Source organism: Zalophus californianus, chromosome 4 (genome assembly GCF_009762305.2).
Source record: "Zalophus californianus isolate mZalCal1 chromosome 4, mZalCal1.pri.v2, whole genome shotgun sequence".
In the NCBI taxonomy this organism is placed as follows: domain Eukaryota; kingdom Metazoa; phylum Chordata; class Mammalia; order Carnivora; family Otariidae; genus Zalophus; species Zalophus californianus.
This window is the reverse complement of record NC_045598.1, coordinates 72,399,706-72,471,794: the sequence shown is the minus strand read 5'-3', so window position 1 is coordinate 72,471,794 and position 72,089 is coordinate 72,399,706. Positions and strand designations below refer to the sequence as shown.

General features: G+C 35.9%; 1 protein-coding gene across 1 annotated transcript; it reads right to left on the bottom strand.

The window, feature by feature from the left end:
* Positions 1-17,321: 17,321 nt before the first annotated feature.
* Positions 17,322-71,483, bottom strand: LOC113926592 (calcium-activated chloride channel regulator 1-like). Its single transcript, XM_035727051.1, is given in 36 exon segments — positions 17,322-17,632; positions 17,635-17,658; positions 20,409-20,663; positions 21,625-21,719; positions 22,066-22,069; positions 22,680-22,751; positions 23,308-23,347; positions 23,349-23,506; positions 23,509-23,566; positions 24,640-24,871; positions 25,453-25,555; positions 26,616-26,793; positions 28,967-29,158; positions 30,060-30,302; positions 34,723-34,903; positions 37,312-37,420; positions 37,796-37,873; positions 37,876-37,942; positions 38,130-38,211; positions 38,426-38,484; positions 39,621-39,730; positions 39,733-39,780; positions 40,783-40,862; positions 51,266-51,362; positions 53,211-53,291; positions 53,294-53,477; positions 54,075-54,290; positions 56,812-56,918; positions 58,208-58,385; positions 58,744-58,971; positions 61,226-61,444; positions 61,789-61,966; positions 63,794-63,902; positions 66,491-66,638; positions 66,727-66,867; positions 71,328-71,483. Coding segments are annotated over 36 exon segments (4,821 nt in total).
* Between the last annotated feature and the right edge of the window lie 606 nt (positions 71,484-72,089).

The window sequence follows — 72,089 nt, the reverse complement described above, 5'->3', positions numbered from 1 at the left end:
TATTAGATTAGAAACAGAGCAGCAACACATTTCCCAAGGACAATAGTGGAAGCCAGAATTTAATTAAACAGTATCTTCATTTTTTTGTTTTTTTTTTTTATTTTTTTTATATTTTATTAAACAGTATCTTCAAAAAGCTGAGGAAAAACCAATACACTTAGAATTTGATATGCAACTATACCATCACCTAAGAGTGCCAAATAATGACACTTCTCAGACAAAGGCTAAGAAAATTTACCTCTCCCAGACTGTCACTGAAAGACTAAAATAGTCATGTCAATGCTATACACTGTTTAAAGATGTGTTCATATGTATTGTGTACATATGATACATGTGCAGTACAATAAGTGGTGAAAGCATAAAAACAAGCACAGGAATGAGAAACATCTAGATCAAAATAGTGATTGTTGGGGTGCCTGGGTGGATCAGCATCTGCCTTTGGCTCAGGTCATAATCCCGGGGTCCTGGGATCCAGCCTTGAATCGGGCTCTCTGCTCAGCAGGGAGCCTGCTTCTCCCACTTCCTCCCCACCACGCCTTGTGCCCTCTCCAGCACACTCTCACTATCTCAAATAAATAAATAAAATCTTTGAAAAAAAATAGTAATTATCTTTTGGAGAAGGGAAAAGAATTGGAGTTTCACTTGTATTTCTTAAGCTAGTATATATGTGGGCATTCATTATATTCTTATTTTTTGTGGTTTTTAAGAGAGAGAGAAAGCTAGAGAGCTTGAGTGGGGGGAGGGGCAGAGGGAGAGGAAGACAGAGAATCTTGTGCTCAGCAGTGTGGAGCCCAACGTGGGGCTCAGTCTCTCGATACTGAGATCATGACCTGAGCTGAAATCAAGAGTTGGACGCTTAACTGACTGAGCCACCCGGGCACCCCTCATTTTATTACTTTTAAGAGTTTTTTTTTTTTTCTATTTGAAATATATTTAAAAAGCAGGAGAGAGTTTTAGGAAAGAGAATGATCTATAATATCAAATATTGCACCAGAAAATGAGACCAGGAAATTCCACAGTTTTGTATTCTAAAAGGCCACTGAATATGTTCCAAAGAATTGTTTTCCCAGAGAAGGGAGAATGGAGACATCCCTTCCAGCCTGCCTACATCAGCTCCTACATTTTTCACCTTCTCTCCTGTTGCAATAGAAGAGATGTCCTTCTGCCCACTGAAGATCAGTCCTTTCTCTGTGCGTTCTGGCCCCACCTCTCCCACCTTTTTAAGACTCATATGTTTATCCCTTGTCTTTCCTATTATTTTTGTTCTCTCTCTTTCTACAGGTTCCCTACCAGCATTTAAACATTTTTAAGTCTCTCCTATTTTTAAACTCCTCTCAAATTGCCGCAAAACCGAATACTGCCTCTGTTCACTCTCACAGCATTATTCCAAACACTGGCCCTTATTTAATCACCTTCCCATGTCGGCCAAACCTCTTTAAAAGAATTACAGCTAGTGTCTCAATGTCTGTACCTCCCATTTACCTCTGAACCTCTCTAAATGTAGCTCCTCCCCACTTGCCCAACAAAATTTACCTTCCTAAAGGTCATCAGTGATTTCTCTGTCTTGTTCTTTTACCATTACTTGGTATTCTGCACCACTCCCTTCTCATTCACCATCGTAATAAATTCAGTATTTAGTGAGTATTTACCATATTCCAGGCACTGTGTTAAGTACTCTGTGTGCATTATTTGCCTCTTCAAACCTCTCTTCCTTTGGCTTTCATGACATAATACTCCTCTGATTTTCCTTCTGCTTCTCAAGTAGGTACTCTTCAGTTTCTTTGCTCATCTTCATCTCTCTGGCCTTTAATAAATGAAGTTCCTTGAAGGTATCATCCTTATTCCTTTACTCTTCTCACTTTATACCACAGATAATTGCCTCCATTCATACACATCAATCTATACAGAGATGACTCCCAATTTTATTTTCACTTCATCCATTAATATTTTAACATGTAAATCTTTAAAAGATAATCACTCTTTTTTTTTTTGGTAAAACATAACCATAAAACCATTATTGTACCTAAAGTACCTAAAAACTAACGGTAATTCCTTAATATTAGCAAATACCCAGGGGAGGGGGGTGGGGGATGGGCTAGCCTGGTGGCGGGTATTAAAGAGGGCACGTATTGAATGGAGCACTGAGTGTTATACGCAAACAATGAATCATGGAACACTACATCAAAACTAATGATGTATGGTGATTAACATAACATAATAAGATAAAATTAAAAAAAAGAATGTGTAGGTAGAAGTTTGTTTAAAAAATATTAAGTAGCCCTTCTTAGCCATTCACATTTTAACACTTTCTAGTCTAAGTTCCCTCTATGTTTCAGAATAGGGCCTGGCTGAGCATAGAGTAAGTGCTCAGTAAATGTCAGGTAAATAAATTGTTGCGAGTGATTAAAAAAAAATTAGCAAATACCCAGTGAGCAACTTTCCAAGTTTCTTAGAAATATCATAAAATTTTCTATTTTTTAAAAATTCAGGTTCTAATCGAGCTTTTCTCTTGATTGCAAATCTTTAGTGGCTTCTTAATATTCTCAGAATAAAGAAGAACATCTGTAACCTGTCCTACAGATTCTACATGATTTTTTTTTTCCTGGCTTATCTAGTCAGCCAGATCAATAATATCAAATCTGGAAATATAAAATGTTGTTTCACATCCAGTATCTTGAGTTGACATACAGCTGATAATATTAAGTCAAAAGGAACTGAACCCTCTTGGTGAAATGTGCATCTTTTGGAGTTTGTTTTGACCAAAAGGAGGGAGTTGAGAATACTGATGGGGAAGTGATGCAGGCCTAGCTCATCTAAGGCAAACGCAAGGGCCTTAGTAGACATTATCCTCGGACAGCCTGCTACGTGTGCTCCACAGCAAACTCCAGGGTTTGGGGGAAATTGAACACAACTGAAACTCTTTTCTGTGTTACCCTTGGATAGTCTTCACAAGCACAGACTGCCTAGACTGACCTCTTGCTGCTAGCTAATTAGTTTACCTCTAAAGATGTGCAAACAAGACTTGGTCTTCCTAAACTGAGTTTTGTTTTGTTTTGTTTTTTTCCTCATAAATACAGTTCTTTGTTTTTCCTTGACTACAATCAAATGACTGTCTCCCTCTATGTGAAAGATTTTGTTTGCAGACAAATAAATGTCTCTGAGTTATTCTTTGGTAATAAAGGCTTGGTCTTATTCTCAAATCTGTTCTTTCTTCACTCTTTCTCACCTCAGTTGTTGCAGATGAAAATATGGAGTATTTTAAGTGATTTCTTGACCCTCAACCCTAGCTCCTTTCCAGTTTCCAATTTATCACCCAGATCTGAATCTACTTTCAAAATACATCTTGATAGCAACCACTGTAGACTGAGCCCAAATCATCTATCGTTTGGACTATTGAAATTCTCTCCCAATTGGTTCTAACTGTTCTTCCTACATTCACATTCATCTCCTTCCATTTCATTTTCCCACTGGAGCCAGAGTATTTTGTGGTTTTTTTTTTTTTTTAAGATTTTATTTATTTATTTATTTATTTATTTATTTATTTTTGAGAGCGAGCAAGAGAGAGCACAAGTTGGGGGCGGTGAGGAAGAGGGAGAGGGAGAAGCAGAGTCCCTGCTGAGCATGGAGCTTGATGCAGGGCTCGATGCAGGGCTCGATGCAGGGCTCGATCCCAGGTTCCTGAGATCATGACCTGAGCTGAAGGCAGACACTTAACTGGCTGAGCACCCAGGCATTCTGCCAGCATGTTTTTTTTAAAACCTTATTACTTATCACATATTTCTCCCTGCTTAAATACTTCAGATGGCTTCCATTATATATGATAAAATGATAAATCATGAATCCTTAACCAGGCCTACTCTTTCACAAGGCCTGCTTGATTTGGCCTCCATAGACCTTTCTAAGTTGATCTGGTACTGTGTGTTTCCCTTGTAACTATAGTCACATTGCCCTTCTTTCAATTCTTTTGGCAGCAAATATTTTCCACCTCAAGACCTTGACACATGCTATTCTTTCTGTGTTAAATCCCCATTGCTACTTTAGAAGTTGGCTTACATATCACTTCCTCAAAGGAGGCCTTTCCTAAACTTCCTTCTAAGTTAAGGATTCTCTTCTAAAGTCCTTCATTGCTCTAAACACAATTTATGATTTTAATAATTTATATAATGATTTAATAGCTTATTCCTTACTAGTCTATGGACTCCAAAAGGACAAGAATCATTTCAATTTTTAAAAAATTCTGTATAAGTGCTTAGCATGTAGCAGGCACTACTTATTTTGAACAAATGAATGAGATAAGATATCAGACAGCATTTAGTACAGCGCCTGACAATAAGGCAATGCTCAAGTTGATTTTCCTTTTTTTTTTTAAAAGATTTTATTTATTTATTTGACATAGAGAGACACAGAGAGAGAGGGAACACAAGCAGGCGGAGTGGGAGAGGGGGAAGCAGGCTTCCTGCGGAGCAGGGAGCCCGATGCAGGGTTCCATCCCAGGACCCTGGGATCATGACCTGAGCCGAAGGCAGCTGCTTAACGACTGAGCCACCCAGGCGCCCCTTCCTTTTTTATTTAAAATATTTACATCACATATTGGTCTTTAATGGAATATTATTAGTTTTTTTTCAAGTTATATATTTTAAATCTTTTGGATGGCTACAATCATTCCACTAGATGTCAGACTAGCCTAAAAAATTAATTGCTATAAAATTAAAGTACTATGTATGATTCCAATGTTCAGTTGAGCTGTTAGATGATTCCCATATTTTTAATTTAATGAAGAGAGAGAATGTTTTTGTGGATACCTTTGAAATTGAGATTGTTAATGCTCCGTGATTGTATATTGAGTACCAAGAATGTAATTCTCCTACGTTGTAGAAGGTTATAGAGATTTTGGGTTCTTTATCAAAGGATTGAACTCTATCAGTAATAAAACATTTATAAAATATAATAATAAGATAAGTTATTTTTTATAATATTTATTTAGCACTAACTACATGCCAGACGGTTTGATAAATGCTTATATGTTTTATCTCATTTAATCTCAATTAACAAATTAGGTCAGTAACTAAAAGTATCTCAGTTAATAAAACCAATCCTGTGATATAAAAAGTATTACTAATGCCATTTCAAGAACTTGAGTTTGAAGAGGTTAAGTAGCTATTCTTAAAAACTCTAAGAGATGTCATAATATATCATCATTACTTGTTTATAAAAATAAGTGTTTATAGAAATAAAGATATTTTAACAATAGGTACTTGCCAACATTCATTGCCACTTAGAACTCAAGATTTAGTTTATGTGACAGATAAAGAAATGATGTTGTTTAGTGGAAGAGATTAGGATTAGGAAGAGATTACAGAGTGGAAAGAGCATAGATTTGGAAGTAGACAGACCTTGGTTTGCATCTCAGTATCAACATTTAGTTTTAGTCTGGTCTTAGGCAGATTATTTCATATCTTTGAACCTTAGTTCCCCTATCAGTTAAGTGGGGATATAATATAATGCCTGCCTTACAGTGCTAAAGTAAAGTTTAAATAGGAAAATATATGAAAGCTCCTACTATTTGCCATGTAATAAGTTATAGTTAAATAAATTATAATTTTTATTACTTTTGGTATAAATGTCTCAATCTGAGAATAATAGATATTAATTTTGTGGATACTATGAGTAAAAAGAATCCTTCATATTTTGGTCAAGGTAGATGAATGTAGCAATGTCTAGTAAAAAAGCAATATCAAAGTAATACCCAAATGACTTAAAATTTATTAATTTACATACAAAGATTAATTATTTAACTTTCAAAATTATTGAGAATAATTTCCATTGAGGAGTAAGAATTAAGATTGTATATTTTGTAGGGGTGCTGGGTGGCTCAGTTAACCAGCTGATTCTTGGTTTCAGTTCACGTCATGAGCTCAGGGTTGTGGGATTGAGCCCTGCATTGGGCTCCATGCTTAATGGGGAGTCTCTCTCTGTTCCTACACCCCTCATGTTTGTGCTCTCTTTCTCAAATATATGATGAAATCTTTTTTAAAAAAGATGTATATCTTGTAGTTAGTCAACATTTTTCAAGTACATTTAGTGGTTGAGTATGATAATAAAAGAGGTAGAGAGAGAAATGAGATTCACTATTTTTTATCCATGTTTATTACTACTTACCTTTATTAATACTAATTTATTACTCCTTAGATTTCTCATTAATAGCCTACCAAATCATCTTTCCATTTCAGTCTCCTTTACACAAGTTTGAAAGATGAATACTCCTAAAAGTAGAGCTCAAACCATATCATAACTTGCTCAAGCATCTGCAGTTTCTATTGCCTACTGAAGAAAGTATACACTAATCTTTGTTAGAGTCATGTTGTAGACTGTTTCCCTCATTTTTACTGTATGGTATGTCCTCGTATCCAGAGCTGGATCAAGGTATGTGGGCACACAAACTACTGTCCTTAATTCAACTTTATATTTTAAAAGTATTCATAAATTTATTTCATGGGGCTGGAGTAAAATAGATTTTTCTTTTACACTTTAAGAAAAATTTAAAATTCAGGAAAATACAAAGAACAGTATAACAATACTTTTATTCCTCCGATATAGAATTAAACTTTGTAATTTTTTTTATCATATCTTAGATTTTTCTTAAAAGGGTTTCTAAAGTGTTACTGTTTAAGCTTAAGCCTTAGGGAACTAAACCAACACCCCCAGTTCAGTCCACCTTTCTAATTCTGCTGAAGTTTCCTCTATGAAGAGTTCAATGTATCTTCTGCCTAAACAATTTTAAAAATACTTTTACTTATCTATGCTTACCAACAAATATAGTATATGTTGTGTGGTTTTAATTTATGTACATGATACCATATTTTTACCTATCATTTGTAACTTTCCTTATTATATATTTGAAATCTCTTCAATATAGATTGGAAATAGATATTTTTTTTTTGCTGTTATATAGGCCCATCTCATGAATACATCACATTTTAATTGTCTAGTCTCCACTGCTGGACACTTAGATTGTTTCCTGTTTTCACTGTTAAAAACCATGCTGTAGTGAATGTCTTCATGTATCCTGGAACACAAATATAAGAGTTTCTTTAGGGTATCTCCTGTAAGTGTGTACATAATTTTTTTACTTTACCAAATACAGCCAGATTGCTGTCAGCAGAAAGTCTTTATTTCCTCCCATTTTCATCAAAAAATATTATTGGGTTGAAATAGTATTGTTGTTTTTTTTTAAAATCTGTACTTCTCTGATTACCTTCCGGATTCACACTCTTTTCTTAAGGTGGTTGGCCTTTTAATTTGCCTTCTCTATGAACTGACTGTTCATATCCTTTGCCCATACTTTGTTGATGTTGAATTGTTGATATTTTCCCTGACCCCCTTTTTTGAGCCTGAAAATATCTGCTTCCTAATATCATAAACTTTGGTGTCTTTAAGTTGTTTTTTTCATTAAGCTATCTTAAATTTATATGTAATCAAAATTCAAAGAACTAAACCTTTTTTTTTTAAATTTTATTTATTTATTTGTCAGAGAGAGAGAGAGAGAGCACAAGCAGGGGGAGTGGCAGGCAGAAGGAGAGGGAGAAGCAGGCTCCCCGCTGAGCAGGGAGCCCGATGCAGGACTTGATCCCAGGATCCTGGGATCATGACCTGAGCCAAAGGCAGATGCTCAACCGACTTGAGCCACACAGGCGCCCAGAACTAAACTCTTAATATTGAATATTTTCATACATGGATGTGATGTGTTTCTTCATTTATTCAGATCTTTAAAAATTTTCTTCAGTAAAGTTTTATAGTTTTCTACGAAACAGTCTTCTGCATTTTTGGTTAGATTTTTTTCCTTAGGTATTTTATAGTTTTGTTCATATTGTGAATGAGAATTTAAAAACTACTATTTCTAATTTATTTGCTTAAAATAGGAACATTATTGAATTTCATATATTGAGTTCTCATATTCATATAGTTTTGGTTGCATCTCTCAGGATTTTCTATGAAGAGGATTATGGTTTTCCAATAATGACAATTTTGTTGCTTATGGTACTCATAGTAATCATTATATTGTCTTTTTACATTGGTTAGTGTCTCTAGCATAATATTGACCAGGAACAATGCTAGCAGGTGTCTTGGTACATTCCTGATGTTAATGGGAATGCTTCTCATGTTTCCTAAAAATCATGATGCTTGGTATAGAATTGTCTAGATACTTGTTGAAGTTCCTTTCAGAAACCAGTTCTTTGTTCTTCAAGTTTTTTTTGTTATTATGTTATGTTAATCACCATACAGTACATCATTAGTTTTTGATGTAGTGTTCCATGATTCATTATTTGCATATAACACCTAGTGCTCATTACAACACATGCCCTCTTTAATATTTATCAGCAGGCTACCCCCTCTCCCTATCCCTCTCCTCTCTGAAACCCTCAGATTGTTTCCTGGAGTCCATAGTCTGTCATGGTTCATCTCCCCCTCTGATTCCCCCCCCCTTCAGTTTTCCCTTCCTTCCCCTAATGTTCTCCATGATATTCCTTATGTACCACATATGAGTGAAACCATATGATAATTGTCTTTCTCTGCTTGACTTATTTCACTTAGCATAATCCCCTCCAGTTCCATCCATGTTGATGCAAATGGTGGATATCCATCTTTCCTGATGGTTGAGTAATATTCCATTGTATATATGAACCACATCTTCTTTATCCATTCATCTGTTGAAGGGCGTCTCAGTTCCTTCCACAGTTTGGCTATTGTGGACATTTCTGCTATGAACATTGGGGTGCACGTGACCCTTCTTTTCACTACATTTGTATCTTTGGGGTAGATACCCAGTAGAGCAATTGCTGGGTCATAGGGTAGCTCTATTTTTAACTTTTTGACGAACCTCCATGCTGTTTTCCAAAGTGGCTGTACCACCTTCCATTCCCACCAACAGTGTAAGAGGGATCACCTTTCTCCACATCCTCACCAACATTTGTTTCCTGCCTTGTTAATTTTTGCCATTCTAACTGGTGTAACGTGGTATCTCAGTGTGGTTTGATTTGAATTTCCCTGATGTCTAATGATATTGAACATTTTTTCATGTGTCTATTAGCCATTTATATATCTTCTTTGGAGAAGTGTCTGTTCATGTCTTCTGCCCATTTTTTGACTTGATTATTTGTTTTTTGGGTGTTGAGTTTGAGAAGTTCTTTATAGATCTTGGATCACAGCCCTTTATCTGTAATGTCATTTGCAAATATCTTCTCCCATTCTGTGGGTTGCCTCTTAGTTTTGTTGACTGTTTCCTTTGCTATGCAGAAGCTTTTTATCTTGATGAAGTCCCACAAGTTCATTTTTGCTTTTGTTTCCCTTGCCTTTGGAGATGTGTAATGAAAGAATTTGTTGTGGCCGATGTCAAAGAGGTTACTGCCTATGTTCTCCTCTAGGATTTTGATGGATTCGTGTCTCACATTGATGTCTTTCATCCATTTTGAGTTTATCTTTGTGTATGGTATAAGAGAATGGTCCAGTTTCATTCTTCTGTATATAGCTGTCCAATTTTCCCAGCACCATTTATTGAAGAGACTGTTTTTTTTCCATTGGATGTCTTTTCCTGATTTGTCGAAGATTAGTTGACCATAGAGTTGAGGGTCCATTTCTGGTGACTATATTCTTTTTTTTTTAAATTTTTTATTGTTATGTTAATCACCATACATCTTTAGTTTTTGATGTAGTGTTCCATGATTCATTGTTTGTGCATAACACCCAGTGCTCCATGTAGAACGTGCCCTTTTTAATACCCATCACCAGGCTAACCCATCCCCCCAACCCCCTCCCCTCTAGAAACCTCAGTTTGTTTTTCAGAGTCCATCGTCTCTCATGGTTCGTCTGGTGACTATATTCTGTTCCACTGATCTATGTGTCTGTTTTTGTGCCAAAACCATGCTGTCTTGGTGATCACAGCTTTGTAATATAGCATGAAATCAGGCAACATGATGCCCCCAGCTTTATTTTTCTTTTTCAACATTTCCTTGGCAGTTCGGGGTCTTTTCTGGTTTCATACAAATTTTAGGATTGTTTATTCCAGCTCTTTGAAAAATGCCAATGGTATTTTAGTAGGGATGGCATTGAAAGTGTAGATTGCTCTGGGCAGCATAGACATTTTAACAATGTTTATTCTTCTAATCCATGAACATGGAATGTTTTTCCATCTTTTTGTGTCTTCCTCAATTTCTTTCATAAGTGTTCTGTAGTTTCTAGAGTATAGATCCTTTACCTCTTTGGTTAGCCCTTATGGTTTTTGGTAAAAATGGAATTTGTAAATGGAATCGATTCCCTAATTTCTCTTACTACAGTTACATTGTTAGTGTATAGAAAAGTAACTGATTTCTGTGCATTGATTTTATATCCTGCCACATTACTGAATTGCTGTATGAGTTCTAGTAATTTGGGGGTGGAGTCTTGGGTTTTCCACATAGTCATCTGTGAAGAGAGAGAGTTTGACTTCTTTTTTGCCAATTTGAATACCTTTTATTTCTTTTTGTTGTCTGATTGCTGATTCTAGGACTTCTAGTACTATGTTGAACAACAGTGACGAGAGTGGGCATCCTTGTCGTGTTCCTGGGAAAAGCCCTCAGCTTTTCCCCATTGAGAATGATATTCTCTGTGAGCTTTTTATAGATTTTTTTTTATGAAATTGAGGAATGTTCTCTCTATCCCTAAACTCTGAAGAGTTTTAATCAGGAAAGGATGCTGTATTTTGTCAAATGCTTTTTCAGCATCAATTAAGAGGATCGTATGGTTCTTGTCTTTTCTTTTATTAATGTAGTGTATGACATTGATTGATTTGTGAATGTTCAACCACTCTTGCATCCTAGGAATAAATCCCACCTGGTCATGATGGATAATCCTTTTAATGTACTCTTGGATCCTAGTCCCTAGGATCTTGTTGTGTATTTTGGCATCCATATTCATCAGGGATATTGGTCTGTAATTCTCCTTTTTGATGGGGTCTTTGCCTGGTTTTGGGATCAAGGTAATGCTGGCCTCATAGAACGAGTTTAGAAAATTTCCTTCTGTTTCTATTTTTTGAAATAGCTTCAGAAGAATAGGTATTATATCTTCTTTAAATGTTTGGTAGAATTCCCCTGGGAATCCATCTAGCCCTGGGCTTGTTTTTTGGGAGGTTTTTGATTACTGCTTCAATTTCGTTACTGGTTATTGGTCTATTCAGATTGTGAATTTCTTCCTGTTTCAGTTGTGGTAGTTTATAAGCATCTAGGACGGCATCTGTTTCTTCCAGGTTGCTTAATTTATTGGCATATAGTTGCTGATAATAATTTCTAATAATTGTTTCTATTTCCTTGGTGTTAGTCGTGATCTCTTCCCTTTCATTCAAAATTTTATTAATTTGGGTCCTTTCTCTTTTCTTTTGGATAAGTCTGTCCAGAGCTTTATCAATCTTATTAATTCTTTCAAAGAACCAGATTTTAGTTTTGTTGATCTGCTCTAATGTTTTTCTGATTTTTATTTCATTGATCTCTGCTCTAATCTTTATTATTTCTCTTCTCCTGCTTGGTTTAGGTTTTATTTGCTGTTCTTTCTCCAGTTCCTTTAAGTGTAAGTTTAGCTTGTCCATTCGGGATTTTTCTATTTTTTTGAGAGAGGTTTGGATGACTATGTATTTCCCCCTTAGGACCACCTTTGCAGTATCCCATAGGTTTTGGACCGAGGTGTTTTCATTCTCATTGGTTTCCATGAATTGTGTAAGTTCTTTAATTTCCTGGTTGACCCAAACATTCTTTAGCAGGATGGTTTTTAACTTCCAAGTGTTTGAATTCCTTCCAAATTTTTTCTTGTGATTGAGTTCCAGTTTCAAAGCATTGTGGTCTGAAAATATTCAGGGAATAATCTCAGTCTTTTGGTATCAGTTGAGACCTGATTTGTGACCCAGTATGTGGTCTATTCTGGACCAAGTTCCATGTGCGTTCTAGAAGAATGACTATTCTGTTGAATAGGGTGGAATGTTCTGTATATATCTATGAAGTCCATCTGGTTCAGTGGGTCATTCAAAGCTCTTGTTTCTTTGTTGATCTTCTGCTTAGATGATCTGTCTATTGCTGAGAGTGGGGTGTTGAGGTCTCCTCAACATATTATTATCAATATGATTCTTTTTCTTTTGGTTAACAGTTGGCTTATGCAGTTGGCTGCTCCCAGGTTGGGGGCATAGATATTTACAATTGTTAGATCTTCTTGTTGGATAGACCCTTTAAGTATGATATAGTGTCCCTCTGCATCTCTTACTACAGTCTTTAGCTTAAAATCTAATTGGTCTGAGATGAGAGTTTCTACCCCAGCTTTCTTTTGAGGTCTGTTGGCATGAAAAATGGTTCTCCCTCACCTCACTTTCAGTCTGGATGTATCTTTAGGTTCAAAATGAGTCTCTTTTGGGCAGCATATGGATGGGTCATGTCTTTTTATCCAGTCTGCAATCCTGTGCTGTTTCATGGGAGTGTTTAGCTGTTCACGTTGAGAGTGACTGATTTTAGTGCCATCATGTTGCCTGTGAAGTCCCTGTTTCTATAAAATGTCTCTGTAAATTTCTGGTCTATATTACTGTTGGGGTCTTTCTTCTTTTATAGAATCCTCCTTAATATTTCTTGCAGGACCAGCTTGGTGGTCACATATTCTTTCAGTTTCTGCCGGTCCTGGAAGCCCCTCGTCTCTCCATCCATTCTTTATGATAGCCTTGTGGGTAAAGTATCCTTGGCTGCATGTTCTTCTCATTTAGTACCCTGAATATGTCTTGCCAGCCCTTTCTGGCTTGCCAGGTCTCTGTGGACAGGTCTGACATTATTCTGATGTTCCTCCCTCTGTGTGTAAGAAATCTCTTCCCCCTAGCTGCTTTCAGGATTGCTTCCTTGGTTCTAAGATTTGCAAGTTTTACTGTTATATGTCGGGACATTGGTCTGTTCTCATGGATCTTGGGAGGGGTCCTCTCTGCCTCTTGGACACGAATGCTTGTTTCCTTTCTCAGATTAGGGAACCTCTCAGCTACAGTTTGCTCAAATGTATCTTCTAGTCCTCTCTCTCCACCCACTCAGGGATCCCAATAATTCTGACGTTGAAACGTTTCATGGCATCATTAATCTCTCTCAGTCTGATCTCTTGGGCTTTTAGCTGTTTATCCCAAGCCTCCTCAGCTTCCTTCTTTTCTATCATCTTATCTTCTAGCCCACTAATTCATTCTTCTGCCTCATTTACCCTGGCTGTCAGGGTATCCAGTTTAAACTTTATCTCATTCATAGCATTTTTAAGTTTGGCTTGATTAGATCTCATTTTTGCCCTTAGAGATTTTATATTATCCCTAATATTTTTCTGAAGCCGAGATATCAACTTCATGATTGCTACTCTGAAGTTTATCTCTGACATCTTGCTTATATCCATATCCATTAGGTCTGTGGCAGAGGTCATAGTCTCTGATTCTTTTCTTTGTTGGGGGTTCCTCTTAGTCGTTCTGTTGAGGGGTGGTTGAGGGAATGTACAGAGTCAAAGTATTAACCACGACCCAAGCAAGATGCACCTGTCTTTATAGGGACCCTAGAGTTGTCGCCCTCTTGTTCTTCCAGACTGTCTTCTGGGGGAGGGGCCTGCCGTGCTGTTACTCATGCAACCCTGCTTGGGCAGAGTTGCCCTGCCCCCTGTTGGGGGGCCGGGTGGGCTCAGTGGAAACCAGCTTTTTGAGCTTTTGTTCTGCGTCTCTTCCGTCTCTTCTAAGAATCAGAACAGAAATGACTGCACCCAAACCTCTGACCCAGAGCAGAAAAATCTTAGTCTGCTCTTCACTGAGCTCTCCAGGACACACAGTCTCTGTTTCTGTCTGTGCTGCTAAAAACCGTAGCCTCCCATGGTAATGCGGGCCCACAGCAATTCTCCTAGAGGTCGATCCCAGGGCTGGAGCATGTCTCTGCCCTTTGTGCTTCTAAAACCACCAGCCGCCCCAGTTCCCCTCGTGCACCCGCAGCTCCTGGATTCTGTCTGGGGGCTGCACTAAAGTCCTTTCCCCACCGCTACCAGTCTGCGAGTCTCCAAGTTTTTCTTTTTTAAAAATCATGAAGAGGTGGTGGAATATATCAAATGCCTTTTCTGCATCTATGGAGATATTCAAATTTTTCTTCCTTTAATCCATTAATATGGTGAGTTGCTTTGATAGGGTTTCTTTTTTGTTATTATGAGCTTTACTTTTTTATTATTATTAGTTTCTTCATTTCATTTGGAACTCAAGCATAGAATTCAATTAATAATTCTCCTTAATTGAGGATACCCTATCATCATTGGTGGATGGCTCCTCCATTGTATCATTTTACTTATTTTTATTTCACTATCCACAACCCTATTCCCTTTCTCTTACCCTGAAAGCCTTTTGCTTTAAGGTGTTTATAATATATCCTGATAAAATAAAATGTTATTTTTTGTGTACATCTTTGTGTTAATTTATAAAAATGGTATTGTCTTATAGATCGTACTTTGTTTTGACTCTTTTCACTCAACACTATATGTTTAAGATCTATTTTCTTGCTGTGTATGCATCTACTGTATTATTTCTAAGTGTAGTATAGTATTTCAGGTTCTGTATCCATTGCATGTATTTATCTATTTTTCTAGGGATGGACACCTAAAGTAACTTTCAACTTTCTGTAACCACAAAATAATACTGTGGTAAATATCCTCATGTAAGTTGCCTTTTGATTTGTGTGCTACTTTTTTTGATGTTTATACCCAGGTGTGTGATTGTTGGAACATGGGATAATGTGTATATGGAATTCATTAAGTACCATCAGATTATTTTCCATAATACTGCTTCAGTTACACTCCTTCGTAGAGGGTGAGAAATCTTATTTCCTTACTTTCTTACCTACAACTGGTGTTATCTGATTTTTAATATTTATTAATCTGATGGATGTTAAGGTGTCTCTCAATATTGTTACAGTTGGTATATCTCTGATTCTACTGCATTTCTCTGATTGCTACACTTACTTGTCATTGAACTTTCTTTAAATGATTTGCCTACTTATGTCCTCTGCCTATTTTTCTATTTAGGTTTCCTGTCTTTTTGTCATTCATTTGCAGCTGTTCCTATACATGCCATGTATTGAGCTAGTTTTCCTAACACTATCTGGAAAGTAGTTGTGGTGTGACCTTACTTTTCTGATGGCTCTAAAAAAAATTGTTGATTTTCAGTTATTTAGCTTTTTTCTTGTTGTGAGGATGGGATGATAACCCCTAAGCTCTTTACATGTGAGACCAGATGTGAGACCAGTGCTGTTGATTTTTATAAATTGACCTTATGTCTGGTAACTTTGCAGAACTTTCCTACTAGTTTTAATTATTTGTTAATCCTATTAGATTTTCTATGTCACCTACAAATAATTACAGTTTTATATATGTTTCTTTCCAATTATTGTATTTTCTTTCTTTCTGCATAGGAATCTTTCCTAAGTGACTACTAAAGTTCTATGAATCTTTCTTAGTATAGTGGCCGTATAGATAAGAACAAGTTATCTTCTGACCCTTTGAGACTTTCATAGTTAACAATAAATTTTAATGATTTATGGACTCTTAAGTGATTTATTTTCTTAGGAATTTGGAATTTTCCCTCTCTGGTGTCTAATTTCATATCTATACTTGAAGATGTAATGCCTCTTTTTATATTTAAATGATCAGGATTTAGACATTAAGGTTCACAGTATCAGGTTAGTAAAGTTTCAAAGGTTTCATTTTTAATGAAGAATGGTTGAATTATAATATACTTTTATGCATGTATCAAGATGATAATTTTTCTTTTTAATATATTAATGTGATGAATTGTGTTAATTTTCTAATATTAAACCACCTTTGGATTCTTGGTATAAATTCAACTTGGTTATAACATTATTTTTTAAAAAAAATTTAAATTCATTTTATTTATTTTTATTATATATTATTATTTTTTATATATTCTTCTGGATTTGGTTTGCTAATGTTTTGTGTTTTTTTTCCCCTGACTTTTCCAGATATATCAAAATGCTTCCTCCTTTCAGACAGAAAGAGTTTTAAAAATCTTTCTGCCTATAAACAAAGGATTTTCTTCTAACATAACAATCACTCTTTGTCTTTCTTAGAAAAAAAATCACACTATTGCTATATTAATAGCTGAATTTACATTTTATTAGAGAGTTACAAATTTGATTGACATAATACAGTTAAGTTTCTGAAAGACTATGTGTTGATTCAGATCACTATTATTAAGTGGTTAGTTTTCATTATATCAAGTCCTCACAATACCATGTGCACATCATACTTTGTGGATATTCTTGATGTCACAGGCCCAGTTTGGATTTCTTTAAAGGTATGAAAATATTTATTGATTTTTTTCTTTTTTTCCCTCTATACTGTGCTTTTTATTCCTGTGACTTTACTCCATACCTGGAAGCCTATACCTCCCACTCCCCTCTACCCATTTTGCCCATCCCTCCCACTCCCCTACATTCATTAATTTGTTTAATAAATATCTATTGGATATCCACTGTGTGTCAAGTACTATTCTAGAAGCTGAGGATACAGCAATGGAAAAAAAACCCCTGCCTTGATGGGGCATCATGGTGATGATACTCTTAGGACCTTATAATGTCTCAGAATATAAATAGGACTTTATTGTGATGTTTTGCAATACATACAAAAAAACATTCTTGATATCTAATAGTCATTTCATACCTAGGGTCATTGGTATACCACTGTTAATCAATAATAAAAAACAAATTTGACATCCTTACTGTTTTAGACCTTTCTCATTGAAAAATTATCTTTATTGTCCATTTTGATTATAGTTTATATAAACATGAAGTATTCATTCATAAGCAAGAATGAAATCTAAATAATTCTACCATAAAATTATGTTTGTTGTGGATATATAAATATTTTTCAAATGGCTTGGCTGAATTCTGACTTTGTTAATATGCCAAATGAATTTGTAGCACACTCTGAAAATGTTTCTTGAAATACCTTCAAGTACAAATACGCATTTTCTTTTTTCATTGAGTTAATAAATGGATTTTTCAAAGATAGGAAATAGTATATGCATTTTGATTTACATTTTAGCAACTAATTTAGCAACTAATTAGTTTATTAATTAGTATTAACGCAACTAATTAGTTTATTAATTAGTATTAATGAACTCTAGTTAGGAAATTTACAACTTTGTACATTTACAAAGAATTTTGTTATAGACAAGTATAGCAAGTTAAATTTTAAATAAATGTTAATTAAGTATGTATATATTGAATATTATTTCTAATACACTTCCTAGTTTAAAATATAGATAAAATCACAGCTAATCCCAAAATTGCCAAACTGGTTGTAAAAATGTTGGTACCCAGAGCAGAGACACTGGATTCCTGCGGAGGAATAAACTTGGTTGCTTGTGCAATGTTAGAAACCTCTGAGGTGAAATTAGCTTCATGGATGGCTTGAATTGCAATATAGAATTTGGTGCCATTTTCTGTTTTAAAAGGTTCTGGTTTAAATTCAAAATTTTCTATTGAGCCAGCCTCCTTAGGTATCAGACTAGTAGTGTTCACTAAAGCAGCATTGTCAAAATCTTCTCGGAGATCCAGGAAACACTTATTCTTATAATGTAGCTGTTGGCTGAAAAACAATAGATACTTCATGTATATTAAAGTCACTAGGATGCCTTATTACCACCATATTTTCTTACACTTAGGGGCCCATCAGAAATGTACACTAGGATTTGGACATGGAAATCATAGATGTACGTTTTATATGGTTATTCCATCTTCATTCTTTTAGGAGCAAATATGTGAGCGGTTTTTAATCTAGTTATCTAACCAAAAAATTAATTCAAAATCTTATAGTACTAAAGAATGAAATCTAGATATTTTTAAAAAGATTTTATTTATTTGAGAGAGCGAGAATGAGAGACAGAGAGAGAGCACATGAGGTGGGGGAGGGTCAGAGGGAGAAGCAGACTCCCCGCCGAGCAGGGAGCCCGATGTGGGACTCGATCCCGGGACACCAGGATCATGACCTGAGCTGAAGGCAGTCGCCCTGAAATCTAGATTTTTTTTTAAAGAAATAGAAATCTAAAGATCTGAATCTACTTTTAGAACAAGGAACACAATAACATTCAAGTATAGGAAAGACATTCAGTACCCCACCACTGTATTATTTCTCATTAAGCTGAGAGGGAGTAATAGGAGAGAGGGGTGGGAGATCAGTAGAGTGGGAGACAGGGTTGAGGCTAAAGGGAAAAGGAAGCAGAGAGCCTAGGATGTGTACTGATTAAAATGTGCTGAGGAGCTTAGGCAGACTTTGATTAGGACCTTAATTCTACACTTTCTAGCTGTGTAACAAAGAAAAATATATTTCACCTTTTTTACCTTCAGTTTTCTTATCTATAAAATGGAGATTCAGTCATTCAATTCATTCAACAAATATTTATGGAATGCCTACTGACATAATTTTTTTATTCCAAAATTCTTTTAGAGATCTACCAGAGCTATCAATATAAAAATATATTCTTACATTCTGAAATGCCATGAATAAAACATCAAATGTCTTTTTTTGAAGTGAAGACTATTTTTTCATGAAATGTTGAAAGTGTTTTAAGTGTGGTGAATAACTTCGATTTAAAATTCTGACCCTCTGCCTTAACATTCTAGTTTCTTAATAATAGGCCTTATCAATCCGTTTTACTACTCTTCACACACACCCTGCGTTCCATTTAGGTGGTTCTGTCTATCTATCTATCTATCTATCTATCTATCTATCTATCTATCTATCTATCATCTAGCTTTTATTTTAATTTACATATTTTATTGTGAAATTTTGGTTTTTTGACCTTGATCATATTATTTGGTTCCTTCTCTCCCTGTCTGACTCCCTGTATGTGCCTCCCTCTCCCTATTTATGCAAATTGTACTTATTCTTCAAGGCCCAACAGGAAGTCCCACATCTTCATGAAGACTTGTTTACATATTTTATCCACCCTGATGTCTCTCTGCCACGAACTCCTATTGCATGGAATGGAGTTTTCTAGATTATTTTATGGAGGTTCAATTTATCTTTCCAATTAGATCATATTCTTTGTCTTAGGATGAATGGTATGTCTTATATTCCTTTTGTATCAACTAGAGTATCTGGCACTGTGTTGGGTTTGTATTTGACCTCTTTACTTATTGACCAGCAATATAGGTATTAAGTTGATGCCCCAACTGATAGAATTATAGAATTATAAAATATTAGAATATAGAATTATATATATTTGTTTAATACTTTAATACTAGGTCACCTAGTAATTCTTATATTTAACAGGTATGGAAATTGGGTCCCTGAGAATTTAAGAACTTCATTGGATATTATATAGATATTTATTTATTCTTTGAGATACTGCTACTACCGTCTTTTGCAATGCTTGATGGTAACATTTGATAGCAACTACAACCTCTTCTTACTTGACACAAGGAAAGAGAGATTAAATTCCACCTAATTTTAGGCATTTATGGTTAAACATAGTAAAGTTCTTCTCTCCCAGGGTCCAGATATAATGCAATCTTTCTTCTTCTTTTGGTTCCTACAATCAGCATGAGGGCATTTATTATAAACCCAATCTTGAACTAAAGGTACCATCTTGACTGAATTGAATTCAGAATTAAACATTTGGTCAGGTAATTTTATCTGTGGCTTTTTCAGTGGAGGTTTTTTTTTTTTTTCTGCTATATCTTTATGGATCATAGCATGAAAAAATAATGTATTTCAAAAGTTGTCATGATAAGAGTTTTCAACATTGACGTGCAAAAGAGCTCTTTGTGGGTATTCTGTTTTCTTTGGTTTTAGAATGATTTTTTCCTTATATAATATGATAAAAAGAAATACAGCTTTGAAAAATGCTATATAGGAAATGAAAGATTAAAAAGCATCTTTTCTTTTGAGAGTATAAAGTGAGAGGTTTTTTGTAACCCAGGAGAAAGAATACTGAACATGGGGCTTTTCAGCTCTGACAACCCCTGAGAAATATTATATATAGATACTGTATATTGCTTTCATTTTCCCACCTTTAAGGGAAAATAGCAAGATTGGCTTTATCGCAAAAGAATCTACTAGTCTAGTACAATATTGGAATATGATAGGCATTCAATAAATACTGGTTAAATTCAGTTTAAAGTATAGATAAAAGTGACTCAACTTTCTAGAATGAGGACAATTTATTATAAGGAACTTCAAACGAATGAGATATTTCAGCCTTGAACTTTATTCAGACTCCATGGCCAAATTATTTATAAGTAGTGTTATTTATAAGTAGGACATTAGACAATTCCTAGCAAATGAAAGCCAAAGGGATTTCTTTTATATATTTTAAAACATAATATGAAACTTACCTTTTCCTTTATCAAGGACATTGCCAGGGGCAGTCCATGAAAGTTGAATGTGATCTTCTTTAACCTTAACCTCAAGGTCTGTGATTTAGCCAGGTGGGAACACATGAGTATGACTACCAGCAGGAGGAGCTCCTGATACAGTAAATGACCTTCCAGAGGTTAGCTGGCTGAAGTCTTCTGACATGTGTATCTTTAGCTTCTGACATGTTGTGTATCTTTGACTTCAGGCCCTGGGTAGGTTCAGTATAATTTTACCTACAAAGAAAGTAATTTTGTGGAACTTTTCATAATGCTATGTCTATTCTTTATCTTGTAATTTCATTTTGCAGCTATTGAAGGGTTAATATTGATTGTAGACATTGAAAAAGTAACAGCTTTTAGTGAAAAAAAGCTTGTTTTATTGGTGTCATTTTAAAATTGATGAGACATTATGCAATGTTAGAACTATCTCTTAACATACCTGTCTTTATTACTTAACTGTAAATTCTTTGAGGACAAGGATGGTATCTTATTTTATCTTTTTAGCTACAGCATCTAGCACAATGCCTGCCACATAGGAAGGTGCTCAGTAATTTTTTTTTAAGATTTTATTTATTCATTTGACAGAGAGAGAGAGCACACAAGCAGGGGGAGTGGCAGTCAGAGGGAGAGGGAGAAGTAGGCTCCCCGCGGAGCAGGGAGCCGGATGTGGGGCTTGATCCCAGGACCCATGACCTGAGCTGAAGGCAGAGGCTTAATCGACTGAACCACCCAGGCATCCCCAGTAATTTTTTTAAATGTAAATGAAATGAACTGAGGGGAGATGTAAACAAAACATGTTGGAAGCATAGTCCTGTATTGGGTCTTTTAATATAAATATGACTTTGAAATACAGAGATAATTATGTAACTGTATACTTATGTTTTCTATAGTACATAATATTTTCAGTGCTTAACCACTTGTAACTTATCTAAACAGATGACACATTTCTTTTTTTTTTAAAGATTTATTTATTTATTTATTTATTTATTTATTTATTTATTTATTTGTCAGAGAGAGAGCACAAGCAGGAGAGCAGCAGGCAGAGGGAGAAGCAGGCTCCCTGCAGAGCAGGGAGCCCGATGCGGGACTCGATCCCGAGACTCCAGGATCATGACCTGAGCCGAAGGCAGCCGCTTAACCGACTGAGCCACCCAGGCATCCCCAGATGACACATTTCTATCTTAATGTCACTTACCATTTTCAGCATAGCCTGGTATGTACAGAGCTTTGTTCTGTTTTTGTCTTAAACTTAGTCTAGCCATGTTGTTTCTCGCCTGGGCATATACTTTTCTTAAAAATTTTTTATTGTTATGTTAATCACCATACATTACATCATTAATTCTCGATGTAGTGTTCCATGATTCATTGTTTGTGCATAACACCCAGTGCTCCACGCAGAACGTGCCCTCCTTAATACCCATCACCAAGCTAACCCATCCCCCCACCCCCCTCCCCTCTAGAACCCTCAGTTTGTTTTTCAGAGTCCATCATCTCTCATGGTTCCTCTCCCCCTCCGACTTACTCCCCTTCATTCTTCCCCTCCTGCTATCTTCTTCTTTTCCTTTTTTCTTAACATATCTTGCATTATTTGTTTCAGAAGTACAGATCTGTGATTCAACAGTCTTGCACAATTCACAGTGCTCACCATAGCACATACCCTACCCAATGTCTATCACCCGGCCACCCTATCCCTCCCACCGCCCACCACTCAGCAACACTCAGTTTGTTTCCTGAGATTAAGAATTCCTCATATCAGTGAGGTCATATGATACATGTCTTTCTCTGATTGACTTATTTCACTCAGCATAACACCCTCCAGTTCCATCCACGTCGTTGCAAATGGCAAGATCTCATTCCTTTTGATGGCTGCATAATATTCCATTGTGTATATATACCACATCTTCTTTATCCATTCATCTGTTGATGGACATCTTGGCTCTTTCCACAGTTTGGCTATTGTGGACATTGCTACTATAAACATTGGGGTGCACGTACCCCTTCGGATCCCTACATTTGTATTGGGCATATACTTTTAAACTGTATCTACCATTTCCATGGTATTCTTTTTTTTTTTTTTAAAGATTTTATTTATTTATTAGAGACAGAGATAGCGAGAGAGAGCATGAGCAGGGGGAGAGGCAGAGGGAGAAGCAGGCCTCCTGCCGAGCAGGGAGCCTGATGTGGGGCTCGATCCCAGGACCCCAGGATCATGACCTGAGCTGAAGGCAGACGCTTAACCGACTGAGTCACTCAGGCGCCCCTTTCCATGGTATTCTGTAAAATATCTTGAGTAGACACCATCATTCTTCACAGTATCAGCACCTGCATATTATAATATAATAATTAGTCATTCAAGAGTAACAATGACAGTCCTAAGCACTGTTCATGAGCACTAGTGTTGGCAATCATTTTGGGAGTGAGTATAGCACAGTGGTTTAAGTACATGAACCCCGGAATCAGACTGCTTGGGTTCAGAGCCTGGCCTGGCTACTTGCTAACCTTTGACCTTGGAAAAGTAATTCATGGTAAATATTCAAATAATATTAGCTATTATTATTTCATATAGGAATCCTAACAAAATAAAGAAAATATAATTAAATTGGCAGAAACATATACAAAACACTGACACTAATGAAAATAGAGAAAATTATACTCAATTTCCATGAAGAAATTAAAATTGTTCATAAAATTTAAAGGTAAATGTGCTCATATCTATGTGTAGTCAAGATAGAAGAGTAAAAAATATTAAAACCATAAAAATCAAATTTGATTTACTTAAAAGTTGATTCATTCACATATGTAGGAAATATTGATTTCTAAGTTATGTGACTGTAGTAGGATTTTAGGTTCAGTGGAAGTTGATGCAGATTCTTATTACCTGCACCATTGTCCCAGATCTCCATTATTATTTGATGTCCATTCTTCGGTTTCTATAGTGGCTGTTATGTTGATTCCCAGAACAGGCAAAAACCCTTGACTGACTTGTGTGTAAACAATCATTGGGCTAGGGTAATGTGTTGTACTTTGGCTAATGTGAGCAGTTGCAATTACTGGGAGTGTGGTAGGACTTTTGCTCAAGTAGTCATTGTCACCGTTAGCATCTGAGAATTGGCATGTTTATTTAGAAGGCAAAGTGTCTGTCTGAAAATCCGACATATCTATTTGAGAGTTTTTGTAATACTTTCCTATTCTTGTTTGGAATACAAAATTATTTAGAAATTTAAGCAGAGTAACAGTAATGATTTTTAATATTCAATTTTACAAGCTAGTAAACAATATGGATACAAATCTCTATTCTACTTGGCTTTTTAAAAAAATTTATTTATTTTGAGAGAGAATGAGAGTGGGAGAGTGGGTGGGGTCGGGTGGTGGTGCGGGGAGGGGCAGAGGGAAGGGCAGAGGGAGAGAGAGTCTTTTTTTTTTATTATTCACACAAATTTATCCCCCAACTTATTGTTTTTAATTCTGTTGTAGTCAATTCCATCAAGACTCAAGGAGGGTTTTGTGTTTTTTTTCCCCCAATTCTTCCAAATTTTCTAAAAGCACGTAGTGAGTCAGTGACATGGAATCCTGCGGACTAAGCCAGGTTTTGCGAGCACACTATAAAGGCCCGTACACGAGTTGTGTCTTTCCACAAGTTGTGTCTAAACATGGTTGTGTTTATTCAATCATAAAGCAAAGTTAACATGATTGTAAAGCAGGTTCAGGATTCCAAACTCAATGACATTCCACTATGCGTTTAACAGGGCTTCATACACGTCACACAAGACGTGATATAATACAAAGTCTCACAACAAACAAGATACCATAAAGGTAAGTTAACGAACCATAAGCGAAGTCAGTCCCTGGGCACCACTGAGAGGACTCGGTCTGGTCTGGGTCAGCCCTCCATGCTCACTGCTTATTATGTTCAGGCCGTGGAGGAACTCTGTTCTGTTCAGAGAGCAAGCAGGCAGAGCCCTCACGGGCAGCTGCTGGGTCGTAAACAGACTTGACGCTGAGCACAGAGCCTGACACAGGGCTCAATCTCAGGATCCCGAAATCAAGACCTGAGCTGAAACCAAGACACCACTCAGGCACCCCTTGCCTTCTTTTTTGTGACAGAGGATCTGTTGCTGCTTTAATATTGACAGTGTAGTAGATGTTATCTTCATTTTTTTCCCTTGAAGTTGATTGACAAATCATGGAGAAAACAAAAGAATATTCTTACCTCTGCAATACCTGGTATTCGAAGACAGGCAGACCGAATATTTAGTTTATCTATTTTGAAATCTGAGGGTTCATATTTTGTTCCTTTTGGATCTTGGAGAAGAATTTCTGGCTTTTGTATTGTCCATGTGACAAAAAAGAAAGTGTCATTTCCAATTGTACTATCCACAGGTACTGTACCATTTATCCCATTTATCCATTCTCTTCCTGTAATACTCAAGGCTTTACTTTCTGTTACATAAATAAAACAAAGAACAGAGAGAACCAGTTTGTAATTATAATTAATAAAATTTCAAAGCTTTGTCAGTTCAGAGTAATTCTAAATTTATGCCTAAGATTTCAGTGAAATAAGATTTTGAAGAATTTAGCAAATAAAAACATTTATTTATTTATTTATTTTTTATTTTTATTTTTTTAAGATTTTATTTATTTATTTGAGAGACAGTGAGAGAGAGAGAGAGAGAGAGAGCACATGAGGGGGGGAGGGTCAGAGGGAGAAGCAGACTCCCTGCTGAGCAGGGAGCCCGATGCGGGACTCGGTCCTGGGACTCCAGGATCATGACCTGAGCTGAAGGCAGTCGCTTAACCAACTGAGCCACCCAGGCGCCCCAAATAAAAACATTTATAATTATAAATAATAAACAAATCAGAAGGAAAGATGGCTACAAGTGTCACAGAAAAGCAAATTCAGGAAGAATGTTTTTCAGTGAGAAATATTTTCAGACAAAAGAGTTATTTATTAGAGAAAGAAATGACTAGGTTAATGGAAATTTATTACAAATGTGAAAAGGCAAACAATTTTTCTGAGATTCCAACCTGAATACCCTGCTGAGTGTTGCTGCCACTTCTAGATGAAATTCTACTGAAAGCATCAATAAGACCATTTATGTCTTTATTGGCATAAAAACGATGTCCTCCTAAAATAGAATTGTATTTATAATACTAATTTTAATTGGGAAAATCTACTTGTTCTTGTGCTCTTAACAATATAAATTTGAAGAAAACTTAAAGAACTGGACAAATATTGTTTTTATATCAATCATTACATGTAAGGGCCTGCCATATTAGTAAAGTTGATCTAATCACTAAATACTGTTATAAGAATGAAATTTAAGACAATTTTTTGAACCAGCTGCTTATTTTTAGTTGTGTCTAAGGTATATCAAAACAATTTAGAGAATACCAGTTTAGAATTAAGTAAAAATTAAGTGAGAAAATAAATAGTATAGGAGTTAACAAAGAAATTATACAGGAATAGGGAATGGAAAAGGATGGGTACACCTGGGTGGCTCAGTCAGTTAGGCGTCTGACTCTTGATTTTGGCTCAGGTCATGATCTCAGTGTCGTGAGATCCAGCTGCTCCATGGGCTCTGCGCTGGGCATGGAGCCTGCTTACGATTCTCTCTCTCCCTTTCTCTCTACCCCCACTGCCTTGTACTCACATGCACACACGTGCTCTCTTTCTCTTTCTCAAAAAAAAAAAAAAAAAAAAGCAATGGAAAAGGATGGATTGCTGGGGGCCAGAACTGGTAATCAGGACTTTAACTACAGCCTTGGGCAAATCATTTGTACTCTGTAGGTTTCCATTTCTTCTTCTATGAATTAGGGCTATCTGAATCTTGACTGTAGGATTGAACAGGATAAATATGAAAAACAATTCTGAAATTACAATTGAGGAAGTCATTAGTAGCCATGGAGAAAGAAATTTCAATTGGTGGTATTGGTAGAAAGTGGTGAGAAATGAATGAAGACAGAATATTGACTAATATTAGAAGAAGCTGGTATAGGTAGAAATGCAAAGAGGTGGGGTCGGGGAAGAGGGAAGATTAATTTGAAGGACAAGGACAAGGAAGGGACAAAGATTAAATTTTAGGATAGGAACTTTATGAGCAGTGTTGTAGTTTAAGGGGAAAGAGCCCTGGGAATGGGAGAGACTGAAAATATATTTTCTATTCAAACTATAGTCCAAAGGTTTGCCTGTCATATTTGACAGGGTCTCCAGTTTTTTGGAAGCAAAACGTCCCAGAGCAATGATGTGGATGATTGCAGCACTTTGCTTTACCTCCTCAAAGCATGAACTTATGTGATCATCTTCCCCATCTGTTAGTAATATGATTTCAGAACCAGAAGTACTCTGGTTACTGTGGATAATTGCCTGGTAGTGAAAAATCAGAATATCATATCTCAATAAATTTAAAATAAGAATAAACCTACTCTTTAGTCTTGGAGAAGTCTTTAGGCCTAGGCATGAGAGCAAGCAAAAGGAATCTTTGCATTGTCATTCCAGGCTGAGTTGGCATAGAAATGAGTGTAATGTACAATGGTCTTGTGGGTTTTCAAAGACAGAGTGTGAGCAGTGCTTCTAATCTTTTCAGATATATTCAAGCTACCCAAGAGAGGAGAATAAAACACTTAGAACAGTGCCTAGCAAATAGTAAGTACTAAGTGAATGTTAGTTGTTATTATTCCAGGAGATGCTTGAGGTAGAGGCAAATGACCCAGGCAGTTTTGGCAGCATACTAGACAACATTTACAAAGTCATGACTAAAGGCAGCTATGCAAAGTTAAATTATGTGCCTTTTTATGTATTTTAGTTGATCATTGAAGAATCTGAGGATTTCCTGGAAAAAACATTGAAGTAAGAAATAGGATGTTCATAAATTTATTAAGTATTATAATTTTTTTGGTCTTTTCCTGACTTCTATCAAGAGTACTGGCTAAAAATCTTTAGTCAGACAAATTGAGAGTAAATTCTACCTCTGCTATTTGCTAAATAGAATATCTAGCGTTTAGTTCCTCACCGCCACCATATATAAGTTCTGTAAATAGAGCAGTGTAGTGATTAGCTTTTTAGATTTTGGAATAAGAAAGACCAGGTTTTGAATCCTACCTATATTTGCTAGTTACTAACTATATGATCTTAAGAATGATATTTAATTACTCTGAACCTTAGTTTCCTTATGTGCAAAATGGGCGTAATAATACCTTACTAAAAAAGTGTTGGTAAGGATAAATAAGATCAAACATATATTTAACACAAGCAATAATGTAGTATATGCTCAATAAATTTTAGCTGTTATGATGATTATGTAAGTAAAATACTATATATTGCTATGGTTTCATTTTAAAAGTAATTAAGAGGTATTTATAACTTTGAATGTGACTTAACATAATCTGTTCAGCAATAAACTCTGTGGTCAAAATACCCATAGATTTATATCAAAATATATTAAGAAAAACATACAAACCAATATGTTCAAACATCAAGACACATTCCCAAGATATAATACTATCATATTTTAGAAGTGAATAGACATATATAAGAATTATGTTTATTATAATAATAGCAGTCCTTTCTTGAGCACTTATCTTACATAATTCTCATAATTAAATGCGATAGGTACTGTTGTTTTCCACATTCCCTTAGTTGAGTAAACTGAGACTTTCTGAGTTAACTTACCCAAGGTCATTTAGCTAATAAATAATAGAGCCAGATCCCAGGTTTGCCTGAGATCCCAGGTTTGGCTGCCACATACATCCTCCAGGCCTGTGTGCCTCCTTGAACCAATATACTTTGTAAAAAATAGACTCCACAAGAAAGCTGAGATAGCATTAATTAGTGGCCTGGAAAAGTGTAATAATCTCTCCTTTTTGTAGCTGAAGCAATGGGAGGGTCAGTGAATGAAAGCAGTTTTCTGTTTTTGTGACTTAAAAAATGACAATAAATAGGCTTAAAAAGAGTCTATCTTAGGTTGGAAGAAATTCAAATGCATACCGTAAGGCAGGTTAATATAGTGCTGAAAAGTTACTCTCAATATTTTATTTCACAATTTTTATTTCATTAAACTTCCACCTGTGTGTCTTGGGTTTGGTACTATCCTGCTTGAGGAACTATCCTTGTGATTTTTAACTGTCAATTTAATTGATGAACTCAGGTTTTCTTTATAGCCTGGCAACAGTGATAGTTTCCCTCTTCCACAGCCCCCTCAACAGCATTATTGTTTACTGATAGTCATTCAGACGGTGGGAGTGATAAAGAAATGGTGAGCTCCTCAAGAAAATTGCAGTGATGATGTGCACGCTGGATTTTTCTTCCCTTGCTTAACCATTCACCAATGCAACTCAGTACCTCAAGAATACATTGGTGGAATAACCACACTCAGAGAGGCTACCCAGCTGTAAGCAACAGACAGTAGGGGAATCTTTTAAAAAATATACCATTTAGATAAGGCACCTATGAACTCATGACCCTTGTTCAAAGATAGTGGGGTAAAAATAAAAGCAATGGTAAATGGCAAATGATATTTAGAAAAGTATTTTTATTTTACCTGGAATCCTGCTCTGAGACCACTGCAAATTGAGGTTCCACCACCAGCTTCTTGAGGCAGGTTTGCAGTGATCTTTTCATAAGCATTATTACCAGTTATTTCTGTTAGGTAGTTTTGGGTTGTAGCAAAATGTTCAAATGTGACCATTGCAACCAAAGATCCCTTTTCAATAATTAGAAGCTAGTTCTGCTGCTTGATTCATTCAAAAGAGATAAGATAAAGATATCGGAACAATTCCTGAGTCTCCTCAAATTTGACAGATTGGTGAAAGACAAAGTTGTTCATGGGCCAGAGATCTTGATAGTATTGGTTACTGTATTTTAGAGTTTGACCCCTTTATTTTATTAAAAGAAATAATATTAAAGAAAAAATGGAAAAATCAGTCATGTTATACTTAGTAAAGCCTTAAAAGTCTATGCCTTTTTTTTTTTTTAAATTTTTTTATTGTTATGTTAATCACCATATATTACATCATTAGTAAAAGTCTATGCCTTTTTATTTAACAGTTTTATATTCAGGAATTTCTGCTAAGAAAATAATTTAAAAATGCATACAAAAATGTTCATTGCAGCATAATTTTTATAACAAGTTGAAAACTCTAAAATGTCCAATGATAGGAGGCTGACTAAATTATGGTATGTGCATATGATATAATCATTAAAAATTATATCATGAAATCATTTTTTTCCATAGGGAGTGTTTAAGGTATGGTAAGTAAAAAAGTCATATTATAAAATATTATACAAAATATAATCACATTTTTGAGGAGGAAAAACAAATACACAAACAGAAAAAAGACTGGAATGACATATGCTCAATGGTGGAATTATGGATAAATTTTTTTTTGCTCAGTTATAGTATTTTCAATTTGTTAGAACTAAAGTTAAAGAATAAACATAATCTATCATCCAATCATCTTAATATAACAATTATTTTTATTTTAGTGTATTATCTCTTAGTACTTGTCCATATAGAATCATTGTACTAAAAGTTATTAGAGTAATAAATATATATTTTAGGTAGCTTAATAGAATTAAACCTAAGATTAAATTATATTTCTAGTAGCTTAACTACTTAATTTAAGAGAGCTAACAAATAAATGTCTTACCGAACTCATGCTTCCGGATTTATCAAGTACCAAACAGACTACTTGCTCTTTGGACTTCAGCAATGAAAATGTAGGATGAGGTGGTGGATCTGTTCCTTTCATGGGAGATGCATTCTGAAAATCATCAGAGTCCATAACTATATCCCATGTGCTTCTGCTACTATGCATTTTGTTTTATAGGTTTGGAGTTTCTGTATTATGAGTTTTTGCTGTACAAAATTCAGTTACCTGGAAAAAAAAATCAGTCAGAAGACACTATTACAATAATTGGTAAGTGTTACATTCCTTTCCAAATATGCAGCTGGCTGCCACATCCTCCAGAGATTTTATCTCCTGACAATTAAAAATTATTTCATAATCTAACAATCTCACATCCATTTTGCATACCTCAGTAGAGAGGAAGCAAGGTGAAACCATCACTGGAAAGTTTTTTTGATGATTCTTTTAGGTATAGGGAGATCGTGGCAGTTGGGGGAAGCGTATGGCTGGTACAACTACTTAATTTAACTTCTTAATTTCCCTTCTGGATTCTTGGGCGACTCAAGTTTGAATTAAGTTTAGTAGAAAAGGGATGGGATTTGCAATAATTTCTAGCTGTCCTTTAAAAGTGGGATAAAGAAAATGACCTTCTTTAATTGCCGAAGTGTTTTCTGTATCTTTATAGTTGACCAAAAAAACTTGAGAACAGATATTTTATTTATTTATTTATAAGATTTTATTTATTTGAGAGAGAGAGAGCACAAGTGGGGTGGAGGGGCAGAGGGAGAAGGAGAAGCAGACTTTCCGCTGAGCAGGGAGCAGAGGGCTCAATCCCACAGCAGGCTCGATCATGACCTGAGCCAAAGGCAGACGCTTAACCTACTGAGCCATCCAGGTGCCCGGAGAACAGACATTTTAACAAGCTGGATTATTTTTGGCTCTAGTGAACTCTGACATAAAATAATACTACTGAGAAAGTAATGAAAACGTAGGGAGAAAATGAGGAAATCTGATTGCTGCTCTTTCAGTTGCAAATGGTGAGTTGTAGCCAGCAATTCTGCCAAATGATGTTTCCTTACTGTAGAATCTGTGAAAATTCTCCAAGTTTTTGAAAACTTAGTAACTTGGAAAAATGCTCCCATAAACTAATGCAGCATTCAAGAAGGAATTCATTTTGCAGTAAGCCTCAGCTTATCAGAAATATATTTTTTAAAGATTTATTTGAGAGAGAGAGAGAGAGAGAGAGAACTAGGTGAGGGGCAGAGGGAGAGGGAGAGAGAGAATCCTCAAGCAGACTCCCTGCTGGGCACAGAGATGACCTGGGGCTCAATCCCAGGACTCTGAGATCATGACCTAAACCGAAATCAAGAGTTGGATGCTTAACCGACTGAGCCACCCAGGCACCCTGAGAAATATTTTTGTAAGTGGCATTGCATGTTTAAAAATGCCCTCCTAATATAGAGTTTCCAGATGTAAGCTCAAATTTAGAACTAAATTATTAAATTTCCATACCTTTTATTTAAGTTTTAAGATTTTGTTTTCCTTCTAATATGGATGATTTACAATGACTTCAGAACTACTGACATATCCCAGAAAGAGTTCATTGAATGGGGGAAAAATACAGTTTCACTCAAAGTGGTGATTGATAGTCAAGTCTTGCTTATATGAAATGCCCATCAAATCTGGTCCCTCTTCCCCTGCCACTGACACTGCCTTTATTCAGAGACTTCAGGTCTCTGATCTGTCTATTGCTGTAGCCTTCTGGCTAATCTCTCTGCTTCCTGTCATTTCACTCCATTTTCCTCCTCACTGTTAGTACAATTATCTTCCTGAAAGAAGTAAGCTGATCATATCACCAATCTGAAGCTGTTAAGATAAAATCCAAATACCTTAGCTTTGTAGGTTCCAGTTTGTTCTTTCAATCTTGTTTCCTCCTCCTTGCTTTCACCATCCTCTGCTTATACCACACTGAGTTTTTTCCTGTTCTTAGAGTATGCTAGAAATCTTCACAAGGGTCTTTGCTAACCCAAATGGGAGAAGAGACAGGAAATCTTGGGCAAATTAGAAAAAGGTGACCTGTTCTCAAGTTTTCTTCTTCTTCTCCTTTTTTTTTTTTACTGCTATTTACCTGAAAATTGTTCTAATAAATATTAAAATTTTTAGTGACCATGATGCAGATAATTTGGGCAGTGCTCAACTTGTACAATCATGCATAGCATTCCTGCACTTTTCCCTACTCTTTGCTTTTATAAACTGTTTTTTTTTTTGTTTGTTTTTACTTAAAATTGCCCTTCCTATTCCTGCTTTGGCAAGTTCATACTCATTCCTTTTCAAATACAATTTTTTTCATCTCTTTAGAAACAATTTTCTTTCTTTTTTTTTTTTAAAGATTTTATTTATTTATTTGCCAGAGAGAAAGAGAGAGAGAGTACAAGCAGGGGGAGCGGCAGGCAGAGGGAGAAGCAGGCTCCCTGCTAAGCAAGGAGCCGGATGCAGGGCTCTATCCCAGGACCCGGAGATCACGACCCGAGCCGAATGCAGACGCCCAACCATCCGAGCCACCCAGGCGCCCCTAGAAACAATTTTCTGACCTCCAGGTGTAGATGTTTGCTGTACTTCCCTAGCACTTGGTTTATATCACTTTGTACTTTGTATTCATATATATATTTTCTTATTTCTCTACCTTTCTCACTAAACTGAGTCTGTCAAGAACAGTTATCTTTAATTATTTCTGTATTTCCAGCTCCTAACACTGTGCTGGGCAGGAAGTGGAAATAATGAAGTTGAAGGGAAGGAAATCATGGAATTGAACATTTGGTATTTCAGGTCATATCTCTCTTGGGTAAGCTGATGCCCTGGGTACAGATGCTATGCAATTTATTTAATCTGTGCTATGATAATTAGAAGTTAGTGTTATTTTGGATAAGATGTTCAGTATTTATGTCTGAGACATGGCTTATATAATTAGTTCCATCCATATTTCAGCTATATGATCTTCTTCATTATTATTTGTCTCTCAGGTAGGCAGCATGAGTTATTTCCTGACAGATGCTTTTGGGATTTATAGCTTGGTATAGACAGTACATATTCCAATTATCCTCTCGTATCACATGATCTGATACCTACTTGGATGCTGAATTCTGATCCAGATTTAGCAGGTTAAAATGAACTTTCTTGACTCGTATTTCAACTATTTCTAGAAGGGACCATTTTTAGACTAGAAAATAACTTCTACTTAAATATCTAATTAGGTTCTTTTAAGAGTTTTAGCAAATATTAAGTCTATATTTTGATTCAAGTTCTTCATCATTAATGCCCTGGGCTCTAAAACGATTTTAAATTTTATTGGAAATAATAAGCCTTTACAAACCTCTACTCAAAGAAGTATTGTTGCTAGTGATTTGGTATATGGAATATTGCTTCTTTTAAATAAGTTAGTCTTACTATCTAGAGGTAGTATACTTTATTTCGGTTTGTTTTTGATAACTTTCGTATTTAAAAATCTTTTTTACATGCTTAGAAACCTTCATTAGGTAATGACAATATGTTTACATTAATTAAGATTGGACTTATCCAGGGAAAGAGACAATTGACTATTATCCAAATATTTTATAAATTTTAAAAACTAAAACTTTAAAGTTTATTTCATTTTTAAAAAAAATATTTATTTATTTGAGAGAGAGAGAGAATTAGAGAGAGAACATGAGAGGGGGGAGGGTCAGAGGGAGAAGCAGACTCCCTGCTGAGCGGGGAGCCCAATGTGGGGCTCGATCCTGGGACTCCAGGATCATGACCTGAGCCAAAAGCAGTCGCTTAACCAGCTGAGCCACCCAGGCGCCCCTAAAGTTTATTTTATACTCACTTTGTGCTAAGCACTGTGGTCATGCTTTGTTCATTCTACCTCTTGTGAACCTAATAACAATAACCTGTGAAGTATTATAATTCCCATTTATGAGACGAGAGAACTAAATCTCAGATTTAGCAGTTTGCTTGTAATGACGCAGTTTGAAAATGACAGACTGGGCTTTGATATCAAGTCTTTCTGATTCCAAGCCACCTGTTCTTATCCACTCAAATTTATATGTTGAAACAAGATATTTCAGGTCAAACATTAGCTTTAAAACTTGAATTATTATGTTATTATTTTATAACTGATCAGACTGGTAATTGTGAACTTTTCCCTTAAGTTTGTTATGTAGAAACAGAGCCATGTATGTTTGCACAGTACCACTTTGCAATAGCTTGATGTACTTTAGTGTAAAGGAACTAGAAAATCTAGAGTGTCAGTACTTTTCCAAAGCTATAGAATGAATTAATTTGGAAAAGTAGTATGACTAACACTTAGAAGAGAGAATTAAAAGTAAGGTTGTAGTTTTAGAACTACACAAATCCACAGAAGTCAAATGAGGGAAGGGATGTTGTAAGAAATTATGTGACATCAGTGAAAAGGGTACAGTTCTACTTCTGAAGAAAAGAAACCAGTTTATAGAAAAAGTGGAATAATTTCCAGACGCACCCTGACACAGGCTGGAGAAAATGGTCTTTAGTTAATTGTCTGAGTAATCTTCATTTCTTTTGGTATACATAATTTCATAGTAGAAAATATAGCTTCCCTAATTAATTTTTCCTGAAGTGTTCCTTTGTGAAACTAGAAAAAGAAGGTACTTACAGAATCGAGACTTTGCATAAACATTATGGAGTCCCTTGCAGTCTGGGATTTTTCTGGGATAAATGTACACTTTGCTTCATACAGCCCTGTCTGTGAGTCACGCCTGCATGGCCTTGTTCTACAGCTGCTTCCCTGACATTCCTTGAAAACCACATTAATGCCAGTAATATGAGTTGAACATCTATGATGAAAGAATTAAATTACATTTATATACGAAGACCAGAAATCATGAGAAAAGACTAGTATCTACAATCTTTCCCTTAACGATAATTGCTACAGATCATGGACAAACATTTCATTTTGCCAGAAGTAGTCACAGTGTCCTGCCTCTATTTATAATTGATGTCAGTAAGAACAATCATGCCAGTTTATAGTTATTAACATTCATTGTCCACTAATGTAATCAATAAATTTATTATCCCTGTGACCTTGAACTAAAGATAATTCCTGAGCTATAGGGATGTTGTAAAGATGAAATGAGTTAAAAGATACAGAGGAGTTGCTTCCTAGTGGGGATGAGAGAGTCAACATAATGATAAAAACCCTCTTAAATTTCTATGTATGTGATATAAACACATACACACATATTGCTTATAGTTATAAACATATATACACATATGTGTGTGTACCATACATACAAAACCATGTGTGGTTTTGTGTTTATAGCATTTTGCAATTTACATTTTGAAAACCACTGAGCTAGATTGAAGGACAAAATAAAAATAAACATTGCATGGAAATGCTTGTGCATTCAAACAAACTGTTCAGTCTTTATGATAAGTAAGATAATTGTCAAGTCCCAGGCAAGGAATGGTGGGGTAGAGTATGGGTAAAAGATTCTAAAGAGTTCCTATTTATCTGTAGGATTTACTTTTATTCTGCATTAATATCAAGTGTCAGGATATTAATCCACTTAAACTTTTTTGTATTGCAAGGATTAAAGGAGATGGTGAGTCATATATTCCAAGAGGGTTAGCTCTGGGGTAAGCCTGAAAATGAAACTTACACTGCCTCAAACAAAGTGCCTGGCACATAGTAGGGTTTCATTAAACGTTATTTTAGATAATTGTTTTTACTAATATATCTCTTTTTATGGCTGGTAAGAAAACTTATTCATTTTCCATTGATTTATCAAAAATTTGTTATTTGATACATTGTTTGTTGTTACTTTACTCTGCGCCAGGCCCAAGTCTAGGAGAATAAAAAAAAAAGTCAGTCTTTGAGGATCTTAAAGTCTAGTGTGGAAAATAAAATTACATAGACCACTACTGCTCCGTGTGAGAGAAGGCCCTGTGTATTGCTTTGGGGACATTCTCACATTTAACACCAAATGGAGGGAGAGGAAAAGGACACTTGGGGAACAAACGTTTAAACTGAGTCTGGAAGAATGAACAAGCATTGTTTGGATAAGGGAGGTGATGCAGGTAGGAGTTGCATGACGTGAGAACCGTATCTGCATGAGACTCCATGCAGCTCAGTAGGGATAAAGCAAACAACATGAAAGACATTGGGAGAGGCATGTTTCTCTCACAACTCTTTTCTCTAATATGTTTTTTATTCCAAAGACTTGTTTCCAATTACATTGATTTCTATTGTTCTTTAATACTCTTTAAATACTCCATATTTAAATATCTCATCTATTTATTAGTAGGACCTGTCTAAATCCACCCAGAATTATATTTATATTTAAGGAATATAATAATAAAATATTTATATTTCAAAAAATCATGTACTCACTTATCCTTATGAAAAATACTTTTTTAAGCTCAAGATAAAATGAAGAATAAAATATATTTAACATGAAGCTCTAGTAGTTTAATTGGTTTCAATGAAACAGATTCACCTTAAAGAGTTATGAATCAATAGACATTGGGGAGGGTATGTGCTATGGTGAGCATTGTGAATTGTGTAAGACTGATGAATCACAGACCTATACCTCTGAAACAAATAATACATTATATGTAAAAAAAAAAAAGATAGTAGGAAGGGAAAAATGAAGGGGGGGAAATCGGAGGGGGAGACGAACCATGAGAGACCATGGACTCTGAGAAACAAACTGAGGGTTTTAGAGGGGCGGGGAGTGGGAGGATGGGTTAGTCCGGTGATGGCTATTAAGGAGGGCATGTATTGAATGGAGCACTGGGTGTTATATGCAAACAATGAATCATGGAACACTACATCAAAAACTGATGATGTAATGAATGGTGACTAAGAAAAAAAGAGTTATGAATCAAATGGAATAAAGGAAAATAAATAAATAAAATGAAATAAAGGATATGATAGGAACTTGAACTCCAGTTCTCAGATATCTTAAGGTTTAGGCTACAGCTTTTTCCTTTTTCCTCTGACAATAACATATTTTAGTACAGTCCCCATGAATACCGAAATGAATCCCAATTCCTGATTGATCTTGATTCCAAGGTAGAATCCCCAGAAATATTTGGACATATACATAGTGGGGCAGGTTGGATATTGCAATTAACTGTATGAGCATTCAACCACTGAGATAATTTTTTTTTTGCCTAGTATAGAAAATTTAAAAATAATAAGTGAAAAGTTTTGAAAACAAATTTGTTCAATAAATGATACCTTGTTGCTTCAATAGTGTTCTGTCTGGAAATATAGAATGGCCAGTCCACATTATACTCATCAAACATTCCCCATCGGAGGTGGGCCCACTCATGGACAAACACTCTGCCTATGAGAGAATATTGCCACTTATAATTTTATATTTACAATATTTTAATTCAGTGTCCATGTATTTTATGTTTCCCTGCCCCAGATCCTTAGCTTAACTGAGTCAAAGAACTTTAGAAATTGATACCTTTCGTTAGGTCAAAAATGCTGAAATGGGTTAGTATTTATTACTTATTTTTTCAATTTGTTGTTCTTATTTTTTATTAAACACACACAAAGAAATATAATTTTGTTGAAATAACTACTATATTTCTAGATAAAGATGTTAATCAGTACTCATTTCTCTTTTTAAAAAATCTTTAAAAATACCATTAATCACAGTGTCATATTTGTTTCCAATGGAAAAAAGATGGAAGTATAAAATAGATATCCCTACCTCGGGACCAATAGATAGGCAAATTATTAGTCAACAAGAAGTTTGGAGTAAAATGTATATATTGTCCTTTTTCCCCAATTGTCCATATTGAAGTGTATAGGGATCATCTCCATATTTTAGGTAAGGATTGGCAACTATGACATCCGCCTAAAAAGCAGAAGAATAAACAAAAACATCACAAGAGTGATAGAAACAAGGATTTCTTTTATCTAAATTAAGACAAGTAATATTACTAAATTAATTACTAAAGCAGTGGCTAGGAATTGCTAAAAAATGAGTATTAATTTTTAGGAAGCACAGGAAAAAAGTGTAGGTGCTAGATAAAATACCCTACCTGGTCATATGATTCTTGTTTTGGCATCAAGTACTCAGATTTTGACTTCCAGGTCATTGGAATTAAAATGCTTACATTCCTGGGCACCTGGGTGGCTCAGTCATTAAGCGTCTGCCTTCTGCTCAGGTCATGATCCCAGGGTCCTGGGATCGAGCCCCTCATCAGGCTCCCTGCTCGGCGGGAAGCCTGCTTCTCCCTCTCCCACTGCCCCCGCTTGTGTCCCTTCTCTCACTGTGTCTCTCTCTGTCAAATAAGTAAATAAAATCTTAAAAAAAAAAAAAAAGCTTGTATTCCTGAAATAAACTCTTCGTTTGGTGGCATGAAATAGGTAAGTTGAAGCTTCAGTTACCATTTCCTGACAAAATATGGTAACAATTTCATAATGAAATGATCATGAAAGTGTATATACGAACAAAAAAAGCAAATCTAAGCTCCCTTTCCCCAAATATTTTGGCAAAGCCTAACTGAAAAATAAGTTGAATTTTACTCTATCTCTTTAGTCTGTAAACTTTTCATTTTCACATGCCCAGAAATCAACTCTATTTTTTACCTATCCAGACCCGCATTCAGTCTTATGGATTGGAGAGGGGAATGAGTTCTGGGTGAGATATAAAGGTGATTAAGACCGGGAGCTTGTTGGCAAGTTGCTTATTTAATTAAACAGAGGTGTTGGTAATTGGGTTGAGAGTTTAAAGTTCTGTAGATTTTATACTTTTTAATTAAGAAAAACCACTTTGCTAGATTTGAGTTACTTTTTCATATGGAGTGTATTCATAAAAGGCAAAGTTTTACCAAGCAGTAAGGAAAATAAAAATATATAGGTCTCATTGGCTTCACATTCCAGTTTTACCAGTTATTTTAAGACTATACGAATCATTAGCTTCTCTCATTTATGCAACAAGGGTAATAATTTACCTCATAGGGATATTGAGAGGATCAAAGAAGATAGTATATATTAAAATGCTATATATAAAGTGTTTTTATTATACTGACTAACCCAAATAAAATTAAGAAGTAAATCAACTTCAAAAATATGCAGTATTTTCTTTGAAATCAAATACATCAGAGTTTGCTAATTTTTCAGGGTTGAACAAGTATGAACAACTGAAAAAATGTATAATGAAGATCTAGGGCTTAGGTTAGCTATTTAAACATTATAAAAATAACTTTACAAAAGTAAAATTTTAAAAGAATTCTCCAGTAGGTCTAAGGTCTTTCTGTTAGCTTAGTAAGTTGAAGAAATACTGTAGTTTGGCCTTTTAATAATTTATTAGGGGAATGACTAATACTATTAATATATGAGAAATCATAGTTAAACTAAGCAGATGTTAATCTTGACAATTTAGATACATATTACATAAATGATAAATATTGTCAAAGCAGTTTTGGAAAGTTGTAACTCTGTGAGAGCATATGTATGTGCTTTGGCAACATGGATGGAAAATACTTATTGGAATAAAAATAAGTGTGTAATAAAATTTTCTCTCTTACCTTTATGTTTTGAATGAGTTTCTCATCTTCTTGTACCCTAGGGTTAATTGCAATGACAATGCCATCATATCTATTGTTATTCAAATTTACCATTGAGCTTTTCACTCCAGCAAGAGATGTAGAGCTAGGAACAGAATAACATACAGATTGAGCACCATTACTGTACATTACAATAAACCTGTGGAAATGCAAGGAGAGTATTTATGTATCTCCTTAACTCAGGAATTTGAATCTAGATCAAAATATTTGCATAAATATAACATTATGAATTACTAAAATATTTTGATGAACTTCCTTATCTCACCTCATTATCCTAAAGATTTAAGTTGTTAAATAGCAATAGGGATTATGCTGAACATATTTATCATACTTTCTAAGACAGTTGAGGTCTTAAGTACTCATTGAGTTGAGTAATTCTTTAGATTGTATAGTTGTCATCCTCATCATGGTGGTTAGTCATGGTCATCATCATCATCATCAAGAGATTGTCCAGTCCTGGGATCTTTTCATAGAAAAGTACTTTATGGAAGGGTGAGGAACTGAAATAAAAAGCACCAGGAAAGAGCAGTTGAAAAAGGTGTGTTTAAAAAACAAAACAAAACATAAAACAAATGAAGGAACTGGAGTGGGAGTGGCAATGAATTAGAGTCAAAGACTTCCTTTAGGTGGGAGTGATATAAGTACAATGGTCAGGGTCAACTATGGATCAAGAAGAAAATGGGTTTTTTGATTACCTTCTGTGATAACTACTGTGTATTTCAGTTTTCAAATAGCATTGAATGCTGTAAGTCTTATATAACTTGAAAACTTAATATGCTTTTAAAATATTTTTAAAAAATTTTTAAAAAATTTTTATATTTTTATTTACTTAAGAGAGAGAGCATGAGTGGGGGGGGGGGGCAGATAGGCAGAGTAAGAAGCAGACTCTCTGATGAGCAGGGAGCCTGACATAGAGCCCGATCCCAGGACCCTGAGATCATGACCTGAGCTGAAGGCAGACGCTTAACTGACTGAGCCACCCAGGGAAAACTTAATATGCTTTAATTGAGATTTCTTTTTTGGACTGAACACAAATCTGCCAATGTCCCTTAGCTTAAAATAGTTGTACACGTAGCATTGTGAGCTGGCTTTGGAGTCAGATGAATCTAAAGCTGACCCTTGCCTTGGTCACTAACAGCCACATGATTCTTAATAAGAGGAGTATGGCTCTTTGGGAAGCACTTCATACAAGACTCCTGGCACCTAATGAGCACTCACTAAATATTATCCATTATTATTAAACATTACATATTATTTTATGAATACAAAGCTTGTTATAAATTTTTTCCAATTATATTCTATATTTTCACTGGCTTCTTTTGTAAAACTTTAAATATAGTCTTCCAGCGTTTAACTGGGGAATAGTGTCTCTGAGCCTATCCCAAAAAGACTAGAAAAGGAATTGTCAGAAGTGAAACTCTTAGCTTGTTGTAATGTTTTTTGACTATCTCCATCTATTGATAATATTCTTTACTTTTAGTCCAGCTTAGATGTGTTCTCACCCCTAAAATCTCAAATTATCCACATTAAAAATAATCTTTCTTTTGTACTCATTTGAATCACTTATTACATATAAACAGTATTGCATTTGTTTTTATTAATATACATAGTGTACCTCCCCTACCTCCCACTATATATGTAAATTCCTTGGAGGAAAGAGATTTATTTATTTAGTTAGTTTAACCTTTCTTCCTCTGAAGTCTCTAGACTGTAAAATGCAGACAATAATAGCTATCTGGAAGGAATGTTTGGAGGTAAAATGAAATAATGTGTGTGAAAGCACTTAGGTGTACAAGTGCCTAGTATATAGTAGGCCCTCAATTAATATTCTTTGATTTTCATTATCTCTTTTAATTTATATGAAAAAAATACATACATGAGTGCTTCTATGTGCCAGGTTTAGTGCTCTGCTCTTTAAAGACTACAGAAATGAATAAAACATAAGCACAATGTCCAGAAAACTTGCAGACTCATTAGCATGAATTAGATTAGAATAAAAAAGACTGAATTACAAGGTAGAAAAGTTCTATAAGAGGGATACAAATACAGTGTTAGGGAGCCAAAAGTTGGGGAATAGATTTTATATGATGAAGGGAAATCAGAAAAGGCTTTAGGAACATATTATTCTTCAGGAAACTAAGGCATGGAGTTTATTAGTTTGCTCTAGATCACACTTTCAGGGAGGAGCAAATTTGGAATTTGAACTCAGGTCATCCAGTTTCAGAATCTATGTTTTTAAAGTATATATGACTTTTATTACTTCTCAAAAGGGTAAGTCAGTGAGTATCAACCTTGAAAATTATTGTGAAAGTAGTTTTTTTGTTTCTATTATACACTAGTAGTTGACAGTAGAAGATTCAAGAGAATGTGAATTGCTATGATTAATTTGTATGAATCAATAGATTTTTTTTATCTTGTTTCAATTTCAGATTAAATAATGGAATTTTCTTTTGGCTGTTATGAAAACTTAGAGTTACTAATTCAGAGACTTATGAACTATCTCAGCCCATATAACCAACCATTCATGTTCCAGTTCATTCTTAGATGTCACAGTTAATCCCTATAGAAATTATGCTGGAATTAACCAACTGTTACACAAATTTGAAGTTGAAGAATACAGCCAATTCACAGCTTAAATTCTATGTAGATACTCCCTCAGAATTTTCTTTTTTAGCTTCTCTTTTTCTTTGCTTCTTCTTTCATATCATCACTTTTAGAACATCATTCTATTTGCTACTGATATTCATGCTCAGCATTTATGGATATTCTCTTCATTCTTTTAATTTATTAATCTGTTCATTCATTTACTCATTCACTCATTTATTAAAAAAACTTAATCCACATTTACTCATTCATTCATTTATTCAACAAACTTAATGTGTCAGGCACTCTGCTAGGCAGGGCTATATAAGATTGAGTTATGATCCCTATTATCTTCAAGAGGTTTCTGATTTATGGAGCTTCTGGACACTAGTAATTAATTTGATTGATTTTTTTAATTGCTCATTGTACAACATTGAACATTATTTCAATTTTGGGAATACTCTGATTATTATGCAATTTATTATTGTTATTTTTTTAAATTTTATTTTATTATGTTAGTCACCATACATTACATCATTAGTTTTTGATGTAGTGTTCCATGATTCATTGTTTGCATATAACACCCAGTGCTCCATTCAATACGTGCCCTCCTTAATACCCATCACCAGACTAACCCATCGCCCTACCCCACTCCCCTCTAGAACCCTCAGTTTGTTTCTCAGAGTCCATAGTCTCTCATGGTTCTTCTCCCCCTCTGACTTCCCCCCTTCATTTTTCCCTTCCTACTATCTTCTTTTTTTTTTTTTAACATATATTATTTGTTTCAGAGGTATAGGTCTGTGGTTCATCAGTCTCACACAATTCACAGCGCTCACCATAGCAGATACCCTCCCCAATGTCTATTGCCCAGCCACCCCATCCCTCCCACCCCCTACCACTCCAGCAACCCTCAGTTTGTTTCCTGAGATTAAGAATTCCTCATATCAGCAAGATCATATGATATTTGTCTTTCTCTGATTGACTTATTTTGCCTAGCATAATACCCTCTAGTTCCATCCACGTCGTTGCAAATGGCAAGATTTCAGTTTTTTTGATGGCTGCATTATTATTTTGTATTTAACATTATCATAAGTCAACTTTGTTAACTCCTACATTGCTATAGCACACCCTGTAAGTTGCCTCGATATCCATTTACCCTTTCCTCCTTGCTAATAGAATTTCAGTTTTGTTCATATATCTTCAGCTCTCATGTGGCTGAAATAAAGGTCATTCCCATCTCAAGCTCAGTGTAAGTTCAGATTGATCTAAGTCCATGGTTCTCAAGTGTGGTTTACAGACCCCTAAATATCTCCAAGACTCTTTCAGAGGATCTGAATGGTCAAACTCTTTTGATGATGATAGTAAGAAGTTTTTCTACTTTTTAATGTGTTCACGTTTAATGACGATGCAAAACGTGTAGAGGATAAGACTGTTGGAACGTTAGCACAAATACAAGCAGTGAGACTAAACTATACTTATAGTCATTTGAGTTCTTCACTTCCATGTACTTGTAGCATAAAACAGTGAGGAGACGTGAGTGGCTCAGTTGGTTGGGCATCTGACTCTTGATTTCAGCTGGGGTTATGATCTTGGGGTCATGAGGCTCTGTGCTCAGTGGGGAGTCTGCTTGGGATTCTCTCTCTCCCTCTTCCTCTTCCCCTCACCCCACAAAATAAAAATAAAAATAAATAAAACAATGCCTGTTTTACTTAAAAATGGAATTGATGAAGCAGTGAAAATGAACTTTATTAATATCTCTAATCCTGAATACACATCTTTTTTATATTCTTTGTGATGAAATAACACTTCTGCTGCATAGCTGGCTGGGCTCAAGACCGTCAGACAGTTCCCTTGCCATTTTTTCTCCTCTAATAGTTTGGAAGTTATATGCTCTATTTCTATTTGTTCTAGAAATTTTAAGAATTTAAAATTTCTTTAAAATTTAAGATTTAAATTTTAAAATTTAAACAATTTAAATTTAAATTCCTTTAAATTTTAAGATTTTAAAATTTCTTTAAAATTTAAGATTTAAATTTTAAAATTTAAACAAATGCATGTTTGTCTTAAACTCTAAAGTTAATAAAATTATCTTTTGTTCCAATTAAACAAGGACCTTAGAAAACTTGAATTTCAATCCCCATTCCCAATTTATATTGTCCTTTTTGTATATCTTAATTCCACTTATTAAAACCACAAGGCTTTATTTTTGTTTACAAATAATCAGTGTTTGTTTATATTTACTCACATTCTTGGCTAACTTTGCTCTTTATTTCTTTTTATCTTTCAGATCTTATAACTAGGGTTATTTCCTTACCCCAAGGTATAGTCTTAGTAATGACCTTTCTCTCAATTCTTATTTCTCTCAAATATCCTTACTTTTTACTCATTCTTAAAAATATGCTTCCTGTGTATGGAATTCCAGCTTGACAATTCTCTCTGCTTAATGAAAACAAATGTTCAACTTACTTCTGGCTTCCATTGTTGCTGTTGAGAAGTCATCTGTCAGTCTAATTGTTATTTTTGAGAGCATTCTATTATCTGTTGTTCTGCCACTTTCACTGTGATGTGATCAGGATTAGACTTTTATTATCTTGCCTGGGATTTTTGGAATTGGGTTCTTCAATATTTGGATTGGTTCTTTAATCAGTTCTATACATTTAACATTCATTATTTTTTTTCATCTTGTTTCTGCTTCTCCCTCTACTCCCCTTCTGGAGAGGCCTAAATGTGTTTTAGCACTCCTCACTCTATCTTCTATGTCTGTTAATCTCTAAAAATCCCCATTCTTTTGTCTCTCTGAGCTGCTCGCCTGGATATTTTCTTCTAATTAACTTACAGGCCAAAACTTTTGTGTATTGTTTAAAACTGTTTAAATCTGGTCATTGAAGTTTTAAAATTTTATTACAATTAAAAAAATATTTATAGGCTTACTCTTTGGTACTTAAAAAAAACTGCTTGTGGGCCACTGGGTGGCTCAGTCGGTTAAGCGTCTGCCTTCAGCTCAGGTCATGATCCTGGGGTCCTGGGATGGAGACCCACATCGGGCTCCCTGCTCAGTGGGGAGTCTGCTTCTCCCTCTCCCTCTCCCCCCCACTCATGCTCTCTCTCTCCCCCCCCTCTCAAATAAATAAATAAAATCTTTAAAAAAAATCTGCTTGCTTTTGTTCATGTATTTTAAGTCTCCCTGTTATTTCTTTAAACTTAAAAAAATACATTCTTAGTCTATATTCTGTCTACTAATTCCAATAGTTATGTATATGTACTTATATATTTACAAATGTATGTACTGAAGTTTTTATTGAAATATAGTTGACATGCAATATTACATTAGTTTCGGGAGTAAAACAGTAATTTAACATCTATATGCATTATAAGCATTACTGAATTCTTACTAGTTACCATAAATGTAGTTACTATCACCATAAAAAGTTATTACAATATTATTAACTATATTCCCTATGCTGTAATTTTCATCTCTGTGAATTATTTATTTTATAACTGGAAGTTTTAACATTTATATGCATTATAAGCATCACTAAATTCTTACTAGTTACCATAAATGTAGTTACTATCACCATAAAAAGTTACTACAATATTATTAACTATATTCCCTATGCTGTAATTTTCATCTCTGTGAATTATTTATTTTATAACTGAAAGTTTGTACTTCTTGATCCCCATTACCTATTTTGCTCATTCTTCTACCTCTGGGAACCACCAGTTTTTTCCCTATATTTCTGAATCTTTTTCTGGTTTTCGTTTGTCTGTTCATTTGTTTGGTTTTTAGATTCCACAATTACTGAAATCATATGGTATTTGTCTTATTCTGACTTATTTAGTATAATACCTTGTAGGTCCATACATGTTGTTGCAAATGGCAAAATTTCATCATTTTTAATGACTGAATAATATTTCATTGTATGTATGTGTGTATGTGTGTGCATATGTGTGTGTGTGTGTGTGTGTGTGTGTGTATCACATCTTCTTTATCCATTCATTTATCAATGGACATTTAGGTTGTTTCCATATCTTGGCTATTGTAAATAATGCCACAATAAACATAGGAGTGCATATATCTTTTTGAATTAGAGTTTTTGTTTTCTTTGGATAAATATACAGAGGTGGAATTACTGGATCATATGGTATTTCTATTTTTATTTTTCTTGGAATCTCTATACTATTTTCCACAGTGATTTCACTAATTTACATTCCCACCAACAGTGCATTAAAGTTCCCCATTCTTGACATCCTCACCATCTACTTGTTACTTCTTGTCTTTTGATTCCAGCCATTCTGACAAGTGTAAGATGACATCTCATTGTGGTTTTGATTTGCCCTTCCCTGATGATTAATGCTGTTGAGCATTTTTGTGTGTCTGTTGGTCATCTGTATGTCTTCTTTGGAAAAATGTCTATTGGGTCTTCTACTCATTTTTTAAATAAGATTGTTTGTCTTTTTGGTGTTCAGTTGTATATATTTGTATATTTTGGATGTGAACCTCTTATTGGATATGTCATTTGCATTTATCTTCTCCCATTCATTCAGTTTTCTTTTCATTGTTGAGGTCTCTTTGCTGTGCAAAAACTTTTTATTCTAGTGTTGTCCCAATAATTTATTTTTGCCTTTGATTCCTTTGCCTGAGGAAACATGGCTAGAAAAATGTCGGTAAGGCCAATACCAAAGAGATTACTGCCTTTGTGTTCTTCTGGAAGTTTTGTGACTTCAGCTCTCACATTTAAATCTTTAATCCATTTTGAGTTTATTTTTAATGTGTGGTGTAAGAGAGTGGTCTAGTCTCATTCTTCTGCATGTAGCTGTCTGTCCAGTTTCCCCAACACTATTATTGAAGAGACTGTTTTCTTCCTATTGTATATTCTTGCCAATTTTGTCAGAGATTGATTGGCCATATAAACATGGGTTTATTTCTGGGCTCTTTATTCTGTTCTATTGATCCATGTGTCTATTTTTTTGTGCCATACTATTTTGATTACTATAGCTTTGTAGTATAGTTTGAAATCTGGGATTGTGATACCTCCAGCTTCATTCTTCTTTCTCAAGATTGCTTTGGCTAATGAGTTTTTTGTGGTTTCGTGCAAATTTTAGGATTATTTGTTCTAATTCTGTGAAAAATACTATTGGAATTTTAATAGGGATGGCACTGAATCTGTACATCATTTTGGATATAATAGACATTTTGACACTATTGATTCTTCCAATCCACGAGCGGGGTATATCTTCCCATTTATTTGTGTTGTCTTCAATTTCTTTTATTAATGTCTTATAGTTTACAGAGTACAGGTCTTTCACTTTCTTGGTTAAATTTATTCTTACTTATTTTTTGATGCAGTTGTAAATGGAATTGTTTTCTTATCTTTCTGCTAGTTTTTTTTCTTTTTTTTAAAATTTTTTTATTGTTATGTTAATCACCATATATTACATCATCAGTTTTTGGTGCAGTGTTCCATGATTCATTGTTTGTTCATAACACCCAGTGCTCCATGCAGAACGTGCCCTCCTTAATACCCATCATCAGGCTAACCCATCCCCCCACCCCCCTCCCCTCCAGAACCCTCAGTTTGTTTTTCAGAGTCCATCATCTCTCATGGTTCGTCTCCCCCTCCGACATACTCCCCTTTTCTTCCTCTCCTGTTATCTTCTTCTTTTTCTTTTTTCTTAAAATATGTTGCGTTATTTGTTTCAGAAGTACAGATCTGTGATTCAACAGTCTTACACAATTCACAGCACTCACCGTAGCACATATCTTCCCCAATGTCTATCACCCAGCCACCCCATCCCTCCCATCCCCGACCACTCCAGCAACCCTTAGTTTGTTCCTGAGATTAAGAATTCCTCATATCAGTGAGGTCATATGATACATGTCTTTCTCTGATTGACTTATTTCACTCAGCATAACACCCTCCAGTTCCATCCACGTCGTTGCAAATGGCAAGATCTCATTCCTTTTGATGGCTGCATAATATTCCATTGTGTATATATACCACTTCTTCTTTATCCATTCATCTGTCGATGGACATCTTGGCTCTTTCCACAGTTTGGCTATTGTGGACATTGCTGCTATAAACCTTGGGGTGCACGTACCCCTTCGGGTCCCTACATTTGTATCTTTGGGGTAAATACCCAGTAGTGCAATTGCTGGATCGAATGGTAGCTCTAATTTCAATTGTTTGAGGAACCTCCATACTGTTTTCCAGAGGGGTTGCACCAGCTTGCATTCCCACCAACAGTGTAGGAGGGTTCCCCTTTCTCCACATCCCCGCCAACATCTGTCGTTCCCTGACTTGTTAATTTTAGTCATTCTGACGGGTGTGAGGTGGTATCTCATTGAGGTTTTGATTTGGATTTCCCTGATGCCGAGCGATGTTGAGCACTTTTTCATGTGCCTGTTGGCCATTTGGATGTCTTCTTTGGAGAAATGTCTGTTCATGTCTTCTGCCCATTTCTTGATTGGATTATTTGTTCTTTGGGTGTTGAGTTTGATAAGTTCTTTATAGATTTTGGATACTAGCCCTTTATCTGATACGTCATTTGCAAATATTTTCTCCCATTCTGTCGGTTGTCTTTTGGTTTTGTGAACTGTTTCTTTTGCTGTGCAAAAGCTTTTTATCTTGATGAAATCCCAATAGTTCATTTTTGCCCTGGCTTCCTGTGCCTTTGGTGATGTTTCTAGGAAGAAGTTGCTGTGGCTGAGGTCGAAGAGGTTGCTACCTGTGTTCTCCTTTAGGATTTGGATGGACTCCTGTCTCACGTTTAGGTCTTTCAACCATTTGGAGTCTATTTTTGTGTGTGGTGTAAGGAAATGGTCCAGTTTCATTCTTCTGCATGTGGCTGTCCAATTTTCCCAACACCATTTGTTGAAGAGACTGTCTTTTTGCCACTGGACATTCTTTCCTGCTTTGTCAAAGATAAGTTGACCATAGAGTTGAGGGTCCATTTCTGGGCTCTCGATTCTGTTCCATTGATCTATGTGTCTGTTTTTGTGCCAGTACCATACTGTCTTGATGATGACAGCTTTGTAATAGAGCTGGAAGTCCGGAATTGTGATGCCGCCAGCTTTGCTTTTCTTTTTCAATATTCCTCTGGCTATTCGGGGTCTCTTCTGGTTCCATACAAATTTTAGGATTATTTGTTCCATTTCTTTGAAAAAAGTGGATGGTATTTTGATGGGGATTGCATTGAATGTGTAGATTGCTCTAGGTAGCATTGACATTTTCACAATGTTTGTTCTTCCAATCCATGAGCATGGAACGTTTTTCCATTTCTTTGTGTCTTCTTCAATTTCTTTCCTGAGTATTTTATAGTTTTCTGAGTACAGATCCTTTGCCTCTTTGGTTAAATTTATTCCTAGGTATCTTATGGTTTTGGGTGCAATTGTGAATGGGATCGACTCCTTGATTTGTCTCTCTTCTGTCTTGTTGTTGGTGTATAGGAATGCCACTGATTTCTGTGCATTGATTTTATAGCCTGCTACTTGACTGAATTCCTGTATGAGTTCTAGCAGTTTTGGGGTGGAGTCTTTTGGGTTTTCCACATAAAGTATCATATCATCTGCAAAGAGTGAGAGTTTGACTTCCTCTTTGCCGATTTGGATGCCTTTGATTTCTTTTTGTTGTCTGATTGCTGTGGCTAGGACTTCTAATACTATGTTGAATGGCAGTGGTGAGAGTGGACATCCCTGCCGCGTTCCTGACCTTAGGGGAAAAGCTCTCAGCTTTTCCCCATTGAGAATGATATTCGCTGTAGGTTTTTCATAGATGGCTTTTATGATATTGAGGTATGTACCCTCTATCCCTATACTCTGAAGAGTTTTGATCAAGAAAGGATGCTGTACTTTGTCAAATGCTTTTTCTGCATCTATTGAGAGGATCATATGATACTTGTTCTTTCTTTTGTTAATGTATTGTATCACGTTGATTGATTTGCAGATGTTGAACCAGCCTTGCAGCCCAGGGATAAATCCCACTTGGTCGTGGTGAATAATCCTTTTAATGTACTGTTGGATCCTATTGGCTAGTATTTTGGTGAGAATTTTTGCATCCATGTTCATCAAGGATATTGGTCTGTAATTCTCCTTTTTGATGAGATCTTTGTCTGGTTTTGGGATCAAGGTAATGGTGGCCTCATAAAATGAATTTGGAAGTTTTCCTTCCATTTCTATTTTTTGGAACAGTTTCAGGAGAATAGGTATTAATTCTTCTTTAAATGTCTGATAGAATTCCCCTGGGAAGCCATCTGGCCCTGGGCTTTTGTTTCTTGGGAGATTTTTGATGACTGCTTCAATTTCCTTAGTGGTTATAGGTCTGTTCAGGTTTTCTATTTCTTCCTGGTTCAATTTTGGTAGGCGATACATCTCTAGGAATGCACCCATTTCTTCCAGGTTATCTAATTTGCTGGCATAGAGTTGCTCATAATATGTTCTTATAATTGTTTGTATTTCTTTGGTGTTGGTTGTGATCTCTCCTCTTTCATTCATGATTTTGTTGATTTGGGTCATTTCTCTTTTCTTTTTGATCAGTCTGGCCAGGGGTTTATCAATCTTGTTAATTCTTTCAAAGAACCAGCTCCTAGTTTCGTTGATCTGTTCTACTGTTCTTTTGGTTTCTATTTCATTGATTTCTGCTCTGATCTTTATGATTTCTCTTCTCCTGCTGGGTTTAGGCTTTATTTGCTGTTCTTTCTCCAGCTCCTTTAGGTGTAGGGTTAGATTGTGTATTTGAGACCTTTCTTGTTTCTTGAGAAAGGCTTGTATTGCTATATACTTTCCTCTCAGGACTGCCTTTGCTGTGTCCCAAAGATTTTGGACAGTTGTGTTTTCATTTTCATTGGTTTCCATGAATTTTTTTAATTCTTCTTTAATTTCCTGGTTGACCCATTCCTTCTTTAGTAGGATGCTCTTTAGCCTCCATGTATTTGAGTTCTTTCCGACTTTCCTCTTGTGATTGAGTTCTAGTTTCAAAGCATTGTGGTCTGAAAATATGCAGGGAATGATCCCAATCTTTTGGTACCGGTTGTGAGCCCGTACTTTTAAGCTATAGCTGCCATTTTCTGAATAAGCTATAAAATATCTGGAGTACACCCCATCATTCTTGAAAGAATCGACACCTTGTTATAGAAATGAAGGCATAAAGTATTATTGTAAAGGAAAAGAAAAATTTATGCACTTTCTAAGCCAAGCATATGGACTTTATAAGCACATCCCCTCAATCAGGCTATTTTGTGGTTGACCCATTGGGGAATATTTCCATTATGCTCTACTAACCAGTATCTTGTTGAATTGATATACCCTTGTGTTATTATATATATACATATATATAAATCATATGCTTATGTATGTATAGTCAATACCTTCACTTTATCAGCTTCTATGAAGATTATTATAGTACTCTTCTTACCATATTTTAGTCAAATGGTTTTCTTGCAGCTCTTACTTATTCTAAACACATAATTATCTCATCTCCTGTTCAAATCAAAAAGATCCCCACTAAAGAAAAAGTATCTTTGCATAGGATTTAATTCTTACCGTAGTCACCTAAAAATGACTTATTTTGACTTCTCTTCAACTACTCTTTGTTTTGTTTTGTTTTTGTATCCTCACCTCTTGCTCTATGATCCATTAACTCCCTGGTCTGGCAGTGGAAAACCCCCATTTATTATTAGAATAAACATTTAGGGGAGCTCAGGAATATTGTATCATAAGTATATTTCTTGATATCACCAGTACTAGAGTTATTCATTAAATTGCAAACACATTTCTCAGGGGGTTTAACACTCTAAGACAGCAGTTCTTGAAATGAGGTCCTTGGACAAGCACCACCTGCATGCCTCTTGATCATATTAGGAATGCAAATTACTTAGATCTTCGAGGGAAGGGCGTAGCATTCTGTTTTATAACAAGCCCTTCAGGTGATTCCTTGCATGCTAAAGTTTGAGAACCCCTGCTCCAAGTCATTGTTTATCACCAACACTTTCTTAGGTAAAGACAAACCAGTAGCCATCTGGTAAAACCTTGAGAAATGAAACAAGATGCAGGTTAAGTTTTAATGTAGCATGGAAGGGGTCGGGAAAAGGGGAAAAGTCAGGAAATAGTCAAGGAAAATATTATTATACCAGATGATGGCACTGAGTTAACACCAAAGCACAATTTTACCTTCTAAATTTTTCACAGGGCATACTCTAGTTGCTGATAGGATTATAAATTGACTGAATTAATTATATTGCAAAACATACTGATAGAAAATTTTGACAACTTAGAAGGTTATCAATATGGTAATTTCCTTGCTCACTGCCCTTTCAAAAGAAGGATCAGTTCCCAGAACAATCGAGAGTCTGGGAAAAAGGTACTATTTACCCATACAGACCAGGGAGACAGAGCATGGCCAACTCTGTGTCTTGTTTTCTGACATTCAGACCTGGTATCGGATTCTCTAGTCATGTCTCCATCTGTTTTGGCAGTTCTACCTGCCCTTGGGCCTCAGTTCCCAAGACTACATGTTGCACTTTTTTCCAGCTGTTGGGAATTACTCTTACCTGTTCCCCCCTTCTCTGCTAGGGGCTCAAGTTCTATCACTTAACCCCATCTGCTTGCTTGTGCTTCACTCACTCTGGCTAGACTTTCTTAATGATTTGCGCTTAAGAAACACTTGTTTGGAATTCTTGATGGTGTTCTCAACTTCCTGTATGAGACCTTCTTGACTGGTAACAGACATTGGTTGTCCAGATGACAAAATAATAATGAGAGTAAATAACATTTTTTGAGTGCTTACTCTGTGCACAACACTTGCTAAGAACTTCATAAGTTTTATGTGGACAGAATTTCCTGCTGGTCCTGCTGTTCATCCATAATTTGCATCAATTCTTTTGTGTCTGTCCTACTGCCCCACACTGCTGCAAGGACCCACAACATATCCTGAGTTATGAAATTCCAGGCTTATTCATAAAAAACTGAGTTACCTGCACCATTATCCAAAAGTTCCAAAACTTCCATTTTTCCATTATTTGATTCAATGAAAGCAGTCACATTGGCTCCAAGAATGGTACATACCCTTGTAGAACTTCTGCATAAACAATCATTGGGCTGGGAAAACTGTTTGTGTCTTTATTCATTTTAGCATTCACTGTGATTGGAGGCACAGAAGAATTGGCTGCCTGAGAATTTACTGTGATAGTTAATGTTTCTGGGTATGCTTTGGCTTGAAGACTGTAAGTCCAAAGACCCACCTAAAAATTCAATGGAAATATAGTAAGTATCCAAGATCAAGCTTTTTTGTGTTTTTACTATCCAACTCTAAAATAAATTTTATAAGTATGTTACAGAATATACAGGGTTTTGAGAGTTTTGAGGGTAAAAGGAGGAGAACTGAGGCAGTTTAGACAGGGCATCCTGGCTGTTGTCATGCATGATGTCCAAAGGTTGGGAAATCTGAGCTGGGAAAAATAAGTTTGGGAAAGTTTGCCTTGGTCTTGGCCTTATTCTTTAACCTCGAAGTCCACAGATTCTATGATCTGGTAGTGCTAATAAGGAATGACTGTATAGCTATCTAAACACCAACTTGCACAGATTCTCCCTTCATTGCCTCTTTAAAGTTATTTTTAGCCTACCTAATTTTTTCCCCTTCTCTTTCTCCTAATGTATACATTCTTTCTTCCTTTTCCTGCCACCATAATTTTGGGGACCATATAGGCATAGAAAGTACATTCTATCTTATTATAATTTTGAAGATGATACAAATATTGACACCTATAGTTGTGATAGTGAACAATGTATTTTCAGCTACAAAACAAATGTGGGAGAAAATGTAAAAGCTAATTGCTTACCTTTGCTGTTCCTGGAATATTGAGATAGGCCATTTGGGAAACTGCATCCATTGTGAAATTTTTCATCGGTGCTCCATTGGGATCCCAGAGAGAGATAACAGGAGCCTGTCCACTCCATGTGACAAGAAAGAATGTGTCCTTTCCCACAGTGCTATCAATTATTACAGTGCCATTCATCCAGGGATTATTGTTGAGTGTTAACCCCTTACTTTCAAGCTGTTTAAATATATTTTAAAAATTAATGACTGGAGAAGAGAGCAATTTTATTCTGTTTTCATTTTTCATGCAGTTTTTAATTTCTGGCCTAAGAACAAGCTTATATAGGGCATCTTACCTTAGGCTTGTGATCTCTCTGAAAGCTGATTGGGATGTGACAGATAGTGTGGAAATACAGAGTCTCAGGAAAGGCTATGGTATAATAAAAGCATTAAAGCAGGAGAATGGGTTTTATAGTTGGAGATATGACCCTGTTATTTTTTTTCCATTGTCTTGGCAAACATCCACCGAAGCAAGTCTTTAGCAATAAAGAGTGCTACAGCCTCAAAGAAGAATTAGCTATAGGGTGTGTGTGTGTGTGTGTGTGTGTGTGTGTGTATGTGTGTGTTACCCTCAGTTTATCCATCTAAATGATGAACTAAAAAAAAGTACTTACTGGTGGTGGCTAGAGTATTTGAGTAGGGACACAGTAAAAAGTGACCTCAAGAGAGAAAATCAGAACTATCCAATGATGAGACAAGCAAACATGGATATTTTCCTGATGTGAAATCTTGAAATAATTTTCACACGTGAATAGAGTGAGTAGCACAAGACAGTAAACATATCTAATGAGTGGAAATGGAGCAAACTGTGAAGATTGGAATCCTGAAAAGAGATGTGAAAGATAGGATGTTCTCTGAGAGGACCTTCAAAGAAAGTTTTTCAAGTCTTTGTGGGTAGCTCTTTGTCAAGGAAAGCCAAGTTTATCCACTGACCAAGAAAGTGCTTTCTATAAGTATGTCTTTTCAGGAATGATGGGAAATCTCATTTCTATTCTAAACCAGTCTTAAACCAAAAATACTTTCACACCAGTGCTGATAGAAGGGAGTGAATTCTACCACTAAGACATCATTGCAATGACAAAAATCTCAGTCCTATGTTAAGTGGACATGTCTTTGAGTGGACCAAGTATTATCAAGTCAAATCTGAATGTGAGTGACTTTTTCATGTACCCCATCAGGAAAGTCTAAGTTGGAAGGCTTTGGCTACATAGTAGTACTAGGGGAAAATAACTGAGTAAAGAGTGACATGCAACCTTTTCTCTGTATTCTAGCTGCCACCATCCAAATTCAGGTTCCCATCTACTCAGATTATTGCAGCATACCTCTAACTGTTCTCACTATTCTCTCCCATGACATATACATCATGTACACAAATCCAGGTTAACCTTTCAAAAATTAGTTTTCTTTTTGTTATTTCTCTACTTAAGAACCTATAGGCATTTCAAGTGAGGGGGACAGAACTTTTTCTTCTTTCCACATCATTTAGAAAGCCATTCTTGAAACTTTGAGCATATCCTGCATGTATGTGCCTCCTTTCTGGATGATTTCCCACAATCGGCTTTCTCATTTTAAAACTCCTTTGGAATATTTCATTTTAATGTCCCACCATCCACTCAAAACACAAGGTTAAAATAGAGCAGAAAATAATATCCTTAAAATCACTTCGCCTTCTTTATGTCAATTTTATCATCATTTTCTCAGTCATCCAGATTGGAACCTTCAGAAATGAACTTTATTCTCCTTCAGTTTATTCTCCATACACTGCCAAACTAGATCTCAGATGAATTTTTAAACTGTTTTCAAGGTGAAGCTACAAACCCAACTTCCAAACCAATCTGCACATATTGTCTTAACTCTGAATCCTATACCTTCTTGCTCTTCATTGTTGGAGAATAGAGGAAAATAGGTTTGTTTAGGTGATCATGGCAAGTTGTAATGTGGACAGTGACTTGATGAACTGGAAGATGAAATGACATGATACAAACTTGGTGGGAATGGGTATTGACAGAAACAATTTTGTAAAAAATATTTTTAAGGAAACAGGCTGTGTTGGCATTTTACATGGGATGTGAATGAAGAAGGAAGTTTTCAAAAGTTCTGAATCTAAATAGAAGATGGTGGTATTGTTGAAACACAAATGAGAAAAGAAGTAGAGGTCAGAAGAGAGATGAATAAAATAAAAAGTCAGTGAAAAAAGTAGTTGAAGAGGTAAGATAAGCCCTAAACTTGTAGATATACAATGATTATTCACTGTCTTTTTTTCTGATAAATTATTTCCAAGATACATTGTTTCCATTTCCAAACTGGGTTCTTGAGTGCATTCATCTAATTTAAATCTATTTCACAGCAGTGAAGGGTGGGGGAAATCTTGGAAGTGTGAGATATTTTTATGTATTCATAGAAAAATGAAAGCTATATTATGAGACAAGGTCTATTTTTGGCAGAAAATTTAACATTATTGAGTTTTGATGTTATCCCTTAACCAAACTCTGTGGGAAAAGAAAAAGAAAAAATATATTGATTTTAATACTTAATATAGTCATATCTAAAGAATGATTTCTATTTCATACTGAAATCTTAATTTTAATTAAAAATTTACTTTGAGAAAAATGTAGGACTCAAAACTTATAACAACTGATTTATTTTTTGGTTATGGCTAAATGTAAACACAGAGACCTGAAGAGTGGTAACCCTCTGACCTGAAGAGGCTGTTGGGAAAGATCAGTGTTTCCTGATGCAGGGGCCCCTAAAGCATCAATGAGGCCATTATTCTGGGCTTCATCAGAAGAAAAAAAATGGTTTCCTCCTAAAATGTAAATGCATTAAGTAGGTTGCTCTCTAGAAAATACATACCTATCACATTTTAGTGATTAATAAGGTAACAGGGTATACAAAATCATAGTTTCAGTATATATTATTAAAATAGAACAAAGTCAGGATATGTAAAGATTAACAATGAAATGTTAATTTAAAACTGTCATAACTAGGAAACGTAAGTGGTCTTTATATCTCACTTGTAGAAATATTCCTCGCTGAAATCCGTGAAAAAAATCACAGAATATGAAAGAAGATGTTACAGTTCCATGTGTTAGAGCCCACAGACTGTGTAGCTCTTTAGGGTAATTATTCACTTTTAAGATACAGTTATGATCATTCTGGCCTTCAGATTTTTCAGCCAAAGTGGGTCAGAATCAGTTCAGAAAGGTTAAAGAACTGTCATATTGAGGTATCCTGACAATAACTGGCAATGGGAAGATAGAAAGTCAGTAAGCAACAGAGACAAATTGAGATGGACACTTGGGACAGAAATAAATTTTATAATGGCCATAAAAGTACTTTGAAATGATGGGAGTTTGTGCGACTAAGCATTAAAAAGCAAGTATATATTTGGTAGCATTAGAAGTCAACCCAATACAATAATTAATATTCATAATGTTATAAATTTCGTTTATTCTACTACGTTTAAGAAGGCACTGAAAACATGTGGTCCATTTTCATTATGTCTCTGTACCTAAGATAGCATCTACCCTGTAGTTCATCTAGAAATTTTGTTGTTATTTAGATTTATTCAGCCTGAGCCTCTGTTAATCCCATCTGTCCCCAGCCCCAACCCCATAGCATGCTCTGGTTTCATGGATTTCCCACTATCTCTCCATGTGCCTTGCATTGTCATCCAACATGATTTTTTTGTTCATAACCTGATCATCTTCTCTCACCCCTCCTTTCTCCAGAAAAAGTAAACACCTTGTTCAAGGCCCAGCTCAGAAGTCACCTCATCTCTCATGCCTTCTTTCTCTGACTCTATATAACCCTGGGAGAATTAATGGTTCCTCTCCTCACATAGTGCTTTATTTCTATATATTTCTCCTGTCATGGAGGGATGTCATCTGATTATGCTATTTGATTAGTAGTTTTATTTGTCTCTCCAGCCAGCTGGACTGTGAGCACCTTGAAAACAGAGATCAGGTCTGTTTTGACCCTGGTTCCAAGGTCCTGGCACAGCACCTGCAGGGCAAGAGCTTGAGAGAAATTGTTGTGAGACTTTACACTTATGCATTGTTTTCAAAGGACTTATATATATGGGTCATATTTCACCTGTTATAGCACTCATCTCTATGACGGCTTGATCAGCAGATGGTCCCAAAGCAATCAAATGAATGATAGCCCCACTTTGTTTCACTTCATCAATGCAATTCTTTGCAGAGTTATCCTCCCCATCGGTCAGCAGGACAATTTCAGATCCATCTATTTGAGGGTATACTTCTCTAATTACCTGCAGATACAATCAGAACATAATTATTGGTGTTCCTAGATCAAAAGACTTACAGGATACTAGAAAAAATGTACAGAGAAAATGAAAGTGTGCAGAAAAGAAGATAGCATCTTTTAAAATAATAGAATCTGCAATCAACACCTTTTTTAAAAAATTTTCTGTCCATCTGCTGCAGGGAATGTTTGCTCAAATGAAGTTACATGGGTGCAGGGCTATGAAAAATTCTACTTGGGTTAAATGACAATGACATTTCAGTCTTGAGTACTCAGGTCAACTAGACTCCAAAAATATAACTGCAGAATGTGGCATTAAATATTTTTTTAAAAAGAACAAACTACATTTGCAGTATGGTTTTCACCTGAAATGCTGATCTAATTCCAGGACAGATAGAAGTTGCTCCATTAGCTGCTGTAGGTAAGCTCTCCAAGAAGTTGTTTCTTTCCTTGCTGCTTATTATTTGGATTAGATTACTTTTAATGTTGGCAGTACTATCAAAGTGCACCATCCCCACCCAGGATCCATTTTCAATGGTCTGCAGCAGGAAATGTTTTGCTGCTTGATTAATTCGATTTAGGCGATTAAAACCCTGAATGAAAAAGATCAAGAAAAACAACCAAAGGGTTTTCAATTGGCAAATAATAGCAGATCACATAAAATGAGTGTATAAAATTTGTTGTTAATTTTTTACCAATAGCAATTAGTGTTATTAAAGAAAGCAATTTTCTTTCAGTTGATAAAATTGAAAAATATAGTTATGTGTATTATGGAATACATATGGTATAGTAAAGAACATAGGCTTTAACTAGAGCCGATTCTTGGCTGCTAAGCACCCAAATTAGAGGTGGAGGATAGGGTGGGGGTTGGGTTGGAATTGGGGGGTGATGACTCATATCTTAGAGACTGCCTAATAACTCCTGGGATCCTCTGTTCCAGTTGTGTCAAGATGAAACCGCTTCCCAGATCCCACAGTGTCAAATCAGACTATCATGGACTCCATCTAGAGACTGAAATCTCCCCATCCACTTGGGGACTTCCCAAAAGATGAAACTAACTCAAGATGCAGTTACATTCTAAGAGGCCCAGTACCTACCTCCCCCATTTCCTCTTCTGCTCCTAACCTCTCCTCACCACTTCCCTACCACTGGATTAAATGGAATTAGTTGGAATTAATTATCAAAGAACTCATTAAAACTCACATCCATCTTTCCTAGATGAATGCCCAGGATGTAAGTCTTTTCATACATTTGTCTTTTCCAGTCCCTTATCACCAACTGATCTCTGGTACCCTCCCCCCCAACACAATCCAAATTTCCCTCTGAACTACCTAGAACCAAGTCATAGTGAAAAACTGCTCTTACATCTCCATCTTTGAGGGCTTTCTCTCTGCCACTTTGTTTTACCTTTAAACTTAGCTCTACCTGTATCTTGTCTGTCTTGTCCAAAGGAGGTTACTCATCTTTTCCCAATAAGGAGCTTCATCTCTCTCCAGCAACACTTCCTAGGCCACTTCTATGTATAGGTTTCTAGCATTCTGATGCTCTTTCTGAAACTCTGCTATTGTGGATTATTTCATTCAGCTGTGTCATCTTCTGTGTTTTTCAGTAACCACCCAGGCCCCTTTTGTTGAAGACATTTTTCTTGATCTTTAGCACACTCTGTTCTGCCTCAAATATGCCATCCTTCTGGGTGCCTTATCACATTATATTCGCTCATTTGTAGTCCATTTCCACAATTATTTATTGAGTGCTTATACGTGATAAACCCTGTTCCAGGCAGAAGGGATGCAAAGATGAATAAAACACTGCTTCAAGTCCTAGAGGAGCTCCCAGTCTAGTGGGAGAGAAATGTGTAATTTCAGTATAATATATCGTAATAGAGGTTTGCACAGGTCATTGTGGGAGACTGGCAGAAGGACCATTAGTCAGCCTAGAAGCCCAGCCCATCTCCTCCGGGAGGAAATGGGTACCTCTTACCAAATTTGAAGAATATGTATGAGTTAACCAGGTAATGGAGAAGAGAGAGAAAATTTTCAACTGTGAACTCTTTAAGGATATGAGTTCTATTCCTAGAGCCTGGCACAATGGCTTTCATTCATTGACTGATAGAAGAAATGAATGGCTGAATCTGACTGTATCTTCATTATAGTGATGCTTTTCCTGTGTCTTTGAATATAAAGAGGTCATTTATATAGATGATACAAATAAGGTAAAGCCACATTAACAATTCTTCTGGTTGATCTTGTTCCTTGACTTGGAATGGAGTTCAGAGACCCTAATCCACTCTCTCCTCATGTCTGTTAAGTGTTTCCAGTAGAAAGCATGTCCATGTTAAAAGTCTTTAGTTCTGATCCTGAGGCTTTACTAAAGAGTCTAGGGTGCCTGGGTGGCTCAGTTGGTTGAGCGACTGCCTTCGGCTCAAGTCATGATCCTGGAGTCCTGGGATCGAGTCCCGCATCGGGCTCCCTGCTCAACAGGGAGTCTGCTTCTCCCTCTGACCCTCCCCCCTCTCATGTTCTCTCTATCTCATTCTCTCTCTCAAATAAATAAAATCTTTTTTTAAAAAAGAAATGGAACATTATAAAAAAAAATAAAGAGTCTAAAAGTGCCCCTCAATAAACTCTCCATTTTCTGGAGTTGGATCTTGGGTTAGGTCTTTTTAACTCTATTGCCCCACTTCTTTCATTACAATATTCACTGCCCCTCTTGAGGTCACGATCATAGGAGGTGAAAGTACTTATGCCACCATGCAATTTAGAACAATCAGGTAGTGTTCAGAATATTCTTAGCTATTCAGTCACTTCCGTGTCCTTACATCCAGGAAAAATGGGCCCACAAACTTACACTCATGCTTCCAGACTTATCAAGTACTAAGCACACAATTCTTTCTCTGATCTTCAGCAATGAGAAGACAGGTGGAGGGGATGGTGCCACCAAAGATGTTGTATTTTTAAAATCCTCAGAATTGCTGATCACCTCCCATGTACTTCTGGAATTGCACATTTTGTTTTGTAGGCTTGGAGCTTCTCTGTTATGGTTTTCTTTATTACAGAATTCAACAACCTAAAAGGTTAATAAAGTGAAAAAACTTTTTATATACAATGCATTTAAAATTCAACAACAAATCTGAAAAATAAAAGATCTGCTTGTCAAATATGTCATTTATTTAATGAAATATGATTCATTGAGGAATCATATAATAGTAACATAGGTTTAGAATAATTGTAATAATAGCTAACACTAGCTAGCTAACAATAGTTGTGCTTACCATATGCCAGTTAATATTTAAAGAACTCTATTATTAATATGTCTAATCTCTCAGGTAACCTGCCCAGATATTTTATAAACATGATAACATATCTTTTGAATATAAATATATGCTGTTAAATTATAGTTGGCATACTTACAGAATTAATACCTTGCATAAACATTATGGATGCCTTTCCAGTTTGATCTTTATCAGGGAAGAATTGACGGTCTTTTTCATACAGTTTTGTCTGAGAATCAATTCTGCATCCTCTAATTATACAACTGTTTCCTTGACACTTATAAACTCTATTTATACCAGTAATACCTGTGGAACATCTGAAAATATATAACAATTAGTCTTTGAGGCAACTTAACAATTAAAAGTTTTGAAAATCTTTTTTTTTTAAGGATTTTATTTATTTGACAGAGAGCACAAGCAGGGGGAGCAGCAGAGGCAGAGGGAGAAGCAGGCTCCCAAGGAGCAGGGAGCCTGATGCGGGGCTCGATCCCAGGACCCCAGGATCATGACCTGAGCTGAAGGCAGACACTTAACCAACTGAGCCACCCAGGCGCCCCCCCCCCTTTTTAAAGATTTTATTTATTTATTAAAATTTTTGAAAATCTTAAGTATTCTTTCTATCAAGTTTTTTAATAATGACCTGTATATCAAGATCTTTATTCTTATTTATGTACCATATACATCCTGTTTTTGACAGCAACATTTAAGGGTTCCTACCAGAGCAGTTAACTGTTTTTCAATAAATTGCAGAAAGAAACTTTAAGTGGGATGTCTAGTATATGCAATGGCTGAGTTTCCTGTTGTGATTAAAGCTGCTTCTGTCCTGTTAATACTAATGGCTGGAGATTCCCCTTTTCCAAATATCTCTCCTGGGGGCCTTGTGATGATAAATACACTGTTGGCATCTGGAAAGGGCAACTTGTGAAAACACTTATTCTTGGTACTACCTTAGCTTGAAGTTCTTTGAAGAATTCTTTTCAAAGAAGTTATCTCCAAAAGAATGTGATGTGGCATAGCTACAAGTGTTTGTTTTTTCAGGAGCATTTTTATCCAAAGTGAAATGTGGCTTAAAGGAAAGATTGAGGTACTGCCTAAGACAGTAGTCTTTACTGGTAGGGACATTTTTTGACATATATTTTATTGCATGGAATTGGCCACAGGTAGCAGTGATTATGACAAATATGCTGGAATGTGAATGTATCCCATCTTTTCAATGTGTTTCCAGTTCAAATTTAAGAAGCAATTACTAGATTTCATTCAGTCATTTAGGGAGTCTCCTAAATATGTGTATGCTTCTATTGCCCCAGAACTCAGTGTACATAATGGTGTCTGCATTAACAACCATGATGACTATTCTACTGCAGAGACTAGACATTTAGGGGGAATATGATATAGACAAATGTAATCAATGTAATACTCCTTAAATACGTGTGCTAAAACTGGTGGTGCAACTGGGCAGAGGAAGGGCCTTCACTGAAATCAAGTATCTTTCAGTTTATACTTTTTCTGGTAAGTCCACAGAGACCCAACAGGGCATCTAAGATTGATTAAGTTGATCGCATCTAATTTAAACCAGTTACCAGCGATCATTTTGCTTTCTTGATCTTAGAACTAAGAGGATTGTCTATGATTAAATGTGATATTATTAGATCTATATTTTTAAGTGAACTTTACAAATCCTAAGAAATCCTTGTCTGGCTCTTGAAGATTGATTTCTCATTTAGTGCGCATTTACCACTATTTCTTAACCATTTTTTTTGTTCTTGTGTAGTATAAATAATTTTGATTTGTCATATACTATACAACCCCTTACACAGAGTATAACTTCAGCACAAATGAGTTCTGGCAGCTATGGTACAGAGGTATAAAAATATGCCAAATTGGCTACCAAATGCTCTCAAAGTTATGTGTATTTTAAATAGACAACCAGCTACTTTAAGGTACATTTTCTGAAAATAAGGAAAGTAAAAGAAAGAAAGACAGAAAGAAAAAAAGAAGAAAACCCAGAAAAGCGCTCTTTTGTGATATCACATCTATTATCTGCATTGGGATGTAAAAAAAATGATTGGCATTTAAAAGAAATCAAGCTAAGAAAATTAAGAAGTTATAGCCTAAAGTAATTAAGAAAATTTAAATGGTCATGCCTTGTTGCTTCAACTCTTTTTGACTTAGCACTGTAGAAAGGCTCATCTTCATTGTACTCATCAAACACTCCCCAGTGGAGATGGGCCCACTCATGGACAAACAGTCTATCTGTAGGAAAATATTTCAAATACAAGATCATAATTCAAGTGACAAAATTGTCCCTCAAATATTTTAAGAAACATTTTCAATAAAAAATTATATTTAGGTTTTAAATAACTGCTAACATTAAATTTTTATTTATAAAAAAGCATGTTTCATTATATTATGTAGTATACCATTTTTTATTACCCAACATGTTACATCAACAAAATATTTATGATGTATATGCTATGGGCAGAATAGACTGAACTTTGGGTTTTGGCTCTTGGGGGGCAAAAAGTCATAGATATTACAATGGTTTTTTCTCCAAAGCTTACTCCTACCAACAACATAAACAGATATATAACATATCTTTGATATTAAAATTTCATTAGGATGTGATTAGTTAAAAAATGTCTATAAATGCTCCTGAGGAAGTAGATAATAAAAAATAAGATTGAAAAACACTGGTATAGATGATATAGCATTTTGGGTTGCATCCAAATAAAATTAATTTATAGTACTTAACACATATAACTATTAATTATGTGAAAGCAATTATTATTAATTATATATATTCAGCCTATACTAAGTACTAGGAAATACAAAGATGAATAAGATGTAATCCTTGACTAGGAAAAGCTCAAAGAGAGGGAGTTAGAATTTAAAAAAAAAATTTTTTTTTTTTTTTGCTAAGGATTTTAGGGTAAATGGAAGACTAAAAGTAAATCCACAGCTTGAAATGCAGGAAGAAGAAACAACTAGAATTTCTGTTTTAGCAATATTAGGAAAAACTTCAGAGGGTATAAAAATGGAGAAGAGGAATTTGGACATATAGTCTATTCTACTGTAATGTGTGTTTCTCTAACTCTAATTAACTCATGAGATCTGAAAGTAGTGCGGAAGTGTCAGTATTATGCATAAGTCACATTTCTTCTTTAAGTCCTTACTACTCAAAGTGTGTTCATTGGACCAGAAGCATCAGCATGACCTGGTGGCTAACAAGAAATGCAGAATCTTGGACCTTCTGTAGATCTCCTGAAGCAGAATCTGCATATGAACAAGATCCCTAAGTTATTCCTCTGTGCACTGAACTTTAAAAACCTTGGTTTAAGGTTTTCTAGGCAAATGGAACCAGATTAATAAGTGTGAAATTGGACTTTCAGTATGGAAGGAAAAAGCCCTCATATCAGCAACTACAACAAGGATTTGGTGCATGGCAGGTTGCCCTGCCTCCCATGCCCACTTTAATTTGCTAAGAGAGTAGATTTCAAGTGCTCTCACCACAAATATAAAAAAAAAATAATAAATAAAATGGAAAGGATAGGTAACTGTGTGAGGAGGTATGTTAATTAGCTTGACTATAGGGATCTGTTGATGGGATTGAAAAGAGTGATTATAGATGTTGAGAAAAATAGAAGTTTTAGAAGAGCTGCTATGGGGAATGAGAAAGGGAGCCAAGAAGAGGTAGGTTCAAATATTGTTGAATAGCTTTGAGAGCTTCTCTGAGCTTGGAAAACCTGTTTATATAATGATACCATTAGTTTTATAATTTTCTATCACAGTCTTGGTAATACATTAACAGGAGCCAAAGGAAACTGGCTGGAAACTCAGTACAGAGGATTTGGCAAGTTGAATGAAACATAAGGATATGAATGATGAGGGAGTTGAGGTTTTTATATTTATAGTTGAAATGACTGATTTTGCTGGATATGCCAGCCAGGAAAGAGACTATAGGTTAGAAAGGTGAAAAGGATTAGAGGTACCAAGGAGAACAGACATGGTCAAGCTAAAGTTTGAGGGACAGATAAGACTGGGGTGGGATAGGATGATAGAGATTTTACGCTGGGGTGGGGAATAGGCCCAGGTGACAATGAGGACCAGGGCTAGGGCTAGCTGAACATTCGACAGAGACAAGAGACTTATTATGTGCTCATTGAAAGGACAATGGGAGAAGGAGATTTTAGGATTTAGGAAGGTTTTCACTGAATGGTGACATGTGAGTTGAGCCTTCCTTTAACAATGATTTGTATCTATATCCTTTAGTTCGTTTGAACCAATGATTTTCACTTTTAGATTGAACTAGATGAAATTGTCATTTTTCTAGGTAAAAATGATCACTTATAGACAGTTCATCTGGTTAAGCCAAATAGGTTGAATAATAGTATCAGCAACTAGCAGCCTATGAGTGTTTTCTCTTGGCCAAGAACTGGCATCCTGGCTCTTTCTAGCTTGCCGTACATCTGCCTTCCATGGAGGCAGCTTGTGATTGATTAATATCCAGCTGTGGAGAACGGAAAAATTTAAATCTAAAAAGTATGCCTTAAAAATGTATTGTTGTCCTGTGCTCAAATTTTTGTAAACATTGTTCCGACTGTAGTTATATGGATTATCTAACTCAGTGTTCACAACAATTCCATAAGGTAGGAAACCTTCTATTTACTGTCTTATAGGAAATAAGAACAGAGAAACTAGGTCATTTGTCCAAGGTCACACACAATTGATAAGTCAGGATTTGAACGTAGAGACTCTGACTCCAAGGCCTGTACACTTAACCTGGATACAAAGCTGCATGTTAGAATAATTTGCAAAACATGTGTTTTAACAAAAATTCCTACCTGATGGTCCATATTCCTTTTGTTTTTTTCCAAGTACAAAGTCAGGGGTGAAATGAATGTATTCTCCTTTTTCTTCACAGACTATGAACTGCCTGGTATATGGTTCATCTCTACCAGGGAGGGTAGGTGGTGCAATTAATACATCAGCCTAAAAAAACTCTAAAACAATCAATATGCTGCAAAACTGGGGATCACCAGAAAATATAATTTTTTAAGAGAAGCGTTTTGACTCTTACATGTTTGTAGCTTCCATGTTTTGGCCTCTTGTATTGTGAGTTTTCCTTCCAGTTGTTAGGAATTAGTATTAATACATTTTTGAAAAAAAAACTTTTTTCTGTGGCTTCAAACAGGTAAGTAGAAGCTGTAGTCACCATGTCCTGTTATTAAAGGAAAAAATATGTAAGGATGGCCAAGTAACAGTGGACTAAATGAGCAGGGCTTCACCACAGGCATTTCCCAATTTAAGAGTGGATAGACAAAGCAACTGACTAGTGAGCAGGGTCTCTGTCACACAGTTCTAGTTCTGCTAATTATCAGTCCAAATTATATCTTAATCTTACACATTAAAGGCTTTGAGTTTCCTGTAACCCTTCATCAAAGGGCAAATGCTTCTGTTTGCTGTTAAGAGAAATTATGTAAAATGACAAAGGCACAGACTTTATTTTTTTTTCCTTTTTAGAGAGAGCGAGAGTGCATGCGTGTGAGCATGGGGGTGGGTGGTGGAGGGACAGAGGGAGAGGGAGAGAGGGAATCTTGAGATGCTCCATGACCAGCGTGGAGCCCCTCACAGGGCTCAACCTCATTACCCTGAAATCATGACCTGAGCCAAAATCAAGAGTCAGATGCTTAATCAACTGAGCCACCCAGGCGCCCCTACAAAGGCCTAGACTTTAGAGTCATCTACTTGGTTCCAGTATTGGCATTAGCACCTTCTGGGTAATAGAGCTTGGCCAGTTTAACACTCTGAAGCTCAGTTTCTTCATTTCTTAAATGGACTATTACAGCCTTTCTTTAAGGTTAACATAAACATGAAATGAGTTATAGAGTACCCTACACATAGGCAGTCATAAAACTGGTTGATATCATTACTGTTAATAAATCTTAGTAGAGACCAGCCTTAGCTAATGCAAGCTGAGAACAGTCTGTAGGGATGGGACATAGGAGAGGTTTTTCGTTATACTCACACTCTCCAGGAGAGGCAGCTGGATTGGGGCTTGGGGGTGGAATGATAGAAAAATTCATAGGAGATTCAGAGCTTTATAATCATAGGCAGAGCTTGCTGCTCTGCCATCAAGCTGAAAATAATATCATTTTATACTGTTCAGTATCTTGAACCCAAAGGTGCAATGATTAATAAGGGAGATAGTCCCTTTCTAGAACTTACTAACTAGTAGGAGAAATAGGTGGATGAATGCTTCTTAAGGGTGATCTATTCAACATGATCAAAACCACTGAATAATTGAAGGATCCTGGGTGCTGGATGACAATATCAAACTCTTCATCTTGCTGGCAATATCCCAGTCAACAGTGTTGTTTCCTTCAGGATGGGCTGTCCTCCTCCATGATGCTTCCTGACCTCACACAAGCCCACAATAGAATTATTCTTTTTTCAGGAATCCCAGGGCTCCTGTCTTGTTCTCTTGAAGAGAGTCCAGTGTGCTGACTCATATGCATTGAAGAGATCAGCAAACTGATTGGGTTCAGAGCCATGGCATCAGTCAGAAGCCAGAGTGCAGAGAACTGAAGGCCCAAAGAACTAGCTAAGAGTTAGGAAAGGGGCTTCAGAGATCTCCTAAAGTAGGTTGGCAATTACTTCATCACTGACCTAAAGTGGATGAAAGAATTCTCTTCCTATTCCCTAGGATGCCTTTCCTCATTTTTGTTTTGGAGTATTTAGGTATCAGCCAGTTGTCACATTTTGCTTGAAGCAATGGCTATCTCTTTCTATGAGATAAAAATTATATATGGTGATTTGAGTTGTGGTACAGTTTGGAAAAGTATACAGTTTTATGGCATAGCAGGGAGATAACATGAACAAACTGTGTACAGTTGTGTGAGTTGTGCATTGTATAACTCCAAGGTATTCCATTTACTTTGTAGTATCCTTAGCTCTGTGCAACTGCCTTGGGTAGTGGTATATTCTCAGGTCACTGAAGGATTTTACAGACCTGTGTCAGATGATTATGATCCCTTAGGGCATACTAGGGTGGATAATTATGGTTCTCACAGGCTTTCCAAGCAAAATTTCTATAATATTCTTTCAAAATTCCTTCTCAGAATTCCTATAATATCCTAGTTGGATCAAAGATGACTAGTATTGTCAATGTTTCAAAAAAAATGAGTACTTTCAAACCAAGAAGACACATGAATAAAAGGAATAAGGAAAGTTGACAATTGACATCTCAGGTCATGAATTATGAGTAAATTCAGCATGAATCTTATTATGGTCAGATAATATCCCCAAAGTAAGTTGGTTCTGCAAATTGGTTCACCAGTTAGAAAAAAAGAGTAATCTTCGTTACCTTATATAAGCCGGAACTCAAACCCAGATTTGTCAGCCTTCAAAGCCCATGTGTTGGATCTCAGCTGTAATTGTGCTATTTAATTTTTTTAAAGATTTTATTTATTTATTTGACACAGAGAGAGATAGCAAGAGCAGGAACACAAGCAGGGGGAGTGGGAGAGGGAGAAGCAGGCTTCCTGTGGAGCAGGGAGCCCGATGTGGGACTCGATCCCAGGACCCTGGGATCATGACCTGAGCCAAAGGCAGACACTTAAGGACTGAGCCACCCAGGCGCCTTGTGCTATTTAATTTGACCTTGGAAAATTATTTAGTTCTCCAACTAGAGTTTTCTCTTCTGTATAATGTGGATGAGAGAATTTCACAAGGTTGCCTGATAATATAAATGCAAGGACTTTGTAGAGGGCTGGGAGAATGTCAGGAAACATTGTGTAATCTAGAGGCATGTCTACCTACTAATAATTGAACTTTTGTGGTGTTCAGTAGAGGACATTTTAATAAATTTTTTTGCCCCTACAAATAATTCTTTCAAATACTGATTTCTGATGTTCAGAAAAGTTTGAAACTGATTATTCCTGAACACTAAGAAGCCATCATTCAGAATCAGCTATATTAACTGCTATTCAAGCCTGTGCTCTTCAGTAAAGGAATCTTTTTTTTCCTGGAATTCAAAGTTATCAATAAATGAACACAGTTATGCTTCAAGAATTTATTCAGAATGAGTAATAAATGACAGCCACAGAATCACCTGCTCACCACCCAGGTCAAGCACATCAGCTTCTGATGGATAGCAACATGCATGCAGAAGGCTAAATCAGTGAGCCTAAAGATACAGTAGTGGAGGAACTGAGTGTAAGGAATTAGTAAATGTTGATGTCAGGGCCAGACAGAGCTAATTTGCATGACTGTAACACCAATCTATTATGTGAGATGATATAGTTGGAAGAAACTTTAGAAATCAAATTCCTTGGTTCAGTCTTGGAACATTTTCCTTCTCCATCTGTACTTCTTAGTGAAGTCATTTATTCCCATGGCTTTAAATCTCATTCTGCACACTGATGACTCCCAAATTTTTATCTCCCCCCAAATTTCCCCCTTGAATTCAGATTCCTATCTCCATCTATATGGATATCTAATAAGCATCTCAAATTCAAAATGCTTCAAACTAAGTCCTGATCTCCCATCTGCCAAATTTTTTCCATTTACAGTCTTCACCTTTCAACTGATGATAATTCCATCCTTCTTAGTGTTCAGACCAAAACCCTTGAAGTCTTCCTTGACTTCTCTTTTTTCCTCCTCACCTCCCCCATGCCACATCTAAACCATCAGCAAATTTGTCTATGATACCCTCAGAATATGTTCAGAATTATACCACTTTAATGGTCTCTAGCACAACATCCCTGTACCTGGTCACCATCACTTCTCACCGCAACAGTTTCCTACCTGGTGTCCCTCCATACTTCTATGCTACAACAGAGCTATATAGGATGAATGACAAGTAGAAGAGACCTTTACAGAATTTCTTCAACACTGCACTCAGAGTGCCCAGCACATGCATGAAAGAGCACACCCCTCCTCTGCTCAGAAACCTTCCATGGAAGTAAAAGCCCAAGTCTTTCCAGTGGTCTGGGCCCTCTGTCTCCATGTTCAGCTCTCCCCACCCTTCTTCCTGGCCATCACCTCCTGCTGGTCACATCAAGTATGCTCGCTGTGCCTGCTGTTCCCGCCTCCAGATTTTCAATGGGTTCCTCCCTTACTCATCTCAGGTCTCCACTCAGATGTCACCATCAATGGTGAGGCCTTCCCTGACTGCCCCACATGAAACAGTAACCCACATTCTCCTCCCACCCAGCCCCACCAACACTGCCTATCCCCCTTTGCTGATTTACTTTACTCCATGGCAACCTACTACCATCTGACCTGCTATACTTTTACATGTTTTTATTATCTATATCATCTAAAAGGAATGTGTACTGCACGAAGGCAAGGAATTTTTAATTCACTGTTTTATCTCCCTGACATGTTATAAGTATTCATTAAATAAGTGTTTAAAGAACAGATGAGTTCAACTGCTCATTTATAGATGAAGAAACTGAGATCAGAGAGGCTCTGTGCCTTGTCTCTGGTCTTATGGTGAGACAGGGTAGAACCCCACCTAGAACTTCCGAATTGGAAGTTCTCTGCCATTCCAGCATTATTTTTACTGTACCATGCTGCTTTTAAGCTTCCTGTAACATTCAGAAGTTCATAATTATTAACTACTAACTTTTTTTCTTCTCCACAATTCAAATGGAAGAAATTCCACTTCTTTCTTACCTTTATCTGTTCAATTATTTTTCCATCTTCTGGCACTCGAGGGTCTATAGCAAAGATAATGCCTTCATACCCATTGTTATTCAGCTGAACAAGGGAAGTATTAGATCCCTGCAGCAGGTATAGGACTAAAAGGAAGACCAAACTTAATAACCCCATTGTTCCTGTCAAGGCGTTCCTGGCCCCAAAGTTGGTTTGTTCAAAAGGCTTTTCTTTCACTTCGTTTCTGTCTCCATATATATAGTCCTAAACCTTATCAATGTTGGGACATTACCTGTATAAAGGTCAATACAGTATGACCTCAGTATGTTTGACTTCAGTTTACACAATCATTTTATTGCGTGTTACTGTAAAAGTGACCTAAAACAAAGAAGAGATCAGATTTTTTTTTTTTAAAGATTTTATTTATTTATTTGTTGGAGAGAGAGAGAGAGTGAGTACGCACAGAAGCAGGCAGAGGGAGAAGCAGGCTCTCCATTGAGCAGGGAGACCGATGTAGGACTCAATCCCAGGACACTGGGATCATGACCTGAGCCAAAGGCAGATGCTTAACCGACTGAGCCACCCAGGCATCCTGAGACCAGGTCTTTTTATAAAAAATTGCACATATTCCTCTTGAAAAATATTTTATGTACTTTCTAATTCTGGTTCATTTCCTGCATATAGACATACACTTTGTATTTTCTGTACAGTACAGTGTGAAAATTAATAAAATTTTCTAATGAAATGAATAAAGGTAGCTGTGAAAACTAACCTGAAAGTTAT